Source organism: Protomyctophum parallelum (assembly GCF_964188405.1).
Source record: "Protomyctophum parallelum genome assembly, chromosome: 22".
Taxonomy (NCBI): domain Eukaryota; kingdom Metazoa; phylum Chordata; class Actinopteri; order Myctophiformes; family Myctophidae; genus Protomyctophum; species Protomyctophum parallelum.
In genome coordinates, this window is record NC_139714.1 from 11,499,469 (window position 1) to 11,571,557 (window position 72,089).

General features: G+C 43.2%; 2 protein-coding genes across 2 annotated transcripts; one reads left to right on the forward strand and one right to left on the reverse strand.

Moving 5' to 3' along the window:
* Positions 1-4,439: 4,439 nt before the first annotated feature.
* On the reverse strand, positions 4,440-25,363 carry ints13 (integrator complex subunit 13). The gene is made up of 17 exons (XM_083757722.1): positions 24,954-25,363; positions 23,595-23,863; positions 22,498-22,572; positions 21,660-21,862; positions 21,179-21,259; positions 20,708-20,798; positions 19,298-19,426; positions 15,178-15,262; positions 13,561-13,653; positions 12,741-12,830; positions 11,612-11,790; positions 7,935-8,099; positions 7,642-7,796; positions 7,264-7,497; positions 6,697-6,827; positions 6,024-6,153; positions 4,440-5,238 (listed from the first exon to the last, which is right to left on the reverse strand). The coding sequence occupies exons 2-17, from the start codon at positions 23,817-23,819 to the stop codon at positions 5,202-5,204; spliced, it is 2,103 nt and encodes a 700-aa protein (XP_083613848.1). The 5' UTR covers positions 23,820-23,863; positions 24,954-25,363; the 3' UTR covers positions 4,440-5,201.
* A 744-nt stretch (positions 25,364-26,107) lies between these two features.
* On the forward strand, positions 26,108-56,520 carry ano6 (anoctamin 6). Its single transcript, XM_083757875.1, has 20 exons — positions 26,108-26,435; positions 34,190-34,260; positions 34,955-35,083; positions 38,477-38,542; positions 40,874-41,161; positions 41,484-41,597; positions 41,936-42,051; positions 43,446-43,580; positions 44,128-44,233; positions 45,349-45,409; positions 46,554-46,699; positions 47,387-47,464; positions 47,986-48,214; positions 49,366-49,535; positions 50,445-50,542; positions 50,978-51,108; positions 51,621-51,826; positions 52,850-53,058; positions 54,018-54,123; positions 54,313-56,520. Exons 1-20 carry the CDS (start codon positions 26,342-26,344, stop codon positions 54,535-54,537), a joined length of 2,778 nt encoding a protein of 925 aa, XP_083614001.1. The 5' UTR covers positions 26,108-26,341; the 3' UTR covers positions 54,538-56,520.
* Positions 56,521-72,089: the final 15,569 nt, after the last annotated feature.

Here is a 72,089-nt window from a genome sequence, read left to right on the forward strand (position 1 = left end):
TTTCAAATCTCAGCCTCTCTGTGAAAGAACATTTGCAATATTGAATTATTAGGTTTAGCTATTTGCTACTAAAACATCACACTCGTGTGAACTGAGTGGTGCAACTGGTTAAAGTGCATATCTCCCTACAGAATAATCTTTAGACAATAGGACAGCACATTAAGAATATTAAAGAGTGCCACAATTTTTGTATTTTTGTCTATGAGGTGACAGTACTTCATTAGACACCCTGGAGTCGTTTTTATGTGCAATGGTGTATTAACTTTGTATTTAGGGTTTCTTCCTGGAGGTTGAACCCTTGACAGTCAAACGGGCCAATGAAATAAACAATAATATAGTAACATCACACTATCAGCCCCTCCCCTAACCCCTCCCCCTTTATCATACAACTACAGCTGTGGGTGCGGCTTCAGTTCAGGTGGATCACCACCCATCAGGCAAACCAAGCAAACCAAGCATACTTATCTGGTGGGCGTGTCCACATAAAAGCATGACTTTAACAAATACTGTACACTTTGGGAAAAGGTCTTCCTCCTTATATTATAATAATACCTGATGATCATGTTTTAGGGTTGAAAAAAGTCGTGGCACTCCATCTTTAAAGTGATAAACATGGCATGATAAAGTGATTAAACATCTCATAATAATCATTACAGGGCCTGCTAATCTTCCACCTAAAGTGTTGCACTCCATCCCAGCTCTGATGGCAACTGTTGGCTTCCCGTTCCACTACACCATCCCACCAGGTAGCCTAACAGTGGTAGAAAGTAATTAAGTGCATTTACTTTGAGGTATTTGTACTTTCAGGAATTCCAATTTCCAATACTTTTACTTCCACTCCACTACATCTTTGCATTTAACTCTTGGTTCCACAGCACCTCAAAGGCCCTTAAATCAAGGAATTTGTGTTTTTTCTATGCATTTGGTCATTAGGGTCGACAGAATAAGAGGACTGCTCTGCCGGAAACCATTCCGGCAGAGCATGCCTCTTATTCTGAATCCATTCCAAGCATTAGTTTTGCACGAAAAACACTCCTTGGGCTAAAAACAGCCTTAGCAGTCATCACAAATGTGATGAGGTCAGCACAAGTGGCTATGGCCGAATTTAGGCCAAGGAGTGTTTGTGTATAACTATTAACTAATGCTTGGAATGGATTCAGAATCATGAAAACCCCCTAGTTTGACATGCTACTTAAAGCATAATGACATTTGAAAAAATTTGCCTTTATAGGTTGTCTATGGTGTGGGGTACAAAAATGTCTGTAACATTTTTTCGCCATGTTTCCGGCAGAGTATATATAGGCCTCTCATTCTGTGGACCTTAATGACCAAGAGAAAACACAAATAAAAAGGCATGAAATCACAGGTTAAACTCCTTGAGCTTTTGGGCCAAGCTCACAATGCATTACGATGTGATGCATTGTGAGCTTGTACTCGCATTTACCGTGTATGTGTTCCGTAAATGAGAGTACTTTTTTCCACCACTGGCCAGGTACCTTCCTGGACCCGGAGGATGGGGAGGCCGACCTCCTCTCACTGGAAATGAGGCTCCTTGACGGGCCTCCGCTGAACGCCGGCTCCTGGATGCGGTTGGACGGCCTGGAGCTTCACGGTGTACCTCTGGAGGTGGACCTCCAGTTTGCACCGCAGCGCCTCGTCCTGGCCGCCCACGACCATCAGGTGGTACTGCAGCCATTTTCTTCTCTTTGAAAGAACTGTACACATCAATGAATCAACACAAAAAAACTTTTGAATAGATGTTTTATAGTAGCCTGAGTAGGCTAGTAACATATGAGCCCCGTTTCATCTTTGTTTTAATCCATTTAGGACTGAGGCCGATTCTAAAAACACCTAATAAATCTTGACCGAAGCTTTCTGGAAATCAAATATGTATTCACAAATTACAATTTCTTTTAACATTTGTCATTTTTTATTTTATTGATTAGCCGTTTTTAGAATCGGCCTCAGTCCTAAATGGGTTAAAACAACTCTGTTGTACATAGCACACAACTACCCCAAAAGGGGTTCCCCTCCTAAAGGGGTGTATAATTGATTCTACAAATGTCTTTTAAATCTTGTCAGTTTTCTGAAAAACGCATGTTTTATATGCCAGTCGTTCTCAAACATTTTCTTGTGAAGGACCCCCAGAATTATATGCAATTGGCCGCATACGATTTCACGATTTTTCAAAAATAGCAGACCTACAAGCTCATAGCGCGACACTAGATTCCGCGTCATGAGCTTGTAGATCTGCTATTTTTCAATAGCTAAAGTATAACATAATGCTTAAAACACCAACAGGGGTTCCCGTCCGGAATGGGCTAAATCAATTAACTGTTGCATCCCATATCGACAGGGCCTTAGTGCCTGGTTGCCCCTGACCCTCGACCTCCGCCGCAGCTCCGTGGACCCCTGCCACCTCTTCACCCTCACAGCTCATCGAAGCCTCCACTCCATCCTACGCCAGCGTCGAAGGGTGGAGCTCCTGTTGGACAAGTTATCTGGCTTCTTCAACGACTCCGGTGGCGCCCACCTCTCCGTGGTCTCCATGACACCTGGCTCCACCGTGGTGACTTGGTACAATTTCAGCTTATGCGAGAGGTAAGGCCTATCATGATTGCTACATAATAGATAGATCTTTATTGTCATTGCAACAAGTACAAAGAAATGAAATGTGCCAACCGATATATTTAAGTTATTTCTGCCCTGTGTAATCTTTTAAAAACTCTAAAAAAGGCAAAAAAAAATCTAATTTCCAATGTTCAATGCCAAACCCTCAGAGCTTTGAATTGCAATTATTTGAATGACAATTAATCATCAATAAAATGTCATAATCTTGACAGCCCTAGCGAGAGGAGTCACAGCACAGAGATGCGGTGCCAAGTGGGTCACATACAGAGGATGATGTCAGAGATGAGCACCAAGGATGGGAGGGTGAACCCCACGTTCAGCAAGGCAATGCTCCCCGAGTTCCCCATCACCAAGGTACGACCTGTGCGCTACAGACCCGACTGCTTCTCAAATTATTCCAGTCCCACGCCTGGCGTGACTGGTGGTGGCCCTACAGTCCTCACAAGAACTCCAACTCCAACTAATGTAGGTACTTTCAGTACTTCCACAAATCCCACTACAGACACCAGTGTTCCCCCAAAGTCCACTTCCAACAGCAGTGTCTCAGCATCATTGCCGAATTCTACTACCAGCTCCGTCCGACAACCAGACACCTATCAGTGGATGGTTGCCGGTGTGCTTACAGCCCTTCTGGTCGTCTGCTTCCTCATTCTGGTGGTCATCGTCGTCGTTGCAGTGCTCTATTTCTGCAAAAGGCACAGGAGGATGAGAACGGTTGCATTTTTCCCCGCGGGCAGGGTGCTCTCCTTCCACACCGCAGATAAGGGAGCCATCAGGCCCAGGCTGCCTCCGTTGTTCCAGACAGAGTTTCCTCCACCACCACCCAGACTGTGGATCAGCCTGAGGCCAGGGGATAAGGGGCTGCTTAGCTCAGGTCATGGGCAGGGTGGAGGGACCTTCAACAAGGAGGTGGTGTTTCATAGTCACAAGCAATACAGACGTTTCCCTTCACAATACTCACAGCAGGACCTGGAGGGAAGGGTCCAAGAAGACATGCAGAGATTAACTTGATCTTTAGTTGATTAAATAATTTGGAAAGCTATGGCAATGATGGGAAAAACTTTATGGAGTCGTTTTATCGTTGCTGTCGAGTAAAAAAACGTTGTTTCTTTTCAGGAAATGGATTAATGTTCCAATGGATGTAATGTAGTTATTTAGTCACTAAATAACTACATTTATTTAAACAGTAAGACGCCTTACGGGCGAGAAGCGACCGCAGGAGCGCGTGACGGAAGTGTTACATGAGGCGTGACAAGCTTGAGCTTAGTGAGAGTAGCCTCGATAGCCAGGCTTTCATTTCGTCTGCGCGAAAGATGAAAGCCTGGAAAAAGCCGTGGGCTGAACAAGTCTAAAAGTGGGAGTCAACCCTTCCGGGTGGGCGTCGCTCTAAATGATGTGACGTAGCGCTGCACTAGGGGGGAGAGGAGGGGCCGGGGGTGATGGACAGATCGATGAGATCCAATCAGGGTGCGCGCATTTCTGAGGCGCGACCCGCCCCTCTAGACGAGAAATGTCTCGCTCTGGGTCAGGCTAAGTGAGAGTAGCGCAACGGCAGTGCATTACAGGCAAGCCAAGCACTCTCTATGGTTGGCCCATTGAACGATATGCCAAGCACTAAAGGCAAAGAGAGTACAGGAAGTGTGACAGGCTTGAGCGTGACAGGCTTCCTGCACGTTTTCATAGTAGCTGAGATAATTGCGACCTGCAGTTGCAATTATTTAGTCACTAAATAACTACATCGAATCCATTGGATCACAGGTCACAAAATTGAAAAAGTATTATTTATATTTGTAGCATTATTATTATTTATTGACAGGAGCTTGAAATACTTTTTATCGTTTAAATATTCATTAAACTCAGGTCATTAAAGGTGTTACAAAACAGCGAATGTGACGCATTGTGAGCTTGTAGATTGTACTTTTTTGAACTACACTGTCACACAATGAACCACAAATGTTAATGTGATGTTTCCAGTTAAAACCAAGGAAAGTTGTGAATTGTTGAAATACTGTATTTATTGATGATCAGCCGATTCTGCACACTGCAATTACTTTTCTCAATGTCATGGGCTATAGTAAGATTAGATAACACTAAGATCTAGTATCTATTGTCGGGATTCGAGAGTTTCACATTTCCAATCTCTGTGTAAAGTTATTGCATGGTACAGTAAAACAATGTTTTTGCTTACCGGTACTTATTTTTTTTAAATTATAAATCCGGTCCCAAGTTCATACCAATGACTCATCTGGGTATAATAATATCAAAGTGGTCATATTTCATTTAAGTGATCAACTTAACTATCAGGATCACACAATGACCAGAGATTAACCTCATTTAACAACAGCTAAACTTCCCTCTCAACACAACCAACTACAAAAGCCTGGCTTTCATTTAAAAAAACGTATAAAATCCTATATTGTAATTTTGTTTAGCAATTCCATTTCCATGTACATATTTAGAGTCTGCCAAGGTCTATGTCCATGCCCTTATTTGGAAAAGAGTTGCAGAGAACAGTCTGTGGTCCCAACCGTCACGATCATTATGGGATGTCTGGACAGTGGACACCGACATCATCTGGAGCCTTTGCCGTTTTCATGAACATCCATGCTGCAAAGAATAGATACAAATAAATAAATACAAATAATTTGTTCCTCTATATCTGGGATTCTATTGTTGTGTGTGTGCAAATAATCTTAAATGTATATTCAGTGATTTCACTTAATTCAAATATCACTTATTTTTTTGTATTGTTGTGATAATCCTCCCTACTATAGAGTGTGCTGGCCATATAAGGAGTTCCTCCCTGTCCCCAGTTAACCCCTGGGGGTCAAAAAACCTTAGGTTTCGTTTTTGACTCTCTATCCTGATTGGACGAAAGGCTGGGTCCCACAGCCAAAAACGAAACCTAAGGTTTTTTGAGTGAAATCACTGAATATACCTTTAACCATGAACTGATGTGAAGTAGTGGTGAAAATAGCCGATCTACAATCTTGTAGTTCTGCTATTTTCACTAGTATGGGTCCCGGGGAGACCATAGACATACAAAGGTAGACACTTCCTTCGGCTCTGAGGCGTGTGCTTCAAGCAAAGACCGTACAGTGGACTCCATGTTGCTCCCTGGAAGCAAAGAAACATGGGCAATGGGCTATATGCAGCCAATACTTTCGCGCTTCCTTGGTCTCAACTGCGTATGTTTCTTTCCTTCCAGAGTCCACCGTACGGTCTTCGCTTCCTGTCCTCATTTAATAGTCCTTGCTACGATGGAGACACATAGCTCCAATGAACTGCAGTGGACAATGAGGCTTTTTTCTATGGGGAGACATCAAATTTGTCTTTTGGGTCACAGGCTAAACAGTTTAGAAACCACTGAGTTAGAGTAAAGTGCCACCCACCCATTCTCCTCTTTCAGATGCTGGTAGAGGTCAGCCTGGTTGTTGACAGAGTTGATTCTCCCAAAGAACTCCTTCCTGGAGTTGGCAGTTGTGATCCTATTGGTCCACAAGCTGAGCAGTGACACTGGCCCTGAAAAAAAAAAAAAAAAAACACACACACACACTAGGGCTGTAAATATCAATAATTTTCTTAGCAACTATTTGATTGAATAACTTTTTTTAAAAATACATGAATACATTCTAATCAATACAATCTTTGAACTGCTGCACCGCTACAGGTTAGCCCACCTGACCTAGCCTGGGCAACATTTCATTTAGGGTATATGATCCTGTCGGGATTTACGTCATGTTGTAGTATTGTTTTGTAGGCGACAAGCAGGAACAACAGGCGGCAACTTCCTTTTCCCTCAAACTGATTCTTCTCAATAAAAGCTACAGGCTACGAGAGCTTTTATTGAGAGGGAAAAGGAAGTTGCCGCCGCCTGTTGTTCCTGCCTGTCGACTACAAAACTATACAACAACATGACGTAACGATATCATCCGCTCCCGACAGGATCATACGGACTTTTGAAACATAGACCAGGCTTTCCTCCGAGGTGGTGGGAAGCCTGGTGAGGCGAGGTTACACCTGACCTGAACAAGAGCCAAGCAGCAGTTGAGTGAGTTCTTGTACCTTTGGCTTTCTCTGTGGGCTGGACGTCCTCCGCGATGAGACGAGGCCTCTTGATCTGTGGCTCTGGAGAGTCCGGAGAGTCCTTTATGATCACCTCTGACTCCTCCTCTTTGTCTAGCGCCCCCTTCAGCCTGGACGGGGTGAAAACAACAAGGGGTGGACGTTTTACCATGAGGGGGTCAGAACGTAGTTCAACTCGTATGGTGTGTGTAAACGGGAAGATAGCAGAAAAAGGTACACAAGGGCCAACATTTTAAATAATCTGTGTAGGGTAAATCCCGCGTTAAGAAATTACAGTTTTGCAGCCGATGAAGTGAGCACAATTCTATTTGTGTGTTATTTAATTGTGTGTAAGCTTCAAATACACAGATCACGTTTCTAGACCAGTGGTTCTGAAACATGTCAAGGACCTCCACATTGATGTACATGTATATATTTGGACCCCCATCTGAAAAGATTTTGTCCCAGGGACCTCCATAAGAGAATATTTGTGTGGGTTAAAATCGTATTACAAAGTTATCACAATTTAGCTGGGCACCCTCTGAGAATCTGGGTCTTTCTCCTGACCTGTCGGCGTCCTGCCAGCTCTTGTCGTCACCGGTGTCTTTGCTGCCGTTCTTCTCGGCTCTGTCCTCCTTGTCCTCCCTCTTCCGGCCTCTCTTCTTGCGGTCGTCCTCTTCGGGGGGTTTGCTGCGGCACGCCACGATGCACTCCAGCACCCTGTGGTGGCGCTCGCTGGCCGCAGAGTGCGTCTTTACCAGAGTCTCCAGCTCGTTCCACATGATGCGGTACTGCTCGTCTCTGTAGTCACGTAAACACGCACGTCCATGTCAACTTGCACATTTAAAATCGGCAGAAACTTCTCATCTCCATACATACATATATGTGAATATGAATATACATATATTCTTTACACACACACACACACGCAGTGTAGTAGTGTACCTCTTGGGTCCTTTTCCTCTAGAGCCCACAGTGGAGATGGGGAGAGGGTCATTCTTCCTCTCCATGTCCACCAGGTTGTAGACGGTCTTCTGGCAGGTCAGCACGTCCTCCTCCGACAGCGTCTCCTTCACTATCAGGTTGGCAAGAGGGACGACCTGGAGGGAGGACATATGGTGCAAAATGGCTAAGCATCGGGAAGTCCACATAGCAGCAGGAATAGCGTAGCACCCTCATCTCTAACATGAGGTCGGAAATAATGCGATAGACCCGAGGTGTAAAGTTTAAGTTCTCACAGCCTGCATGTTGAAGATGGTGGTCTGGGAGATGATCATGGGCCAGTAGCGCGTGTATCGCTCCAGCTGGGCCTTGGCTCTGTCCGCAGGCAGCTTCCCACTGGGATCATGGGTCAACTCTGACACCGGTGTCAGGCGGTTCTCTCTCATGAACTCCCCAAAGTCCTGAGGATGGCAACATGAACATGCATGAAGTTGATGCTCTTGAACGTAACCACATTAATAAAAAAAATTAGCAGAAATGAAGCGCCAGCATATCGATCCATTCATCACCACGGAGAGCGCCCTGGATTAGGAGATACGAGTCATTCTTTCCGCCACGCTAACATGGGAGTCAATGACAAGCTAATAGTTGCACAGAGCGTTAGCGTACGGAAAGCGAAAAGCGAAATGCCAAAAAAGAAAAAAAGGAAAAAATTCTGAATATTCTTATCTCGCCCCGTGTCACTAGGACGTCCACAGACGTCATAGGCACTAATTTTTCGGAATCCTTATGACGGCCTCATGCGTCGTATGAACTGAAACCGTTAAAGGACCACTTCACCACTTTTCAACCTATCTTCATATAATAGGTCCTCACTAATCTTGAAAAAATGGCGCAATCTTTTTCTACTCGGTCTGTGTCTCATAGGAGGGCTGTGGGCAGTTCAGAAACCGTCTTCCAGTGACATTATCGATGGGGAATACAAGCTAATAAAAACTTCAGCCTTTCTAGCCCTGAAAAGTTGCAATGCGAAAATGGAAGCCATCGTTCTCACGATAATGAAAATCTTAACATTTTTGTAAAAAGATCTTGTTTAAAAAATAATCTGCCTAATGATGATGTCACTGGAAGACGGTTTCTAAACTGCCCACAGCCCTCCTATGAGACACAGACTGAGTAGAAAAAAATTGTGCCATTTTATCATGATTATTAGTGAGGACCTATTATATGAAGATAGGTTTAAAAGTGGTGAAGTGGTCCTTTAACCCTGGTCGTCACGGTGTCTCTATTCTGGGCAAAATGTTTTAAATATTGTTTTTTGATATGTTTTTTTTATTAATGTGACAGGAAAGGGGGAGATAGACGGGGGGGGGGGGTGCGGGCCGACGGGCTCGAACCCGCAGCACACCGTCAGGCTGGATTACCGGGCTAGGTGCCTGGACCGCTCAGCCGAGGCCCAGGGCAATTGGACACAATTTAAAAAACACGACACATTGTGAGGTTGTAAATCAGTTTTTTGTACTATTCATTCACCATATGGCTTAAGTGTACAGGGCTTAACCACTTGAACCCCAGCATCTTATTACATATAGGGTTAATATATATTCTTTTTTTTTAATTATGTAAAAAAGGTGGGCAAAATAAGCTTTATGCTTCAGCCCATACCTTTCCGGCTAAAATAGTCACCATGTTGACTTAATTAATTGCTCGTAAATTGCTCAACCATTTTGTTTTGTTTTTAAATGACCGAAATATCTTTTTTACTAACTAACTAATCTACTGCATATTTTGAAGAACGTTACGGCGGGGCTCCACTGGACGTGTGTGACCCGGGTCAAAAAACGAACCGGGGCAATTTTAAAGCAGTCACCGAACGCAGCGCAACGCATCATAGGCAGTGGAGCCACCCTTCATTGATTAAAAAGGGAACATTCCCTGCAACGCTGACGCGCCCGATGGAGCCCCGGCGTTAGCTGAATATAGCCAAACCACAAGCTCTGAGCTTGTACATCAAGTCAGTGTTTACTTTTCAGTGGTTACCACTAGATGGTGCTCTTTGCCATCATATGAGTCACCATTGCAAACACTGTCACACAGGTGTGAATGTCTGAGCATAGGCATGGTAACGCCCCGCCTGCCTGTGATTGGCCTACCGACGCTGCCCGTCTTGACTGTCCTCGAGGTGGATAGCTATGCTGGATAGTCTGATGCAAGGTTACTCCGTGGTGGGAAATAATACAAGTAGTACGGTATGATACGAGAGAACTATAACTTGTAACTTTTGATTGAACATGCACTCTGTAATATGATTAGGGTGTGTTCTAAAATAAAGTGTTTGTGTTGATTACTGTGTAATTTGTTTGCATGTGTAAACTTGAAACATTATTGTACTATAAAAAGGTCTATTTACCCTTCATCTTTATCCGTTAGTGTAACTAATATTAGTTAACTATAAATAGATTAACACACAATAATCAACACTAACACTTTATTTAGTACACACCCAAATAAAATCATAGTACAATGTGAATGTACGTGTTCAATCAATTATTCAATCAAAGCAAACAGTATAAACAATATTAGTTTGCCTCTTCTACAAAAATAAAACGTACAAGTTAGTTACATGGCTGCATTCTGTCGCGCGTGCCAAGCTGTCATTCTCTTGTCGTATTATTTATTTCTCAATCTCACCACGGAGTAGCGGTGCGTCTCGGAGGACAGTCAAGACGGACAGTGTGTCGGTAGGCCAATCACAGGGCGTTACCATGCCTATGCTCGGACGCAAACGAGATTCACGCGTCACAGACACATGAGAGCACATGATCGGCCGCAAAATCTCAGTCCCCGTTTATTTCCCGTTTATTCAATTTTGAAAAAAGCTTTTATATATTAACCGTTTACCTCACAGGTCCCCAAAGTGGGGTCCGGTGACTTATCCAGGGGTCTTTGAGGGGTGTCAGGGGGGGTTGCACAGCTTGTGTGCATGTTTAAACACTTAAGACCTTTTTTTCCCCTGCTACAGTATGTCACATTATGACCTGGTTTGTTTTCAGTCGTGAGAATTTATTTGCATAAACTATGAAAAACAACTAACTGTTACGATAGTGGTCTGTCACTGCTTTGAATCGCTGTATTGTAGGTATAATAGCAGGTATAAATATAATAAGATATATAAATATTTTTCTTTGGTAAACGTGGCCTGTTAGAGCAGCAATACGTGCAGTTTTCTTTTCTAAAATGTTCACCACTATGAAGAAGACGTGCAGTAGTAGTGGGCTTTTCTTTAATGTCTGTTAATTTATTTTTTGCTGTCCAATGCTGCCCCTCAGCCCAAATGTGAAACTCTGCCTATGCCTACTCCCTGGTAGCCTGGCTCCAGCCCTGAATCGCTAGCCACGTCCATTAAGAAAATATGTTCTGGCGATTCAGGTCTGGAGTTTCCGTCTACGGCGTCGGCAGCGTTAGTGTCGTTCGAAAATCCGATCACAGCAGCTGATTGGCCATCAGCCCCGTCACTCAACAGTGTCAGACAACAAATATGGCTGCGCCCACTGCGGTGACTCACAAGCGTATCAATCTGGCTATTAAATCGGCGTATGATAAATAGTTTCTTTACAGAAACGACAGGTTTTAAACATCATCATCCGACATATTTTACCGCTTTTGTTTACATGCTAGTAGCGCTCGTTGGCTGTGGTTTGTTTGGTTAGCAAACGGGTTAGCCATAGCCACATGATTGACAACGTCATCTGCTTTCCTACTATTCTGATTGGTTGGTATGAACCAATCACCGAAGACTGCCGCTTTGACAATGCCCATCCCATAAACTGCTGCCGTGGGGAGGGCTTTAAGTCTGAATAATGAAGTGAAACGAAATGAAAATTCAGACTAACTCCCTGTCACAAAACGTTCAAACTCACAGTGATGCGGTAGTCAGTGACGCAGCCCCTGCAGATAGAGCGTTATAACTCACAGTGATGCGGTAGTCAGTGACGCGGCCCCCGCAGCCCTCGCTGATAGAGGGCGGGTCCTCCAGGGTGGAGCGGGTCATATTGAGCACGTGCAGGAAGATCTCGCCGCCGTGGCTGCTCAGCATGTGGCTGATGACCTTTGAACCCGACTTCCTGGGCTGCTCGAGGAGCACCGACCGTCCTGTCAGAATATACACATTATATTTAAAGGAAAAATATGTAGTGGATGGGAATTTCTGCTAATATCAAAAGGCACTGGAGCTAAATGAAATGATAAATACATAATGACTGTATAAGCACCAACAGCACAGTCTAATCTAATTCATGACAATGACAAACAACAAGTAGCAACAGTAGAAGAGGATAAGTCACATTTATGATAAGTTGCAGTTACTAGACTAAAGCTGCACTAAGAATGATAGAACTACATGGATAAGTATGACGATAATGATGTGAAAATACAAACTTTTGAACGATAAGGATCTGTAACATTAATCTGAGTGACGTGTTGAAACGTGGCATCCTGCAAATTGGGATTCATTTAGATTCTGAATGTGATCTCAATGATATTAGTTATCCTTGCCATTGTGGGGTGGACTCCACCATCCACCTAATGGATGTAATCATGTAAATCATACATGGGCAACTGACGGCCGGGGGGGCCACATGCGGCCCCCACCTTCACTTATTGTGGGCCTCAGGTTAATGTCAGAATACTGATATATTGGTTTCAGCTGTTACAATTCCACAACATGCAAACATGACCCACTTTAATTACTTCAGTCTAAATTAGTAGCTCCATGCTCAACACAAGTATAATTAAAGGCATTTTAAATGACATAAGAATGTACATTTTCAGGATTCCAATTAAATAAAATAGCAAAAAATGAATTCAAGATTTCAATTAGAATATAGCAAAAATAGCAGATCTACAAGCTTGTAGATCTGCTATTTTTGCTACGACAGCAATGTGGCCCCTCTGGAGCGAGTGTGGAAATATAGTGGCCCTCTCCATCGTCAAAGTTGCCCACCCCTGATGTAAATAGATTCTTATATATATCGTTGGTGGTGTCGACAGCCCTTCCATGTATTCATGAAGCGTTCCATTGTGAGACGACCGCTTGAGCTTACCGTTGAGAAGGAAGTTGGTCAAACAGGAGGACGGACGACTGTTCACATCCGTCGGTGAGATTCTATAGGCTCCGGTACAGTAATGGAGCTCTGAAGGACACACACACACACTCTCTTAGAACTCTTAACCCATTCTGACCCGAGATCAGATTCTAAAAATGTCTTCTACATCCTGACAGTTTTCTGAAAAAGAGCTGTTTCTATGTCGTTCTTCGATTTTTCAAAAATAGCAGACCAACAAGCTCGCTACTAGCTTGAAGATCTGCTATTTCTCAATAGCTAAAGCATAACATAATGCTAACACCAAAAGGGGTTCCCGCCCCAAAATTGGTTAACTAGGAATGGTATTATTTGTAATGTAGAACTGCGGATGGAAATGAGCTACTAGCTAATTCTGTTATGTTTACATGAGATTATGTTCATCTCATTGAATTCATGTTCATGTATTGATTCATTAATGTGCATTGTCCTGTCTAAATAAAATAAATTAAAAAAGGCATCCAGATGACTGAAGGTGGTCTTTGACAGAAATGTTGCTTAATAAAACTGTTCACATTGCAAGTGCAGACGGTGTGCTGGTCTTTGTGCACTTTATGTGCATTTTTTTTAAATACTTTGAGCCCTGCCTACGCACCCGTCTTTGAGCCTAACAGCTGGGCATAATACTTTGTTGCCCGTCTAAATAAACAAAGTAATGGTCATTTTACAAAAATGCCAAATGTGACCATATTTAATAATGTTAGGCTCTGACAATTAACAAAAAAGCTTTTGGTGAGAAAAGCCATCAGGTAGTTATTATTCAGTGCTACAAGTTGCCTACCTATACTGTTGGTTCTGGGAGTGCACCACTTCAGTGTAACCGTCTCCTTCAGTCCACTGTCTCTGCTGGTGCTACCTGCCATGTGCAGGTCACCTATGGCAGAGACGAAGAGGGAGAATCAATCAGTAAGACTTTAAGAATCAAAAGGTTAGAAGAAGCCAAAGATAATAAATGAAAATACGAAGTATTCAACACACTTGCATATAACATAATAAAAGTAGGTATGCAATGAGGCACAAGGCACATAAATGTGCATTAAACCATATCCATTTAGCTGCAGAAAAGCACATGTACATGTTAATAGGAGAAGAATGTATTATAAATGTATAATAAATGATAGAACATTGCCAAACTTGACTTGCACAACTGCCATTGAATATAAGGCAATACTTACTTTTTTATGTGACAATGTGTTATTTTGAACATCAAATAACATCAACATCAAATGTTATGGCCACAGTAAAAAGATTGAGAACCACCGAAATAAACCTTATACTTGACCGGGTCCCCCAGGGCTCTATATTAGGGCCCTCCTGTTTTCTATCGTCACTAAATGTCTTCGCAGAAATAGCCGATCTGCAAGCTCATAAAGAATTGTGACCCGCTGCAGGTTTTGTAGATTGGCTACTTTCGAGAATGTTAGGGTTTAAATAGTTATGTAATCTGATTACATGTGAGGCTGCGTGATACACATACTGTATATGGATTTTTTTACACAGACATTTGTGTGTGCACTCTATAATTTAACCACCAGGGTTGCATTTTAAATGTCAGCAGAGAGGTCACATCATCTCTCTGCTCAATAATGCAAGTTGAGGTGTAGTGGTGATTTTAGGATGCTCACCAATGTATATGAATAGAAATATAAAACCACAGTACAAAACCAGACATAATTCTGGTAGCGGGTGGTGATGAGAGAGAATTGGCCTGAATGAGCAGAGTCAACGTATGAGCGGTCAGTTTAAAATGACCACGGCATTGACGTCTTTGAATGCGATTGGTGAATGAGTCGACTGAGTCAATCAGCTGATTAGCATGTCTGATGTATTCAGTACTTCAGTCAGTGCACTGACCGCATGCATCGTTGTGAGTGGCGATGAACACGGTTGACATGTCTCTTCTCTCTACCCTGCGTTTCATGTCTTTCTAAATGTTGTCTAAATCAGTGATTCTTAAACAGTTACATGTCCCCCAAAATTATAGGACATGCAAAATATATTGCAGTTGCACCAGGAATTTGTCAAACTTTTTCGAACATAGCAAATCTACAAGTTCATAACACATGACGTCACATGTAGTGTTGGGTAGCCCCCTGGAACGTTGAGAGACAGTGATCTACATAAAGCTTAACCCATTTAGGCCTGACCTCAAAATAAATAAATAAATCTTCTAAATCCTCCAGTTTTCTGAAATAAATATTTTCACGATTTTTCAAAAATAGCAGACCTACAAGCTCGTAGCGGGCCACTCGGTGGCGCGCTATGAGATTGTAGATCTGCTATTTTTCAATAGCTAAATTATAACATAATGCTTAAATGCCCATAATGCCCAAAATGGGTTAAAGAAATTCAAATACAAAAGATGAATCTTCCAAATCCCGGAAGACAGTGAACACACCGCTTTTGAAGAACTCCAGGTGAGCGTCTTTGTGATGGAGGAGTTCCACGTCGTAATTGGCCGACGTGTTGGCGTGCTGTTCCTCCTGTACATCCACAAAGTAATAATACATGAATAACACACATACACACACACAGGTTAGGATGGATTCCACATGCCATACACAATGTGTACAGAAATACATGTGCTACACCATGCGCCTACAATCGATTTATGTACACACTCACACACTGCTGCTTTCATGGCCCAGAAGGGTAAAACATGGAGAACAGGATGATAGAAAAGTTTGCTGCTGAAAGTCACTGAAAGTTTCTATCTCCGCTCTCTAATGTCATTAGAAGGCTGTGTCCACCAAGATATATATTTTCCATCTGGATGGCCAGTACAGATTAAAAGGCCAAACGTGAACGTGCAGTACAGAATAGACACACTGCTTTGTTGTAGTGTGGCATTCCCATTGGAAAAACAATACAAATCATAGTAAAAGGGGGGGGGGGAAATACTTTGGTGGACACAAGCCCTTAGGCTCGTCTTAAAAGTAATGTATGTATAATCACAATTACTTTTATCGTCATAAACGTTCATACATTTTCAAACATTAAAAACAAAAGTGGAAATGGCACATCTACAAACGTATACAATTAGATAGTAAATGTGTGTGTCAATTCTTTGTATAATTACGTTCTTTGTCCCTGTGCAACTTTTGTTGCCAAATTTTATTTATATTCCTATGTTCAATGTCAAAGACACAATAAAAAAAAACAGTTAACCCATTTTGGGCGGGAACCCCTTTTGTATATAATTTAGTTATAATTTAGCTATTGAAAAATAGCAATCTCATAGCGCGCCACCAAGTGGCGCGCTACGAGCTTGTAAGTCTGCTATTTTTGAAAAATGGAAAAAATGTGGCGCAAATCTTTAAATATATATTCTTTCAATATACGTTTTTAACTCGGGTCTAAATGGGTTAATTTTTGTCAAATATTTGTATGACAATTGATCGTCAAGTAAAATGTCATGATCGTGACAGACCCATGTGTAAAGGCTCATACATAGTCTGGATTTTCGGTGGTGAGGTGCTAACCGAACTACAACATGACGTCACTGAGCCGTGGTGAAGAGCAAACCACCGCCACCGCTCCAGCCCTTCTCTCTGTTTTTACTCACCACCGCTCAACATTATTTCAGCTCCGGTGGTCAGCTCACCACCGAAGCGGTGGTCACCTCACCACCGAAGCGGTGGTCACCTCACCACAGAAAAAAACAGACTATGAATAGGCCTTCAGTCTACGGTATATTCAAACTGTGATATAGCTTATCCTGTTAACTTGGATGTTCGATTATGTCTAGCGTTTAAAAAATCTCTGAAGTGGCATCTAGGGATTTCAGCTGCAGAGAGAGAGAGAGAGTGAACCTAGGACAAATAAAGAGGATAGTGCACGGAGGCGCTGCCTAGGCTCCTGTGGGAGGTTTGCACATGCTCAGTGTTAACAGGAACTGCGATGATGGAGTGTTCCAACAGAGGTGCTAGAGGTGCATGAGAGTTGCTGACACTGAACTGAGAATAGTACAAAGTTGATTTTGTTTTTATTTTAAAAAATATATCAATTTCATAACTGTGGAAAAAATGTTGTGTATAACAGACTGAAAGATAAAGTACATTCACTAAATGTTAATGTTTTTGTATATTTTCTTTTGTGGATTTTTTCTTTAGTCAAACTTTTATTTTTGTCAAATGACAAAGGAACATGGATACTGTTCATTCAAGTGCTGTGGTCTGTGGATGATCTCAACTGTTCTGGATCTCATTATTTACATCACAAGTTATGAGCTTTCTATCTAGCACCTCTGCTGGAACACTCCATCATCGCAGTTCCTGTTTACACTGAGCATGTGCAAACCTCCCGCAGGAGCCTAGGCCGTGCACTATCCTCTTTATTTATTCTAGGAGTCAACAAGGACGCTGAAAGTGGGTGGAGGGGGTTGGGAGGGGGTCAGATTGTCAGATAGAAGACTATTCATGAAGACAGAACACAGAACACCACATCAAGAATATACAGCGGAACGGGGAGGAGGGGGGGCTGACTGGGCTACAGAGGCCAGAGAGGAAGAGTCTATCCACATCTTATGAAGACATGAGATGTCATCACGAAGCAAGGAGAGGCAACAACTGGTCCAACCAAGTTCACGTCACTGCTGCGAATGACGTGAAATTAACCCTATGGCTGTTCACTGGTATCACATGTTATCTGCATGTTGTCCGTGGCCTGCTGAATTTTATCTCACAAAGTAGTGATTTATTAATACTGAATATGACTAATGGTTGTTAAAGGACGACTTCGACTTCACCACTTTTCAACCTATCTTCAAATAATAGGTCCTCACTAATAATCATGATAAAATGGCACTATTGTTTTCTACTCAAGTCTGTGTCTCATAAGAGGGCTGTGGGCAGTTCAGAACCCCGTCCACCAGTGACATCATCGTTAGGCAGATTTCTTTTTTAAACAAATCATTTTTTTTTTTACAAAAATGTTTAGGTTTTTATTATCGTGAGAACGATGGCTTCCATTTTCACATTGCAACTTTTCAGGACTAGAAAGCCTGCAGTTTCTATTTGCTTGGATTCCCCATTGATGATGTCACTGGTGGACGGGTTTCTGAACTGCCCCACAGCCCTCCTATGACTGAGACAAAGTGAGTAGAAAGAAATTGTGCCATTTTATCATGATTATTAGTGAGGACCCATTATATGAATATAGGTTGAAAAGTGGTGAAGTGGTCCTTTAATAATCGTCAAGACAATAATATACAATAATAATACAGGATTACAGCTTAAAATGTACAGCTGTACAGATCCTATTATTTTATTGAATCAATCAGTGTACTATAATATAAAATATATAGCTTACAGACGTCAGACACTACACAAATGCCTCCTTATTCACTTTTGAATCTTATCATTTATACAATATTTATCTATTTTATCAACAATGTTGAAATTGCATTTCACTGCTTGCAATGTTGCAACAGTTGTACCGCAACCAAGATTTGACATCATTATAAATGTGACATATGCAGATTGTGCTAGGCAGGGACATGCATGCAGAGCTCAAACTAGTTTCAACTCGTTCCAGACCACAGTTGCCCATCCTGTGCCGTAACAACACCACCACGTTGCTCAAAGCCTGGCTGTCCTAATGAAAGACGGCCTGTCGTACAAAACGGCTGTGCTCCACTCACGTAGGTGTGTGTGTGAGAGAGAACTACTGACCTGGTCGCAAACATTTAATGTGGGCTAGCAAAACAGAAAATACAGCATGAAAACAGCAGCAGCAGCAGCTCCAAAGAGACGTATCAACATGCAGATGAAATCAAATAAAAAAACATAAGGTCTGAATATTATGAGACATTTGGTGAGTGGTGAACACGGTGCACATGTGGCAGGGAAGAAAGAAGAGAGCAAAGGAGGAGAAGACAAATCTAATGTAGTAAAAGGTACAGGAAGGAAGCAAAAACGAGAAGGAATAATAAAGAAAGGTCATGAGAGGAGAAAGCTGAGGTGACCAGAAGGCTTGTTTTTTTTTAATTAATAAAATCATTGTTCATGCATTAGATAATAATATCCATCTACAATAGAGCGTCGCAGTCCCGCCCCCTACCAGGGCCCAGGAAATGATTCTCCGTTCATTTTCCTCAGACTTTTCAAAATGTATTTATTTAAAGCGTCGTACAAAGCCAACTCTTGTCGTGACAAATCATGACAAAAAAACACAATTTTTGGGCCAAAAAAAGAATTAGAAAGAAAAACACCTTTTTTGTTGTTTTTCTTCTTTGTAATTATTTGTTAGGTCCAAAATATTGTGTTTATTCACTTTATTGTCATGATTTGTTACGACTCGAGTTGGCTTTGTCCGTGGCGTAACCGTCTTTAAAAAGAAATGTCTATGGGAAAAATGCATTGGGAATAATTTCCTGGGCCTGGCGTCGTCATGACAGGGGGTGGGACTGCGACGCTCTATACCGAAAGAATGTGTGCGTGTGTGTGTGTGTGTAGAGTTATAAGAAGATGATTTGCTGTGTGTTGTACTGTCATGGCTGCAGGCAGAGCCTGCCTCACCTTCATAGGGATGTTGGTGATGGTAGTAGAAGCCAGGTCAAAGTGCTGTTGGACCAGAATGTTGAGTTTTGTGGCCAGGTGCCTCCCTGCCCGCACACTGTGCACCTCGCTGGTCAGCAGCGGAGAAATCTGGCAGAGTAGGGTACAGGCTTTTGTTCCGACCGACAACCAGTGGTGGAAAGTAACTAAGTAGTTTTACTTAAGTACTGTACAATTATGAGGTACTTGTACTTTAACCCATTTTGGGCGGGAACCCCTTTTGGTGTTAGCATTATGATATGCTTTAGCTATTGAAAAATAGCAGATCTACAAGCACTGAGTGCCGTGCTACGAGCTTGTAGGTCTGCTATTTTTGAAAAATCGAATTGAGAAAACATAGCTAACAGACATTTTTAGAATCTGATCTCAGGTCAAAATGGGTTAATGAGTATTTCCAATTTCCAGTAGTTTTACTCCACTACATCTCAGAGCCAATTATTTGAAAACTTTAGTTACTAGTTCCTTTGGCGATTTTACATACATTAACCACTTCAACCCTATACATTTCGGGCCATTTGAAAATAGCCGATCTACAACCTCACAATGCGCATTGTGAGCTTGTAGATCGTCTATTTTCAATAGATTTTGTACACATTTTAAACTTGTGAAATGGGACATTCTGCAATATGAGTACTTTTAGTACTTTAAGTACATTTTGATGCCGATACTTTTGTACTTTTACTCAAGCACATTTTCAATTCCATACTTTTACTTGTAACTAACGAAGTACTTCTAAATTGCAGTATTGGTACTTTAACTTAAGTAAAACAATTTAGTCCTTTTTCCACCACTGCTGACAACCTACCTGAAACCCTAACCCTCCCTTTTTTGGACCATCCAATGAGAGTACGCTTGTGAAACATGGCTAACAGGACAACGTCTTACTTTCCATTATAACATTACTGGAACACAAATTTAACATGATGTAGACAGTTTGTCGTTTGTGTTTTGGTCAATAAAGGTATATATACAAAACACGACAACTGTCTACATCCTGATAAATGATTAATAGAGAGACAAAGTCATTAATGTGCAGAAGTTACACCACACATGGTCTACAATCTGATTGATTGAAACAGCAAGGTTGTTGTTCAGTCAGGACATGGTCACAGAGCCAAAGTGACGTCTGTGTAAACAGGCTTGTGATGGCTCCCCGTTTCTCTTCTGATCACAGAGACATTGCGGTCTCACCAATTGATTCAACATTGAGCATTAATCCACACACACACACACACACACACACACACACACACGCACACGCACGCACGCACAATGTGTGGGTTTGGGTGTATCTTTTTTCTCGACCACCAGTGTCTCAGTACATGTAACGAGGTGTTTGAACCAGTTGAGGTCGCTCTAGTCTCCTAGTACCTCTTTCTTTGGTCGGTCAGAGACCAGCGTGTCCTCTCCCTGTGGGTAGATGTGGACCAGCACCAACTCACACTGCTGCAAGGCCATCAGCCTGGAGAACACACACATACAGTCCCAAAATAAGATAAAGTATAACAAATGCTATTGTTGTATACTGTGTTTATTTAAAAAGAGAAAAAATACTTTTAAAAGCATAAGCTTTTAACTGAATTAAATGTTTGAAAACAGTGCAGGAGTTTATTTTCCAATTTATTTTTCATTTTCGAGTTCCAAAGTTTTGCCCCCTTTACTGAGAAGGCAGACTAGTGTCCACATGAGTTCTTGCACATGGGAACCATACAGTCACAATTTGTTGATGCTCAAGTCGTGTAGTTGCTCTACCAGAGCTCTGACATCTACTAACCAGTCCAGAAAACAGAGGTGAGACATGATTGACTGCGACCGTGTGTGTACCTCATATTGCACACTGACCTGTCCGATCCCGCCGCCAGTTTGTTCTGGTCTTGAATTGTTTCTTGGATGCAGTCCTCCAACATTCGCACATGGGTGTCGCTGTGCAACAGATGAACAACAAGATACTCCCGTTAATCTCCTGGCCTCATGTCACCGTGTCATTGAGCAAGACACTACTCCCCTAACTGTTCCCTAGCACCCACAGGCGGCAGCCTACTGGTCCTAAATAGGGTTAGGATGGGTGGTCAAATGCAGGGACTGTTTGATTACCAGACTGTTTGAGTGTTTCTGCACGGCAGTACTGATACTTTTTTTTTTCAGCTTGGGCAACATCACAGAATTGTAACTTCTATTTCTTACAACTGCTTTCCCCCCCCCCCCTTTTTCCACACAACCTCATAATAATAATAATAAAACAAGGAAATAAAATACAAGTAAAAAATAACAGATACTTTTACTCAAGTAAAAACATTTGACGACTTTTCCCACCACTGTTCACCTTTTAGCGTTGGTCAGGCAGATGATGCGTCCCCTGTTGGCAACCTTCTCCGCCGTGTCCATCAGCGCCGTGCGTTTCTCGTGCTGCAGCTCCGTTATCTTACACAGCTGCTCCACGGCCACCGCCAGGCCATGCAGGATGCTGCAGCACTCTGGGTCCTCGCAGGGGTTAGGTGGCCCTACGGCTGCCAGCGCCGCCATGAGCTACCATACAGGACAGGAGGAGGAATAAAAAAAATACATGGGCTAATGACGCCATAATCATAATGAGACTCTCTTTTATTAGCCTCGGAAACCCAGACGTTTTTATTTCCAGGGAGAGAAAGAAAAGGTCTGGGACCGAGTCCACTTCAATTCGGCATAGAGTAGCGCAAACGTCGATCACTCACTCTGCTGATTTCTGATCATCAGCACCTTTGTTAAAAACACGTGTACACACACACACACTCCTCTCTGTCGCTCTAATTAATTAGTCTCATGTCACGCAGCTGCGTCTAGATTCTCCCGGCGGATCCTGCCGGGAGCTGCCTATGCCATAGAAAGGTGGACAACAGGCTACTCGTTTATTAAACAATGGTAGGTGTGCCAAACGTGGGCGATGTTTAGACAATGTTTCGGAAATAATGAAAATAAATGCGTGATTAATTTGTGGTAATGTAAAATTCAAAGCCGGTTGGCAAATGATAGAACTAATGTTTAAAATGGTTCCAACAACATCATGATACGACTACAATCTTCAACCAGTGCCATTTGTTGCCATTTTTTCTTCATAAATTAGAAAATTAAACATTTTGAAGAAGTAGTCTATATGGGTTGTAAACAACAGGAAGTGTGGTTACCTCATGGGTGCTCTGGTCTTCCTGTCTCCAGCTATTCAGGATGTGGAACTCTGAGTCACTCACTATGTAATTGACCTGAAACATAAAAGATGTTCATCAGTATATACGCATTACGCAATAACAAAGGTGGCTTCATAAATTACTCGAACCGTATTGTTGTAATACTGAGGGCAAACATTCACCAAAAACTGCAGCTCAACAGAATCAATATTGTCAAAACTGCAGCTCACAACAGAATCAAACTTTATTGTCACATCACATTACAAGTAACATGGGTGAAATTCTTGTTTGTGCAGGCCCATCATTGCAGTTAAAATAAAGACATAAAGTGCATAGTACATGACTAATCTACATGGTGCAATATGTATGCATATAAAAATAAATAATAGTGATGTAGCCTATGTGTATATATAAAGTAGTCTCTACTAAAAGGAGACCAATTCAGTCACCAGTCCTAGTTCTTGTTCAGCAGTCTAATTGTTGACAAGTAGAAACTGGAACCCTAACCCTAATCCCAAGAGTCTGGAGGTGCTGCTCTTGATGCTCATGTAGCGTTTGCCCGGCCGTGGGCGCGGAAGTGGCTTGAACAGGCTGGGGTGATGGATGTCCCTGATGCTGTTTTCAGCTTTAGCCACACAACGTCTCTCGTATAGTGGGGAAAATGTGGGGAAAGCTTGCATTGCTATGTGGCCGGGAGCCCGGGATATGGGACTAGTCACTAACCATGGCAATACAAATACACGTTTTACCAAGTCCCTCTGTGTACAAAGTGTCCAAAGTGTCACCTTGTACAAACATACTTTCGTGAGACATGGCCAGCCAAAAACGTTGAGAACCCCTGTGGTAACAGACAGTCAGACATGCACAGCAGAGTAGCAGCTGATTTATTCTCCATTGTATGCCGTGTCGCGTGGCAAACATAACTAATATACAAGCTCAAAACAACGGCATCAATGACGCATTGTGGACTTTTAAATTGGCTCGCGTTTACACACGGTCGTACGATTAAGTAAAGCTTGAGATCGGTCACCAAGTCGTGGACTAGTCAGAGGCATTTATGATAGTTATTGGAACAACTCTAGTAAGGTGAGGCTAACCAGTTTGTCGGTTGGGTAGACATCGTAGAGGATTCGGCAGTATTCCATGGAGCACTCGACAGCGCAGGTCCACAGGGACTTGGACACGGGGGCCAGGGGGATGACTCCCTGACCTCGGCTCTTGGTCAACACGTCGCACTCCACCTGCTGCCGGCTGGACTCAGCCATGTAGGGACAGTGATCCACCACGAAGGCAGTCTTGTGGGCGACGGAAAACATCTTCATTTTGGAGAAGGGGGTGGTGTGTGTGTGTGCCGTTGAGGGCACAGCTGGAGAAGGAAAAAGGAATGGTTTAGTTTCTCTATGTATGTACAGGTTGTCAGTGGTTCTCAAACCTTTTCATTTCAAGGACTCCAAGTTTCATATGCCTATCATTTTCAGTATCTGCCGAATGCCGATAACAATTTTTTACCTGATCCAATTTTGTTTTAATAGAACACTTAGTACAATATCTAAAATCAGACCAAATCCTGTCTAATATCTCTGAGTAACAGAACAGTAACAGAAAAGTGTCCATTTCATTCCCAAGTCCCAGCTATCAAAATGTAGAACCCTCTCAAGGCTCACTTTGAGAACCATTCGTCAAGAGGTGCACACACATCCACAAGTCGGCAATTTTGAGTTTTGACGGGTGCTAGATCAGAATGGACAACACTATAAAGGAGAAGGCACAGCCGCACAGTATCTTAATGCTGCCAAAAATATGTATTTATTAAGCGGTAAAAAAAAACACGACGTTTCGACCTCTACGGTCTTCGTCAATCGTCACTCAAAACCACAGAGAGAAGATAGTTAGCTTTATGCCTGTACCTCACAGAAAACTCTTATTCTGTGAACTAGTTTGAGAACTGAGAAGGGTGGAACTGAGAAGGGTGGTCCAGTTAGTTTGGCGTCTGAACAGTATCTCAATATTCTATAATCCATTAACTGGATATTTGGAATACATGGTTATACATATTTGTGGAAGCTTTGACTTACACATCTATTCACAAGTTGTCTAGAATTCTGCTGAAAATATTAGTAAAAAAAATTGTATTACTAATCTTATGATGTTTTGCATATTATTGTTTGTATTTAAATGTCTCAATGAATTGAATTATAGGACCTCAATGGAAATAAGCCCTTTTTGGGGTTATCCTTTTAGCATAATCACTGTTAACATTTTTTTTGCAAAATGTTATTATTCAATCATATCAGCCATGCGTGTTCATTCATTGGCTGACTGTCTAATTGTATTTGTTAATCACAACAATGCTAAAGGTAGTTGATCAATTATAAGCATGCACGTTTGTCAGCAGTATACGTGTTGTTATCCACATGACAAATGTTAGTTATATAAATATTAATGTAAGACTTTACCTGACGAATAAATATCCAGCTTTCTCAGACGAATGGAAACCTCGGCCTGTTTAGTTTTTTTAATTATCTATGGGCTGATGGTTGAAGCTGATATATTTGGTTATATGTTGTCAGTGATACTCAGTCTGTCTGACAACATGTCAGCTAAACCAAACAACAAATAATGAGGTTTTAAGTACAAAAGACAGGAGGCATGTCATGCACTAGCCCGTTAGCTAACTACCGCTAGCACAAGCATTCCTTTCCGTTTTCGTACGCAGCTGTACAAATAAAGAAACATAATGGTTTGCATCTAGATCTATGCCAATAGACTTGTATATCACTTCCTAAATGTTTCGTAACTATCATCAACTGAAAAGAATTAGCACCGACATCAAAACAACAAAGCCGTAGCGAGCTAGTCACTTCCGGTGGATCCGTTACATTTGACAGTGCGACCCGCTCCTCGGGCTACATTCACTGGTTCCTAGCAACCAAGAACACACTTGTTGAGGCAAGGTATAATGTGCACATTCATTAACCTGCCTCAAAACTACCTTCAACATATACATTGTTCTGCTTATAACAACACATTACCTTTATCCCTTTTTGTATCCTACAGTGTGACAAACGTATCAATATTAACCGACACCGTAATTTGTGCAATTCTTTTATTTATTTATTAAATATATATTTTTAAATCATTTAAAAAGTTAAATGAAATGGTTAAGTCTGTCTGAGGCTATGTTTCAGGGCTAGTCTGAGGCCTGACTCAGAGGGTTTAATAAAAGTATTAAAAAGACATCGTGACAAAAAATAACTACCGATACCGGAATTGGATTATTCTTTTCAGTTTCCTGAAAAGTAACTGTCTGTAAATAACCTGAACTCCGTTCTGAATACCAGAATACGGCCAAAATACACACATAATAGGCTACATTACGTCATACTGTAGGTCTACTTATTGTAATGTTTGCTATAGTGTACTTTTAAAAGTATTTATTCTTGCCATTTGGCAAGAATATTTGTGTGATATGTGACTGTCTAGATTCTTGCCTGGCTGTGGGTGGGCGTAACAATCTGTCAAAAAATCTGCCTCGCCAACAACGTCTAAAATCCCTCCTCCAGTCGCTCCGACCCCACCCGTTTTCTTTTCTTTTCTTTCAAGTTACAACTTGCTCTTGGGGTTGGATCTAGCAAATAGCAATAGTTCGGCTCCCATAGAATCCCACCGGATCAGAGAGGGTTGGGAAATAAAGTTGAATATGCACAGGACGTAGCTGCTGGGGAGCCAGCATTAATGTACCTTTTTATTGTCGTGTATTTTTTTGGGGTGGGTTGTCTTCTAAATCAAATGATGTGAATTATAGACCCTCCTCGCATTATTATAATAAAGTAGCCTACAGAAGATGAGCGACAACGACATCCTAGAAATGGACGAAATGGACGAAACAGAGATGCTGGATCTGGACGGAGACACAGGGATAATACAAGAAGACCTCGGTGAGTTAAGTCTTCAAGATCTGTGCTTTGTCAGACTCATCATGTCGCAAGATACATTTCATCATGTCTGTGTGTGTGTGTGTGTGTGTGTGTGTGTGTGTGTGTGTGTGTGTGTCTGTGTGTGACAATTTAACAAGTTCTATTTACTTTTGCAACTCAACCTCTGTGTAATATATTTATGAGAGCTGACAGCTGCTCTTTTTGTGTCCAGAGTTAAAAGATCTGTAAGGGTTCATTTGGTTCCTCGATCACTATCAATCATTTTAGCTGGACACCCTGGAACCCCCATACCCTAACTCACCCCACTGTACAGTACATGTCACTGACACACCATGACACACATGATACACATCTTACGTTATTACTTACAAAACAACAATCATGTGAAAGTCTCCATCCAAAACACAATCCTATATGACGTGAAAGTCTAGCTATATTATATATAGTTCTATGGTTTGTATGATAGTTATTCCAAATAGTTCACATTCTTTAACACAGGCATGGGAAAGCAGACAGCTGTGCTTTCTGTGTAGACTGTAGACTGTTCATGGGAGTAAAGCAGGGTTAGTTTTCCATTCATTCGCTCTGGCCTACACTGGAAGTGGAAAGACATTCCGCTGTCTCTGAGTCATTGGCCATGAAGCTTTGTTCCCTGAATTCCATTTCTATCATGCAAAGTTGCAAACAATAATATCTCATGTTCAGTTGTTGGATCATGTGGTGTAAGACTTTCACAACATATGGTGGATGGATAGTGTATTTGCAAGTTATAACAAACGATGTGTGTTACCACAAACTCCTGAGCAGACGACAGAGAGTGACAACAAGACAAGACAAGACACAAATTATTGTAGGCTATACACCATGCGCCTTTATACCATGCATTACATTCCACAATGACCTCAATGGAAACAATCTCTCAAGATTATTATTTTTTTGTTTTATCCTTTTGACAGATACAAATGTTTATGCGTATGCGTTTTGTCAATAAAGATGTCAGTCAGTCAGTCAATCAATCAAAAGACACTAATTTATTACAGCAATTTTGGATATATGCTTATTTTGGTCTTATTTTGGACACAAAATATCAGATTTACCAAGCTCACAACACATTGCAACGTGACATGCTGTATGCTTGTAGATCGTCTATTTTCTGCTGTGTGATGAAACACATAGGGCTTAGGTGGTTAAGCAACGGTTGGAGAGCAGACAAACTTACTGTATTGTCTCATCTTTGAATGAAATAACACATGACATGACATGAAAATCACGTGTGTTCTAAACATGTTGTTATTGCACCTCTGCTCGGTAGCCTGACCATACTTGCCCTTCTCAAGCACTTCATCATACATGTATATCAAATTCAACTGAACTTTATCGTCACATCACATCATGGTTTGGTCACAGGTTTACAGGTGTGAAGAAGTGGGTGAAATGATTGTTCGTACAAGATCCCATCATTTGTAGTTTTCACTTTTCAGGAAAGGGAATAAGAACATGAGATAGATAGATAGGAAAACAAAACAAATACATTCAAATATTCCTGATATGAGTAGATCATTCTGTTATCTTCCAAGTGGATACAGGGTCTCTATATCTTGCTGCCTTACCCTTTATGCCTAAACCTTTTGGGCATTTGTTACTATTTTGAAAAACTAGTTCAAATGATGTGTCTTTGCACTTGTTTCCTCTGCCCTGTTTCTGCTCTATGGTGACAGTTTCCTGGTTAGTAAGCCTTGCCGAGCCATGTGGCTCATAAGGCAGCTTATGGGCTAAGTACACCCCCTGGAAATGATGCTAGTATGTCACAGGGACTTGCCCCTTGATGCTGAGAGCCACGCAGGGAGGCATTGTTTCCCATTTTTTGTAAGACACGGCCGGATCGAACCCCGACCTCTCAATTTCAGTGCGGATACTCTTAACTCTAAGTATCGTAGCATGTTGCGATGCAACACACTGAGCTTGTAGATTTGCTGCTTTGTTATCAAGATTTATTTTGGAAACATCTTTTCAGATGGGGATACATACATCATGTCCTTGACATGAAAACATTTGCGAACCATTGCACTGTTTTTAAGTTTTGAAGGTGTACAATACAATACAATTCACACACATGGGAGGTAATGTGGCCCAAAAATAACATGCTTTATGTACAATACACCTTTGTTTCGTGCCTTGAGTGATGACGCTTACTTTACTTACTTACTTACTATTCTATCCAATCATTTTGGTCTGTACTCTGGTGTAATGGACTTGATTGGTGCTTTATCGCATTGTTCATCAGAGTGGACGTCATACGGCTATGAGTTTCCTTGTACTGAATCATTTATGCTCATAAAGCCTGTGGTGGTTGCAGCTTATAGCGCTGCAGTAGCTGAAGATGTCTGAACACTTTTCGGTGTGTAACAGGTCCATTTGGTTCCATTTGTACACACTCGGTTAAATAAACACTGAGGATAAAGGCATTTTAAAATGGCCCAGATATATCTTTAAAAAAGCGCTCAGGTTGCGTGGCTCAGCCAGTTTGTGTGCATGACATGCCATCAGCATGGAATGTCATGGCATCATAAATATCTTATCACAAAGGGTGCGAGCACGACTCAAACTCGTTTCAATATTACTGAGCTTTCTTACGGGTGCAGTCTAGAACAGTTACTTTACAATAATAATGATAATGAATTCTCTATAAGAGAATTCCACCAGCACTCACGGAACTCTCCTGGCACTTTTATTTAAGTTGGCCTGGAACGCGTTGTGACCTTGTAGATCAGTTATTTTTGCTGAACGTTCACAGTATAATTTCCCCTTGATTGATTCCCACTGATACGGTACAGTGCGGATTATACTTTGTCATTATTCACCCGTTACGAATGCCATCAATGCATTGAAAGGGACAAAATCTGATTAATCAGAGCATTGAATGCTCTCAGTAGCCGCTACAGACCTACTGTATCAAGATCTCAGTAGGCTTAGCTGCAGGGTGTACTTTTGGATGAATAGTTGTTCCACAAAATATATATATGACTTGTATATGACTAAAGTGATTTATTTTAGACCACATACATTCTTTTCATAAAGGAAGCAGTGGACAGAGAAGGTTTGGTTCAGTTTGCTATGAATTCCAGAGGAAAAAAACACACACACACACACACACACACACACACACACACACACACACACACACTGGCTGCGGCACATCATTTCTTATCAGAAGCAGAGGAAGACACTTGATTTTGGCTGGCACTAAACAGGAAAGCTGTCTAAATGTAATGCCTGATTTTCAAGAATGAAGTCAAGCAACTGTGCAGTTTGCATGATGCTTCTGTATACAACAGCTATAGACTTTTGTGCAGATGTGTAATTTGCAGGTGCAGGTGTTCCAACCCTACTGATATTTTCCATGGTTATTATGCCACAGTAATATATATGGACCTGGTCTGTAATCTTGTGTCTTCTGGTGGTTTAAATTCCTATGTCACTGCATGGTTTTAAAAACAGTTCATATCAAGAGCCCCCAGGTATGCAAATGGAACCTTACAGGTCCATTTGGTTCCATTTGTACACACACTCTCTGAGTTACAGATGTGTATGTGTCTCTTTTAGTTCCTAACTATCAACAATTTAACCCTGGACCCCCTGGAACCTCCTCATGGATGTCTGGAGTGGAGTCCCCAGACCCAATTGGAGAACCACTGTGCTATGTAACGAATGCCAGTTTAGAATGTTAGATACATTGTAATGGCTATCTAGTGTCTAAATGCCAGTTTAAAACTGTAATTCATTTAAATTGAAATACCATAATTACTATACTATAAGTAGACGCGTTAAACGGAAGTTACGGAACCAAAACAACGATGGCGTGTGAATATATATATAGGTATCAATAGTGTCTGCAGTGTATGGATGAGTGGAGTGTATTGTGTGCATAAATTGTGAATAAATATAAACCCAAACTGGAACCCAAACAACACTGCTGCTCACTGGAGTAGAACTATGGCCCCAGCTGGGTGAGGCCTAGTGGCTGACCACCTGCCCGATCCTGCTTCTCTTCATTCTTCAGTAATATTCTGCTTCTGTGAACAAAACAGAAAGAGTCAAACAAAGAACTGTTGAGTGTTGAACAACTGTTCATTACCCTTTCGAAAAACCTTCAGTGGCATACTGTAGATTAGTGTCTTTGTTGTTTTCTCTGCTGAGAAGAATGATGCTGCCTTCTCTTCGGTGTGTTTTTGAACTTAATTTGTTTTCCTTACAGCTGTCTGTTGTTAAGGATATTCTAGAGGGAGGAAGTGACTGGGTGGGTGGGTACAGTGGGAAAAGAATGTACAGTACAGTGTTCCTGCAGGCTGCATACATAAGGATGTGCGAATGGATTGAAAGATTTCTCTCTCTCTCTCTCTCTCTCTCTCTCTCTCTCTCTGTATCTCTCTCTGTATCTCTCTGTATTCAATTCAATTCTCTCTCTCTCTCTCTCTCTCTCTCTCTCCGGGGAAACGCCGGGTCTCTGTAAAGTTTCCTGTTGTGATTTGGCGCTATACAATTGAAAGCTACACATAGGCTTACAGCTTGGGACAAAATGCAGTTCAGACGTATTAACTGCCTAATAGCATGGCACAAAGGAAAATGGAGGAACAATTATTCCACTCTATATTCCGTCTCTATGGGCAGTGTTTTGAAAACAACATCTGATTCCAGTTAGCTTTCCCATGATGTACTGCTTGAACGTGGAAACATGCATTGCAAACGCAGCGATGAATGATGTGTCTGCTCTTTGCTGTTTGTGTAAAGATTTGATGCAACGCTCGTAATACAATTATGTCCCAGCAACTGCACTGTTAAGACTTTACTTGGAAGTAACGTGTTAAGTATGTGGCGTTCTTAGTGAGGCAACGTGACCGCTGCAAGATTAATATGGAGCAGAATCGGCCTTAAGAGGGAGTGATACTAGTTGTTTGTTATGGCCATGCAACGAAACTGCAACAGCTGGTGAATGATTTATTGTTTCCCAAAAGAGATATGAAAAGAGGGTGGACAACTTTGTCTCTTTTGATGTTAAATTAAAGAATTCTTATAAGGGTGGTGATAGTTGGAACTTGGCTAGATGGCCTGTGCCTGGAAAATCGCCAGTTTTCATCCCCTGGTCCCAACAGGGAAAATCTTGGCAGAGAAAATGAATTAGTAACGCCCCACCAGGCCACCACCCCTCAGTAAATGCTATCGGGGTGCTTTTTAGCAAAGGCACTTAAGCCTGAGTCACTCGCAGACAGTGTAGCTGCCTGGTCACTAGAACAGTGCAGTTTTCCAGGGACTCTAGCTACTAGCTGTGAATCAGTGTAGCCTTATCTTACATGTGTTGCGTAACCTCATTAATCTGAATTAGGGTGGTGCAGAAAAGGAGCATGTGTGCTGAGCCCAGCATAACCCTGTACTGAATAAATAAAGTATACACAGAATTAATACTGCCTTCAGGGTTATGGATTAATTGTCAAGACAAATTGAAGCTGGATGTCCTTGTCTCTTTTACTATTTTTTAACAGACTCTTAACTGACCTCACACCAGAGGAAGGCATATGCACCTGCTTTTTGTAATATTTGGTTATAAGGTTTTGTTTCTTTGTGTATGTTTGTGTATTTACTGTATTATCTTTTGTACTTTCTGTCCATGTCATGTATGTAAAATCATTGCTGTAAATGTTCTTGTTTGTATACAGGGCGCCATTGAAAATGAGACCCTGATCTCAATTGGATTCCCCTGAAATAAAGGTTTCAATCAAAATAAATCTGTCAAGAGTTATGCTTGAACACAGTCACCTTTTCTTGTCTGAGCAAAAGATTATCCATGGGGTTACAGTATTCATCAGCTGAATTACAAGTTAATTGTACAAAGAATAATTTTGCAAATTATATCAAAAGGTTCAGATATCCCACTATCCAAACCAGAGCAGGTGTTAATCGTAGGTAAGACCTGAAATACCGACTGCAGTTTAAAGCTTTAATTCTGTAAAGTCCAGTAGTCAGACAGGTTCTCATAGCCAGTCTGCCGAGTAAAGATTAAAGACAAGATATTATGTTACGTTGGTCACTTAAATACATTTGGGTACACGGGGTGTTCTTATCTATAGCAAAAGGCTATAGATGCCAGGCAGGCACAGACCTTGGCAGGACATGTCAATATCATTGATGACATTTTCTGGATAGTTCTTCAGCTCTTCAGCACAGAATTAACGCTAAGTCACATCAAACTACTTGCGGAGAGGGTGATTGGCCGTCCCCTGCCCTCCCTCAAGTCCCTGCACGACTCCAGGGTGCTGAGGAGAGCAAGGAAAATTATGCCCGACCCCTCCCACCCTGCTCCCTTCCGGGAGAAGGTTGCGGCTGCCGAAGGCTACGAAAGCCCGCCACAGATAAAGCTTTTCCCCCTCAGCTGCCATATAGGCTGCTCAATGACTCTGACTTCCCTTCCACCCCTGCCCCCTAGTGACACCGGCACTTTGATGCACTATATGAACTATAACTCTGCACTTTATATTTATTTTCCCTGCATGGTGTTATCTTGTGTCTGTTGGTTTTTGTGTTTTTTGTGAAAAAAGGAATTGAACACACATCAAATTCAAACGCAAAACAAATTCCTATGTGTGTACTATATACAAATAAAAGTATCTGTCTGAATCTGAATATCTTTTTTTGTTTTTTTTTGTTCTCACTTCATCATACTTCAAGCTTAGACTATGGTAATTATTAAATTTTCCATTATGCAGGAAATTAACACCAGCCTCTAGCCAAGTGTTGCATAATTTGGATGTCCTATTCTGTTCCATTCTACCGTATGTCTATGTGATTAAGTCTTTGGTTGTGAATGGTGCATTTGTCTGCTCTGAAAGCCACTTGGCAGGTCACCAAGCATCATCTGGCAGTTTTTCAGTGGAAACAAGACTAAAGGTCCTTGTAGACTGCTGCCATTTTTCTGAAAAAACGGCAGAAAGGTGCTGAAACCCTCCCGAAGAAATGCAGCAGTCTGCAGGGATCTTCAGAGTATGAAAGCCTAGAGGCTGTGCTGCTCCCTAGTAGTACACCCACCAAAGACATTTGGTTAAAATGTGAAAAACAAACATAAAATTATACAGTAGGTGCAGAATTGATGGGCATACAGTATATTATTCACTGAACGAGGCACTACAGAAAAGGCTATGGTGACTAGGGATGTCCCAATCACGTTTTGTTTTTTATTTGATCGATCATAACACTTATTGCCATATCACAATACAATATGGTGACCACAATCAGTTAAACTCAAACTGCAATATGCCCATTATAAATTTATAATACACAGTATGGTGTGTTCAAAGTTGACATGAAGGTGGTCTAGCACAGGGGTTCTCAACGTTTTTGGCCGGGGACCCCCGGAGATGCTTTGGCAATGTCTCGGGACCCCCGCCCCCTACCGGCCCCCAATATAAATCGACTGCTACAATAACCTTAATAATAGAGACAATACACCATAAATAAATACTGAAACCAGATAATCATGGGAAGGTGTATATGTGTACTATATGTAAACTCTTAATTTCCATTTTCCAGCCATTCAGTTGCAAAAAAATATATATTTTTTGAAAATAATTTGGGTGATAATTTAGTGAAATTGAAAAAGTTCTGAATTAGGAAGGTTAATTGTCTCCAGCCCTGCCTGTAACGATGATTTCATTCTCATTCTCGTTTATGTGATGCTTTTGTTTTTTCTTCTGTTTACCTTATAGTTTACACCCAGGAGTTTTTACCAACGTATAAGTCTATAGAGGAGGGAACACCAGTAACCAAGGTTCTACAGGTGAGTCAACAGTACTGTTCATTTCATGTTTACTTATTCACATAAAGAGATGGGGAAACCCAACCCATAGTATGACTTAAAAAGGTGCACACCAACCATTTTCATGTTCAACCTTCATTGGTCCTGACTCCTGACTAATGCTCATTACGTTACTGTAAGATGGTACCATTTCTCTCTGCTCCATCTGTGTCTCAGACATGGGCTGTGGACAGTTATGAAACCTGCCTAAACATCATTAGCCTTTCTCTTTCTTGAAAGTTAACATGTTGAAATAGTAGCCATTGCATAAGAAATCCTCCATTTCACATTATTATGTAGGCAAGTATTCAGATTTTTTAAATTAACATACACACACACACACACACCCAATGTTGCAAAGAGCAACACCCACACTACATGTGTTTTGGTTTACCGTATTCCACTGTGGTCTGTATGTCAGCCAACAGTTAATATGATCCTCGGAGAGCAACAAGAAGAAGGGCGGGTGACACACAGTGTTTGTTGACCCAGCCCTTTTCTCTCTGGTGACTTCAATCACGGATGGAACACACAAGGTCGCCATATAACAAACAGCATTACACAGCACAGAGCTCTTTTCTCCGCACTCTGAGGGATGTACGACATCATGGACGAAGAGGACTACGAGTTAGAGACCATACCAGACTTACCGGACGAGCTCACTTTCTGTTCCCAGGCCGAGTACAACGACAAGCCCGACTCGCTGTTCTTCAACGACGGCGTGAGGCGGATCGACTTTGTCCTGGTCTATGAGGATGAGGACAAAAAGGACTTTGAGAAGCGACACACGTTCCAAAGGAAGAAGGTAAGAGCTTGAGGTAGCATTTGATCTGCCAATGACATTTAAACCATAAATCAACATTGTTCCAGGTGTTCTCTAGGGAGGTAGGCAAAGGCAAATACTGATTCATAAGTGTCCGGGAATCAAAGCCTCAACTTAGCAACATTTCAATATTTGTTAAGGGAAGGGAGTTCTTCTCTGCCTCTGTGTGACAGTGTCTCAGAGTTGGGAGTAAGATAGAATACTTTGAACACATACAGATTGTCAACACACTCAGTGAATAGTGAATACACACGTGTGAACTGCCAACTTGGCTACTGTCTTGTACCTTTTGCTACAAAGCAGTGCAACTGGGTGTCAAGTGTCTTGCTCAAGGGCACTTGAAGTGGATTGGAATGAGAAAGCGATATCGACATCCCCAGTGGGGATTTCCCAGCTGGTCCAGGGATTCAAACAAGATTCAAAGATAAAGATAAGAAACAAGTGAAGGGGAGAGAGAGAGAAGGGGTGAGGGAGAAGGAGAGAGAGAAAAAGAACAAAATAAAGCAATAGAGACAGAGAGATGAGAGAGGGTTACTGTACACTGAGTGAGAGACAGAAATGCTTCAAAAAGGCTTTCAGAACACTTAATGTAAACAGCTACTGCATGGAGTATGAAAGATGTGTTGTCAGAGCTCAGCAGTATTTGACTGCTTCAGTTCTCCTACTATAGTACATTACCAGTATGATATATGGTTTTTATTATATAATCGTATAACCTTGTTTTACAGTCATAGAGATACATGTACTGTATACTCCTTAAAGTGTTTTAAGGTGGATAAAATCGAGTACATGTGCAGGCTGAGATTCAGTCCTATGCTGTCTTTACAGTCTTCAACGTCGCTCATGTGCTCCTGAGCACATGAGATTAATAGAAAATGCTAGTGAAGCAAGCAAGGCTTAAAGCTACAACATTTTAACGAATCTGTACATACCGGTATAGTAAAGAATATTAACACAATAATACTAACATATCTGCAGTGGTTGGAGATGGTCTCCTACTCTTCCATTGAGACATTTATTTAAAAATTATTTGAAGCACACAGCACACCAGATTGTACATTAGACTTTATTGTAGATCTTCGGGCATCAATGCACTTGCCTGTCTGCATCAGGAGGAGTGACTTGAGATAAGTTATATATTGTTATTTTCCACTATACAAAATAATACTATTGATGTCTGGAGTTTCCAGACGTGAACTCTAGCCCTACACATACAGTACATCCAGATGTGTCAGTGTGTTGCAAACACTATGTCACAACAAACATACACAGAGAGATGTGCAAGTGCCTGCAGATTCATACAGCCAGGACACATCAATCCATCAATTTACACTAGACTCCTCCTACGTGCATTTTGTAATGTTTACTTCATGCTGTACCAAAGGCATGCAGCTAACCACCAGCTCCGGTCATGTGGCAATAAAGATCCAATCCAATCTAATGTAATGTAATCTAGTGAGTGAGGCCAAGAAGCAATGATGTGATGCAGAAGCCAGGATACAGAAAAGGAATAGAATAGTTTTAAGATAAATAATAAGATAAAATATATCTCTATAGATTAATCACATGTGTCTCTATTCTGGGCCTGTCATAGTGGGTCCTAATAATTATAATTGCGACCACAGGTCGCATTTACTATGAAAGCGTACATTTCCCGTCCGTCAGTCAGTCAGTCAGTCAGTCAGTTAGTTAGTCACCCCCAGGCAGGTCATGCCTCTTGACATCATCAAGGATGGAGATCCCTGATTTCATCAATATTAAGCCCATATGAGATCCCTGATACCATCAATATTGGCCAGCAACTCTACATCTGACCTCAAACCCTTAGATCTCCATATATGGAGCTGACATTCCATATGTTGCCTCTATATATCCTTCCCCATCCATCCTTCCTGTTCGATGTCTCCCTTTTGACTGATACCTGTCCATTTAAACTCTAGACGGGCCTGCCCTAAAGTTATTAGTACAGCCACGCCCGGCAGCCGGCGAAAACTAGAGTTCTCAATAGGCCCCAAAATGAAGGCCCGGCCCTACCTGGGCCCTCATCAAACACTGCCCCCGCTGCCACCCTTAGATCTCCATATTTGACCTGTTCTGACATTCCATAATGTTGATCTGACCTCATCAAACCTTGTACACTCAAGACACACTCCATATATGGCCAGTACAGAATTAATTCCATTATGTTGATCTGACACCCCATGCCAACGCGCCAGCGCTCGCCCAGCATTATGTTGTCACCCAGGCAGTTGCTTGGCAGTTGCGTGCCCTTATAGGGTGAGGTCGCTTCTCGCCCTCAGGCGTCTTACTGGTAATAGGCAAACATTCGACTAAAATGTACAAGCTCACAACATGCTGCGTTGTGACACTTTGTAAACTCAGGAGGGAAAAAAAGAGTGGCTCAAGTACTGACTGATCAATAAAGTATAGGTTTTAAGTGGTAAAAACAATAGCCATTAGTACCATGTTGTTTTGGAAGACCGTCACAACCTGAAGCATTATATGGGTCAAACAAACTATGTGTCTTGGCTAATTCCCAGCTTAAGAGCTGGTCTTGTGGACAAGGCTGGTTGCTAGCCTGCACGCGAGAGCAGCACTACAGCAGAACCTGTGGGAATCCTTCAATCCCACATCTTAATCCCAAGGCCTCATTTAAAACAATGTAGGTCTGCACGATGCAATACGGTCTGCCAGGACAGAGGACACTCCCTGAGTTTGTTTTCCTACACACAGACCTGGGCCAGATGTTAGCTCAGCTGCAAATGATTTGTGGTTTGTTCGAGTTGCTCAAATTACCAATTGGGCGGAGAGCATCAGACAGTTACCAAATAGATTTTCAAATACTCAAATACGCAACAAAGTCTTATGCACACCTGTATGCTCTGAGGCGGGTGCGTAGGCAGGGCTCAAGTATTCAGAAAAAATGCACATAAAGTGCACAAATACCCGCACACAGTCTGCACTGCAATATGAACTTTATTGGCAACGTTTCGGTCAAAGACCTTCTTCAGGCATCTCCTGTGATGCCTGAAGAATGTACTGTATGTATCTCACCTCAGTCGACAAAAAGCGAGAATAAGCAAACCATGAAATGTATTTGTAGACATTGTTTGGTACAGATCGATGTTCTTGCCATTTAAGTGGACTCTGTGACGTTGCCATTGTAACATACAGTGCATTTGTTAATTGGGACTGTTCCAATTGTATAGGAAACATTTTAATTATTCATAATAATTGAAATGTCTTCTTGGGTGATAATGAGTCCAACAGGTAGAACCATTATCGTAATAAACACATAGATGAATTTGGTCATAATATTCAGAGACAACGGCTCATTCAGACCACTTCCTGTGTGCTCTCTCCTCTCCCCCACAGAGACGGAGAGAATACTTTGAAGCCAGTCTGATGCAGATGGGAATGGAGCTGGAGGCCACCAGATCAGTAAGTTCAAGGCAGTCTGCACAATGTGGCAATTTTTTAAGACGGGCATGAAGATTGTCGAAAAAGGATAGCTCTCCTCAAATGTCCTCCTGTTGTTTTCTGGTATACAGTAGTCTTTTTGAGAAACACGTGAACCCTAGCCATCCCTTTTCTGGCGAACATTCTGTGACATTTTCAGAACAATGCGATGTGTGATTGTGGGATATCGGCTGTTTATGCCAAAGAGATTTAATTGGTGTAGTGTGGGGGAAAAGGAGGGGACCCAGTGTAGACCCCAGTCAACATAGGGTTTAAGTGGTTAACCCTTCAGGCATTAAGGTTTTTATGTGCTCTCAACTACCCTGTACAACTCACTATAGACAGTAGACACACTGCACATGTTATGTTGAGATCAATATAAGTGGCCTGCACTCGACACAAAATGTATTTTGGCGGTTGGAGCCAAATGAGTTGATATTGGGGAAAAAAGACTATTCTCTGTTAAAATGTAAATAAATCAACTTGATGTATGCATGAATTTCTGATTTTCAGAATAGTAATTACACCACAAATCAACATTATTTAACATTAGTCCTCGTCTTTTGGACCCTGGTTCTGTCAAGTTGGATTGATGTTTTGTTTGGCTATAAATATAACTTGAATAACATCCAAGATTCCACATGCCAATGTGGACAGGGAAGCGGGGAGTTGTTCAAAAACAGTTTTATGTGCAGCTTGCTTCCAGCCCCATCATTACACAGCCATTATGTAATAATCCGTTAAAGAATGCTGTTTAATGCACTGTGTTGGTTTCTTTACACACGGTTATGATAAATGGTAAACGGACTGCATGTGCATTTATTTTCGACCCTTCAAATCGCTTAACAGTGTTCTTCACACTACAAATACAAATGTATATACCGCTCAAATCTTCTTCTTTTTTTAAGATATTTTTTTGCGGCTTACGCCTTTATTGATTTTTTTAAGGGATAGAAAGTAGGCTGACAGGAAACGGGAGAGAGATGGGGGGATGACATGCGGTAAAGGCCGTGTCGGGTCCGGGAGTCGAACCCGCGGCACACCGCGACTGGATCACCAGTCCGGTGCCCAGACCGTTACGGCCTGGGCCATACCGCTCAAATCTAACTCCAATAATGCATTCCAGCCATTCCTTAACTGTTTACACGATGTCAAGTCTTGGATGGATGCCAACTTCCTCACTCTCAACGAAAATATAACCGAAACCATAATCTTTGACCACCATTCCACCACATCCTCTTGCACCCTACGTGCGTTAAATGCTAATATACATCCCTTTGTTAAAAACCTAATTTTTTATAAAGATTTTAAATTTAATAAACAAATAAGCTCCGTTGTGAAAACGAGTTTCTTCCAACTTAGAACTATTGCTAAGATCAAGTCGTACCTCCCCCCAAGCAGCTCGAGATGGTCATCCATGCCTTCATTTCCACACGAGTTGATTACTGCAATTCTCTGTACACTGGTATCGACCAGGCGTCACTTAGGCGCTTGCAGTTAGTGCAGAATGCAGCTGCCCGTCTTCTCACTCAAAAACGAGACCACATTACCCCAGTTCTGGCCTCTCTCCATTGGCTCCCTGTTAAGTTCAGAATAGATTTTAAGGTGCTTTTATTTGTTTTTAAATCACTTCACGGTCTCTCTCCTTCCTACCTCTCTGACCTAATTGTGCCCTACGTCCCATCTAGAGCATTAAGGTCTGCAGACAAGCTGCAGTCGAGTTCACAACTAGTAAGAGGAGCAGGGGTGATAGTGTTTTTGCTGCTGCGGGCCCCAAACTCTGGAACATGCTGCCCCTCCATATTAGATCTGCCGAGGCAATTGGGGCTTTTAAATCCCTCCTCAAAACTCAAACTGCACCTGATTTACCTGTATATTGATTTCCTGCTCTGTGCTATTGTATGCTCTGTTTTATATTTTATTGTCTCTTGTCATTGTTTTATATTGCTATGCTCTACTGTCCCCTATACTAGGGAAGATACAACTTTAGCTTGCAGTGATTGGTCAGCTTCTGTTAGCCCTTTATGTTATAACATATAGGCTGAATATGTGATAAATATACAGTATAATAATAATAATTATATTAATAATGTGTCACACATAAGTAGCAAAAAATAGCAGTTCTACAAGCTCACAGCGTGTTGCAATGTGAGACATTGTGAGCTTGTAGATCTATTTTTGCCCAGTTTTGTTTTTCCAAGTGAAAGTGGTTAAGTGTAACCGTCCACCCCACAGCGACGATATATATATATATATATATATAGTATATTAGACAACATCACTAATAATAACCATTATCATCCGGTTCTCCAGGTGACGGATGAGAAGCTGTTGTTTGTGAAGGCCCACATGCCCTGGGAGGTGCTGTGCACGTACGCCGAGGTGCTGCACATCAAGCTGCCCATCCAGCCCAACGACCTGTCCTCCCGGCCCTCCCCGTGGAACTACATCTCCTGGCTCACCAAGTACTTCTACCCCAGCGAGGACATCATCACCAAGGAGGCCGACTTCTTCACCGCTCCCTTCGAGAAGGACCGCCTGGAGCACTTCTTCGTTAAGGACCACGATGCCTTCTTCACGCCGTCTATGAGGAGCAGGATGGTGAAGTCCCGTTAACGACAGATCTTTTGTGGAAAATATCTCAGTCAGAATATGAAACATAGTATCTACATTTCCAGGGAATCTTTTCTGAAGCTGGTACTATACGTCTCGCTAACAACAGTTTGCAACATTAGAAAATGGTTCATAAACATTGCACAAGTTCAGGTTCATTGTCATATAACATGGTACATTATGTTGATCTGGGGTAGTGCAAGACTACAATACAATACAGTACAATACATGACAATGTGCAAGAAAACAGGATTTGTTAAACACTAATTTTAAACATGCTAATCTGATTTATTTCTTTAATGTATTGCAGGCTTACTACATCCTCAGCCGTGCGCCTTATGAAGTACGAGCTAACATAAAAAAGTTTGGCATCACAAAGTTACTGGATGGTGGAGTGTACAAGGCTGCCTATCCTCTTCATGATGTGAGTGAATCTGTGAAGCTTACGTTTCAGTCAGTCAGACACGCCACTTTATTGTAATTAATTACAGCAGTGCTTCTCAAAGCGGGGTCTGGGGACCCCGGGGTCCATGGAGGGTTAATATAGCATATAGCTTTAACCCTATTTGCATCAGCTTAATATTGAAAATATAATGTAAAAGCAAATAAGCAATGCCCTCCATCTGACCACTTAATCACGGCAGCCGAATGACTAGACAAAACCAATGCACTCTAGCTCATCTACATCTTTAAAAAGAAGCGTCATATAATTTCAATTTGTGTGGAATACGAATGTGTAGTGTTTGCTGTTTCCCTACTCAGTGTAGCTTCAACATCAAGTCAGAAGAAGATGGCTACCCCAATGAAAGGTTTCTACTCTACCAAGAATGGGCTCACCCCAAAAGCTTCTACAAGATGCAACCGCTAGATCTCATAAGGTAGTGGGTCTCTTTTCCCCATTCAAGTCTGCACACTGACCCCTTTTCCACCAGTTGGTTCCCAATGGGAACCAGTTCAGTTTTTAGTGAGCCAGAGCTCCGACATTGGAACGTTAATTATGAATTGAGTGGGCAAAACCATAGATTTTTATCACCATGACACTTCCCCAATTGAATCAAGACAATGATTTATTGTATTTCAAATTTTACATTTTTAAATATGCAAATAAGGCATTATGTAGAAAAATATGTAAAATAATAGAAAATCTGAAAAAGCTACTACTGTGGAAGGGTTATCATGTATTAATTTACTTGTAAATTAATACATATTACATATTAATACATATTAATTTACTTGTAAATTAATACATTAAACAATTTAATATAGGTCTAGTTTTTCCCACCAATTTTAACTAAGAACTAAAAAGAACGGTGGAACGCGGGTCACTGTGGCTTAAAGGCTCCCAGTCAAAGCTGTATTTGTTAACGTTTGGACTAAAACAGCTTTCTTCAGAATGTTCACTTTTATCCCATTCACAGAAACTCCATTCACAGTTCACAATAGACACTACCAATGGCATTATGCCAAGCTATTTAATTGGTCAAAGCTGTGGTTGCTATGGCAGCTCTTTCTTGTAGCCAGAAAGCTAGTTTGCTGCACAGACATACTATATATAAGCCTCATGAATGTGCCCTCAGTAAAGCTTTATGGTGAACCTATTTATTTAGTACACATACTGTTAACGTTGGTAACTGTTACATAAAGTCTTCACTGTTTGCACCAACAATAAACAATGTATAACGGAGGTATAACGGACTGTAATGACCGGGCAGATAGGATATACTCTGTACACACTTTAGAACTGAATAGAAATAGAATAAAACAGAACAGGGGAAAATAGAATAGAATAGAACCTAACCCTAGAAACACTAAAACAGCTTTGGATTGTTTGCCATGGCAGAATCAAAAGCAGAAAGACAGTCACAGCAGACAGCACAATACACTAAAGCTAAAGCACAAACTGATAAAGGTACAACACACAAACACAACTTGACATATAGCTTTGAGTTCATAGTTATATTATATTATATTAGTTACAGTATATTTTCACCTAAATCCATATAAGGCTGACATCTCTGTAAGAAAAATAACTGAATTACCTTCATCTTTCACCAAGTTCCTCCAGTTCCAGCTGCATTAACCCCTCAACATAATGCAGTTAATTAGCTTTTATGTGCAGGAATTGGTCCAATTTCTTATTAATGGATTTTTATTTTCAGCGTTATTACATTACATGGAGCAAGATGCCATATCCTTAAAACACGAACATTACTTGACTTCACAAAAACAGCGAAATTCTTGTTTCAACTGATTCATTTCCTGGTGTTCACAGGAAGTATTACGGGGAAAAGATTGGCATATATTTTGCCTGGTTGGGATTCTACACAGCCATGCTGGCCTTCGCTGCCATTGTGGGACTGGGCTGTTTCATTTATGGCTACAAGACCCAGGAAACAAGCACTTGGAGGTACATTATGGAATCTGTTGTTCATGTGTATATTGCAGTATCTCACATCACCCTTTCAGAATTGTTTAACTATAATCCATGACTCTAAAAGCGAGCTCCGTCCTCAGAGAGCAGGTCTTTGCCAATCTCATTGTCACGTTCGTAGCCTCGCACGGGGCAGCACACCTAAACCTAACCTTAACCCTCTCCCAACCATTAACACACCCCTCACCAACCTTAATCCGGTCGTTTTAACGCACCCTTCACCAACCTTAATCCAGTCGGACCAATGCTATGTCTAACCAATGCTACCGTATGTCTAACCAAAGTATGCCTCCCCTACTGTAAACATTGGTAGCAATGACACATGTTGCCCATATTGCATTATTTTGTGACTGTCTGTGATTGCAGTGATCGAGTAGTTTCACTTTGACAATAACTACTTCTGGTCTCACTACCACTCACTTTGCTTTAATTTTGTTAACCTCTCTCTTGTTACCGGACAGTGTGTGACCGGTCTACTCTCTTACTGGACAGTGTGTAACCGTTCTCCTCTCTTATTGGACAGTAAAGAGGTGTGTGATCCAGAGATAGGCGGGGCCATAGTGATGTGTCCACAGTGTGACAGAGAGTGTGACTACTGGAGGTTAAACAGCACGTGTGAAGCCTCTAAAGTGAGTGGAGCAGTCCTTACTACTCAATTTCTGTTTTTGAGGGGCGCAAGTCCCTTGTATACAAGATTACGTCATATGGCAGCCAAGTCTATGGGATTTGTAATGTTTGTTTAGAGCACTTATGATGTAAATCGTTTGCCAGGCAAGTCTATGGACTTTAAAGGGCCCCCTCACCCTATTTGCAACCAGATCTTATTTTAATGATGTTTGGGAGAAAATAAACACTTTCCTGTGGGGTTTTATGTGGGTAATTTGTGTTTTTAGATATTTTAGTCTTTCAAAGTGTCTGTGATGTCATGGACACTGGTCTCACTGCTGGATTACTTGCTGCACTCACCCCTACCCACCTTGTGGATACAACATGTAGTCCAGGAAGGACGTGAGACCAGTGTCCATGACATCACTGGCACTTACTTACAAATGCTAAAATCCTGAGAGGTTTTACCTCGATTAGTCGAATAATCGATCGGATGAGTCTATTCATCGGGAGAAACCAAGCAAGTTAAATCAGACATTAAGCACCCCCACAGCCCAAATGGAATGATTCTCTGTTGCAGGGTTCCCCAGTTAGTTTTCTCCAAGAGCCAAATTACAGGGTGACATGCTGAGTGCCACGAAAATGTTATTTTATTAGTTAGAATATATGTAGAAGACTTATTTGACAATTGCCTTCCTTGACACAATAACGAGCTGGACACACTCCTCTGCAGTAAAGTGGATGGAGTGTCTTTTCTCTCCAATAAAGGCCCTTGAATATGATGAAATAATATGATTACGGATCCCTGTGATTATGGTAAACTAAAATGTTGAGAACCCCTGCTTTTATGAATGGTTTCCAGTACTGTTGCTTTGAAGTCCATTGCATTTAGGGGGGTCATACCTATGTTCCCTCAGCCCTATGTTCCCTCAGCCCCGAGGTGCGCTGCGGGTCGCGGTTAGGTTTAGGTGTCTGCCCCGGGGGAGGTTAGGGTTAGGGTGAGGGAGGAGGTAGGTTGTCGTAGGCTGAGGGAACATAGAGCTGAGGGAACATAGGTACGGTCCCCATTTAGGCACAGCTGAATGCCTGAATTATAAAAAAATTGTGTGTAAATACTGTTGTTTCTTCTTTCTTCCAGAAACTTTGTATATTTGATAACTACGGGACACTGGTGTTTGCTGTTTTCATGTCAATCTGGGGTGAGACACTCAATTAACTAAACATTTCCAAGCTTTCATACTGTAATTTCAAAAGGTTTTCGTGTCTATAATACGACTATGAGAACCAACGGCGTCAACTCCGGGAGTGCTTGAGGGCTAAAGCACCCACTGACACAATAGTAAGCCAAATAGCACCCACTGACTGAAGTCTGAAGCTCCCCTCCCCCTGGTCATTTTGTCATGTAGGCACACACCTTACGGTGTTCCAGTGACCGCACGGTTCATTCACACTCCTGCAGTAACACTACACTGACACGGTCAGCAGAGAGGCTGCTGTCTGACTGTGTACCGTCGGTCCGTCTGTAAAGAGCCATGAGACGGGAGGGAGGGGAGGGGCAGCAACACCGCCGGGCAATCTCCACACTGACTTGAGACTTGACAAACAGAGCCATCTCAGCCAAAATATCCCACTCACTGCCGTTATAAGAACTTTCCGCCACTGATGAGAACCCATTGTCTTTTCCTTTGAATTCAGTCTGTCTTGAGAGACTAATAATACGATGACCTGCTGATCCAGTATAACCACTGAATCAGCAAATTTTAAAAATGAAGAAATGCTCTCAAGTCTTATGACAGCATAACAGCTATGACTCGCGGTTTTGGCAGCATGGTTAACGATTTTCCTTCCTTTTTTTATATTTTCTTTGCTGACTGTGGATACATTGTTATGGCTAATATATCTGACACAGAATTATAGACCTTCATCATATACAGTATCTGTTCAAAACATCTTTGGCCAATTGGCCTCACTAAACATGGTAACATTACAGTTCACCACTCTTGATTCAAACCCACATACCATGATACCAATAATCACAGAAGCATACAGATTTGATTCATTGCTTCCTCCCAGGTTGCTCTTCCCAAATGGATTTCTCTCACAGACCCATTTTGGGCGGGAACTCCTTTTGGTGTTGGCACTATGTTATGCTTTAGCTATTTAAAAATAGCAGAGCTAGGTGGCGCGCTACGAGCTTGTAGGTCTGCTATTTTTGAAAAATCGAAGAACGACTGACATGGAAACATAGCTTTTTGAGAAAACTGTCAGGATTTAGAAGACATTTTTAGAATCTGATCTCAGGTCAGAATGGGTTAACCTCGTCTGTCTATTTCCTTGCCACAGTGACGTTGTTCCTGGAGTTCTGGAAGCGCTACCAGGCGGAGTTAGAATACGAGTGGGACACCGTGGAGTTCCTGGCCCAGGAGGAGCAGCCTCGTCCAGAGTACGAGGCAAAGTGTCTCCATGAGAGGGTCAACCCCATCACACGGGTAGGTCACAAAATAAATAACACATGATAACAAGGTGTTCAAGGTGTTTGCCGCAGTGTGGTTGCAGCAAGGCGCACAAATACATAAAACACATAGAAAAGTTACACAGAACGAACACACTGAAATAATCAATGTCAGCTGAAAATGACCAAGGAGTGACATGGGGAGTCTGTCTATTTCTACGGTGTTAGTTTGCGGCCCATGGGAACAGTTGGGAAAATGTCTGTGTGTCAGGTTTAGCCTAATCTCTGAAGAACAGATTCAGAAGGTGGAGAAAGGTTCATGGGAATGAAAACATAGACGCCCCTATCGATGGTTCCCAGATTGTGTTTAGCCTGAGTGACCATGCAACCTGAACGGAGTGGGTTAAACTCTCCTCCCTTGCATTCTGTGATTCATTTACTTGATGTCTTGCCATTATTCTGTACCTCTGTTTGTTCCTGTTTCCTCATTGTAATTAATGGCTGCCGCTAACATCATATTACATTATGCAAAGGATGGTTAAGATTAGACTATAGAAGAAACCAGACATAATACTGTAGATTAATCTTCATGTTAAGGGTCAACTAAAGAGTTCTGCTTCTGTTGGACCCTTACACTGCCAGACTGTGTTGATACAAAAATATGAATTTAAGGCAATGTTTTCAAAGCAGAGAACTTTAATGTCATTTTATTGTGATGTTTCAGGTGAGAGAGAAAGTGCCTTATACAGCCTGTGGGAAATGCATTCGGGTTTCCTTAGGAATATCCACCGTCCTGTTCTGGGTAAGTTGCTGATATGCGACTCATATTTATTTACACCACTTATTCTCCCACTTTTTGTGTGTCTGACCAATTCTACATACATGACCTAGAGCCTCCCTTCAAACCTTTTTGCTATTGTACACTTTTTATCTGTCTGTATTGTTTAGAAAATATTGAACTAATGGAAAGTAGTACAACTGCTTTGGACAGAACCTCTTAACTCCATTGACAATATATTGACAATATATTGACAATATATAAAGTCACAACACCAACTTTGATGAGAGTCGAGACGGTATTGCTTTGTTTTCAAAATATTCATTAAGAAAACCGTATATTTTGGAGTTAGGTGGTTTCCTCCCGACAGCAGAGATATAATATATCTATAACTTTGGTCTTGAAACCCAAAGCCTAACCCCTCCCCTGTCCAAGTGAGGATGGCCTTTCTGGTTTCCCATGCGGGTAACTTGAGTTTGAGTCTGTGGTGTTACAACAGCACCACATCACTTCCTCTTCTGTCTTGCTCCTCCCCCCCCCCCCAGGTGCTGTTGATCGTGGCGTCCGTGGTGGCCATCATCGTGTACCGTCTGGCCGTGTTCTTCGCCTTCTCTGCGAGACTTAGGCGCCAGGACCTGAAGGAGTTGGAGCCACTGAAGGAATACGTGACGCCTCAGATGGCCACCTCCGTCACTGCCTCCATCATCAGCTTCGTGGTCATCATGACCCTCAACATCCTGTACGAGAAGGTGGCTATCTGGATCACTGACTTTGGTGAGGCAGCACTTTTATTAAAGATGGAGTGCCATGATTTTTTTCCATCCTAAAACATCATCATCAGGCTATATTATTATATAAGGAGGAAGAATCTTTTCAACAAAGTGTACAGTATTTGTTAAAATGTTGTTTTTTTATGTGGACACACCCACCGGTTCATTAAGTATGCCTGGTTTGCCTGATGGGTGGTGATCCACCTGAACTGAAGCCGCACCCACTGCTGTTGTTGTATGATATAGAGCGCCGCAGTCCCTCCCCCTTTCAGAAAAACGAGTGGCCCAGGAAATGAAAACCCAATGCATTCTCCCATCGGCACTTCTTATTTAATTTATTTAAAGACGGTTACGCCGCGGACAAAGCCAACTCGGATCGTAACAAATCATGACAATGAACACAATGTTTTGGGCCGATCAAATCATTAGAAAGAAGAAAAGAAACTCAGGAGACAACACTATTTGTTTTGTTTTTCGTCTTATAAATTATTTGATCGGCCCAAAACATTGTGTTCATTGTCATGATTTGTCACGATCCGAGTTGGCTTTGTCCGCGGCGTAACTGTCTTTAAATAAATTAAATAAGAAGTGCCGATGGGAGAATGCATTGGGTTTTCATTTCCTGGGCCATTCGTTTTTCATCATTGCACATAACCACGCCAAGAGGTCTAATGAAGTACTGTCACCTAATAAACACATGAAAAGCTGAAAAAAACACAAAAATCACAGCACTCCTTTAACTCTCCTCGTGAAAAATACATAAATAAGTAATAGAACTGGACCCTGATTCATTTTGCACATATCCAAGAAACTATAAGTTACTGAATCATACATCATACTATTCAACATGGAATGCAGCGAATCAGGCTAGAAACCAGGTTATGTTAATACAGCATCACAATCATTTTAACCACTTTACCCATTTATACGTGGACTATTCAAAAATAGCCCACAAGTTCAATTTGTAGAACAGCCTTTACTGCTATAAAAATAAATCAAAAGTTTTGAATATTTTTGAATTTCTTTAAACAAATCTTCTCTTCTGAAGTTCGCTGTCAGGCCTCCAGGCTTGCACAAAACCTTTTCAGATGGTGGGGTCCACAGCCAAATACATAGTCTCACACCCTATTCCACTGATCTGACCCCTGATAACAGAGCTCCCCCGGACCAAGACAGAGTACGAGAACAGTCTGACCCTGAAGATGTTCCTGTTTCAGTTTGTTAACTACTACTCCTCCTGTTTCTACATCGCCTTCTTCAAGGGAAAGGCGGTTGGCTACCCAGGAGACCCTGTTTATCTCCTGGGAAAGTACAGAAATGAGGAGGTACAGTTTTGTATTCTGTCAATGTCATAACATTCCCCCAAATCATGAGTCCTAATGTCCGGGACATTCAGCTCAGTCTTAAATCAGTCTTATGTCAGTCTTTGGCCTCTTTGGCACAGTTTAGAGTGCCGGTGTTCACACAGTGCACACATGAATATAACAGCACTAGTACAGCACTATCTCAAAATCATGTACTTGCCCCACAAGCATCCTGGATTGTAAAGTACCATGTTAGTGATTTGATCAGAACATACCTACTGCAAGAGAGGAGCTGTGTACAGTAGCATTGTGTGATCTGTCTATATATTGCGTATTTATGTGGTTGTGATCTATCAGCATCTATCTACACTGGCATTTAAAATAACAACCTTTGATTGACTGGTGATACAAGCAATCAGACTACCGGTACCTTCAATCAGTGTGTATGATAGAGAGAGGGTGGAAGGTGAAGACACTTGTCTACAGCTGAAAATCACACTACAGTTTCATATCTCTCTAGGTCATAATTACACCGCATACATCACTATTTTAATACATTATTAGTATTAGAGCATGCCTCTTATTGGAGATTCGCACTGTACCGTCTGTACTAGGCTAAGCCTGTCTATGAATTAAACCCTGTAACCTTATGGATTCACGCCTTCTGGTGGACAGACTCAGTAGTACACCCTGGGATAGAGCTTTCTTACTTTCCTTCAGGTCCTTACAATGAATTAGTTTAAACCACTGTTTGTGCCATGAGAACTTATCCCACAAACACATGCTTATTATTATTTCTAAATATAAAGGAATATCTGTGTCGTATTTATTCACCATGCTCCAGCTGTGTAAGGGCCTTAAGAAATAACGATATCTAAGCATGTAAAGTAATATTGACTGTAACGGTTGCTGTGTATCTTGCTGTTGCAGTGTGACCCTGGGGGCTGTCTGACTGAGTTGACCACCCAGCTGACCGTCATCATGGGTGGGAAGGCCATCTGGAACAACATCCAGGAGGTCCTGCTGCCGTATGTATTGTAGCTACCATCACAATCACAAGCTGCTTTTGCCAAGAAATTAATTACCGATACAGTAGCATTGTGGGGTTGGACTAATACAGTAGCATTGTGGGGTTGGATTGGGGGTAAATCCCTGCGACATACTATACATGTCCAGGGGGTGTACTTGTACATCAAGCTGCCTCACGCTACAGAAACAGGAGCTAGGTTCCTGCCCTATATGGGCCTCATGGCTCGGCAAGGCTTACTACTACTACTACAGTAGCATTGTGCTTTGTGTTAATTGTCAAGACTCATTAGCCAAACACTAGGAGGGAAACACTTCAATCAATACCTTTCCTTTACATAAATTGTTAAAGTAACTGTTGCATAGTGCCTACTATCTCTAGAACTTACATACTATTCTCTGTCCATTTTCCTTTCACCTCCTGTCACCTTCTGTAGGTGGGTGAAGAACATGATATTTAGGTATTGTACCCGTGTGGGTTCACAGAAGGTCATTCCACGCTGGGAACAAGACTACCGGCTACAACCAATGGGAAAACTGGGACTGTTCTATGAATACCTGGAGATGGGTACGGGGATGGTTGTGTGTTTGTGCGTATGCAGGTGTGAGAGTGTATGTGTGCGTGCGTGTGCATAACTGCTCGGCTCAACTCTACTCGCATTTTTGGGGCTTTCCAAAATTTCCAGTCAAAAGTAGTACCTGATACTGAGATGATACCAAACGGTGATGTGGAAACTCTGCAGACTACTGATTTGTTTCATAGAATCTTCTCTAGTGTCATTGTGTCACGACGATAGTACTGCATGGAAGCTCCCGAATATTTGTTAACAAACTTTTAAAGTAGGTGTGAAATGGAATCAATATTGAGCATGGCCTATGTCTTGCCTTTTTTTTTTACTTTATGTGAAAAGTGTTGTTTCCAGCACTCTCCTACGCAGAGGGTTGGATTATCTGCGATGGATAATGAAGTACCAAGAGCGAGTAGAGTCGTGTTGCGTTATGCTGGTACCTTGCAGGGGAAAAGTGCCATTAGATGGAGGCAGCGGACTCATCACATCATGTCTTGTCATCATCTCCTAGTGATCCAGTTTGGCTTTGTGACTCTGTTCGTGGCCTCCTTCCCCTTGGCTCCGGTCCTGGCTCTGGTCAACAACCTGTTTGAGATCCGGGTGGACGCCTGGAAGATCACCACCCAGTACCGTCGCATGGTGCCAGAGAAGGCCCAAGACATTGGAGCCTGGCAGCCCATCTTGCAGGGTGTTGCCATATTGGCTGTGGCAACAAATGTGAGTCTTGACGACACTAAGGATTCAAATTCAGATTTCAGTCTTTCCCTTTCACACTTTTAGTTCCCAAAATGTGGTTCTATTTAAAAGCTGTACTTCGTACAGTACATTTGTTGCATTTTTCATTGACCCATTTAGACCTGACATCGAAATTAAAAGAATATCTTCTAAATCATATCAGTTTTCTGAAATACCCATGTTTCTATATCAGTGGTGCTCAATATTTCATGTTAAGGACCCCAAAAATTGGCATCCGACCCCCATCTGAAAATATGTAGTTCCAGGGACCGCCCAGAAGCAAAGATTTGAGATAAAAACGTTCGTTCTGAAAAGATATATATTCAAAATTTGCGCCACATTTTCACGATTTTTCAAAAATAGCAGACCTACAAGCTGCTATGAGCTTGTAGATCTGCTATTTTTCAATAGCTAAATTATAACAATGTTTCAAACACCAAACGGGGTTCCCGCCCAAAATGTGTTACGGTCCAGTTAGTGTTTAATGAACATTTGTAACTAACACACATGGCCGTTCATTTCCTGGATAGAACTTTTTTCTAGGGAAAATCACTTCATTGTCACGGACAACAATGGAGAAACAACAGCTTATTGCAATAATCCACTAGGTTTCATCGTTATGTTTGGGTGTTGAGATGTAGATGTACGAGGAGAAGGCTATCCCTACTGGAAGCCTATGATATATTCTCTGAGCTCTTAACCCATTCTGACCGGGCACCCATTTTGGTGTCAGCATCATGTTATGCTTTAGCTATTTAAAAATAGCAGATCTACAAGCTCATATCGCGCCACCGAGTGGCGCGATACGAGCTTGTAGGTCTGCTATTTTTGAAAAATCGAAGAGCGACTGACATTTTTAGAATCTGATCTCAGGTCAGAATGGGTTCATCAGACCAGTGTGTGTCCGGCGGAAACCTCGAATGAATCTGATCTCAGGTCAGAATGGGTTAAAGTACCTTCCACATTTACAGTAGTTCTCCTGTTTTCTGTCTCCCTCTCACTCAGGCAATGATCATCGCCTTCACATCAGACATGATCCCTCGTCTGGTGTACTACTGGTCATTCTCCGTCTACCCGTACGGAGACCACAGCGAACACACCATGGCGGGATACATCAACAACACCCTGTCTGTGTTCAACATAGAAGACTTCAAAAATCGGAGCAAACCCATCAACCCATCGCCGTCCTGGTTCAACAACAGCACCACCTGCAGGTATGGGGCAGAATTCTGTCCGGTTCAAACTGTTGAGACACTATTCACACAGAGAGCGACGCAACGCCTGTGTTCTTGCTTGGATTGGCGGGGTCTCACTGTGCTTCTCAAGCAGAGAACGGTAGGTGAACCATGCGCGTCACATAGGAAAACGTTAACCACAATTCAGCTCTTGGCGCAGGCAAGCGTGTGCATGAGACGACCACAAGGCGCCGATTCTGTGGGTGCTCTCAGATCTACTGTCATTCAAATGTCTCTGTAATGTGATTGTTGAGAGAGAGAGATAATTAGTATTGCCTGTCACAAAAGGCATGCATCTTGTCTCTCAGTAAAAACTGTAGCCAACTATTAAAGGGTTAAAACTTGGTTGACGTGTTGTTTGCGAGGGATCTACCCACTGATTATAGGTCTTTGTATCATAAGAACGCATTGTGCACCGACTGGTTGGCAGTCAACTGTTTTGATCCCCCACCGGCAGAAACGTGAATCGGCGCCCATGACAAGAAAGACAATTTCATGGGGTCTCATCTCACCCACTTGTCCATATATAATAATGTTTCCCTTCCTACCTGCTCGCTCACCTCTCACTGAAAGTGAATTATTGTACTAGATGAGTCAGTCAATGACTGTGAAAAGCCCTTTTAATTCACACTTGGCCTCTTTTCCACCAAAAGAACTGCTTCCTTTCCAGATTTTTGGAACCTTGGTGCTTTCACGGAACCAAACGGCCTTTTATGGGTTCTGAACCAATTCATTTTCAGTGGAAACACTCTGAACTGGTTCAATATTAGGCAGGAAAAAATAACTGAACAGGTTCAACCCTGGTGGGAAAGGGGCTTACTGCTGTTGCTGCTATGACACCAGTATTTTGAAACATAATTATCTTATCTTTTCCTATCTCTCGAAGACACTGTTTTCTTCAGCTGGTTTTCCTCTCTCTGTTTTTTTTTCCCCGTCAGGTACCGAGATTTCCGCAATCCACCAGGACACTACAGAGAATATGAGTACAATACCTACTACTGGCATGTCGTCGCCGCCAAAATGGCTTTTATAATTGTTTTAGAGGTGAGTAGCGAACACCACTGAGGCAATGTCTCTGAGAAAAGGAAAAAAAAAGAAAATGTAGTAGGTTCATGCTGTGTTGAATTAATTAATACACAAGTCAAATGCTACAATACATTTTAAGGGAGAATTACTTTTATTGCATCTGTCTGTCTAAAAGAACTGTTTATTCCACTCTCTGTCCCTTTGCAGCACATCGTCTACCTGACAAAGTTTGTCCTGTCCTACGTGATCCCAGACGTGCCCGAGGCCGTCAAGGAGCAGATCAAACGAGAACGCTACCTGACGCAGGTCATCATCCACGAGGCCAACCTCAAGCTGGTCACCAAGCGGCTGAAACCGGACGCCGACAAGGTTCGCAGACAGGCAGAGGAAAAGCTGGAGAAGGAAGAGAACAACTTGGATCTGGACTCTTAGAGACAGAAAGAATGACAGAGATTGGGGCTGTCAGAACATCAAGGAATGGAAAACCGGATATTGTTCAGTTGACTTACAGTTACAGCAATTATTTTTTTCTTTCAGCTCTAAACCATTTTTTATGGTATAAACAGTGTTGCTCTGTCTAAAACATTGAAATACTACTACAGTAGTGTTATGGAATGTTTGTCTGGAAAAAGAGGTGAAACAATGTGCACTGTATAGACATCCTGGAGAGAGGAAGACCCAAGCACATTCAAGGATTCCTGCTGGGCTGCCAGACACAACATTGACATTACAATAGAAGGAATTCCCACAGTCTATCTGTCCGTTGCCCCTGGTTTATTCACAGAAGCAGATGCTGATCCCTCCTCCTAACTTCCTCCTAACTTCATCACAACATTGGAGCTTACATTTTTAACTAACGCTTTTGTCCACGGTGACTGACATACAGAGAGTGAGCAGGCGGGCATTGGGCATGTTGTAAGGACACACACAAATCAAACCTGTGACACTTTAGTTGCAGGCTGGTTTCTCTAGCCACTTGGCCTCTGGACAAGGATCTTTACTAGGACCTGCCTCAGTAGAACCAGGTTAGAAATGTTATAACAAGTGCCACAAAGTGAATGGTTTAGTCCTTTAGTGCTATGAAGTGAACAGTTGTCTTGTAGTAGCATAATAACTTTAGCATGTTTAACTGTGCCACGTCACCATTAACCATGGCATTACTATTGCCATTCTATATCCATTGACCGACACAGAGAATTGAACCCCTAACCCCTGATTTATACTTCACTCACAAAGCGTTGCAGTGTTGTGCGCTGCAACGCTTATTCTGTAGATCGCCTATTTTGATGTTAGACGCAATGCACAACCAAGAATAAATCAGGCCTAACCAATGGCAGTGTTGGTGAAATTCTCAACCCAAACCAAGCGAATGGAACCTTGCTTTACCCTCAAAGCCACACAGGACCAAATCTATAATGATGCACAGTAAACCAAGCTTATCACATGAGTGCCTATTTTTGTCACATCAACCCCTCAAACCAAGCTTATCAACCCCTCAAACCGCAGTATTATAGAGGATTGTTCAAGATGTGTACAGCTTCTGAAGGCAATGTGCTGTGTTTGGTACAACAACTTCATTGTGCGATCGTTACTACTACAGGTTAAGTGACTAATCTGACAATCTTACAACAGTGATTTAAACTCTACACAAGGAGCAGCTGTCACACCTGCCTAGAGCTACACTGTATAAATGTGCCTAAAACTAAACATGCTTGAGCACACAGGGATTCAGAGGATTTATCTGCGCTCAATATATATAAAAAAAAAGAAAGTGTGTTTTCACATCAAAAACGTTTTTATATTCAATGTGTTAAACTGTTGGGGATGTTTTATGTTAACTCCACTTAAAGTTTACATTTTGTATGCAAGTTGTCCATAACCCCATGAAACGCACAACAAACAAGTATGGGAAATGGGTTTTAGTTTTACCACTTAAGTTAACCACTATCCTTTAGACTAAAATAAAATTTTAAGCTAATCCTGTGTCTTTTTAAAGATTTTGAAATCAGTTTATTTTTTTTATATAAAGCACCATTTTGTAACTAAACTCATGCATGCAAGTGTGCATGCCTATATTATGTATGCATGCATACAAATTCATGCTGAAAGAAAAAAGTGAACATGCATAACAACTACCCATGCCTTGTTGATTGATCTCATGGTCAAATGGAAACATTGCACATTTTGACAGCACAGAACGACGTGTGTCAAGTATACGTCATTTACCTGTGTTCACCTAAATTATGGGAAACTGTGGTCAATGTATAGGCCTATGCTGTATGCCTCACCTTACAATTTTAATCAAAGGCGAAGGTACTTAAAGGACACAAATACATCATTTGCAGTGATATATAGCCAGTTTGTTGTCTTACAGTATGTGTTTTATACATTTGCCATTAAAACATTTTCTAAAGACATGGACTCAAGTTTATTTAGTAACCTTTTAAATTGACTTTTTAACCCTAGAACACAGCTGGGTGATTTGATGTTGCTGATGTCTGAGGGGGGGGGGGTCCTTGGGTTCCTTCAGGATACTCATTACTCATGACATCATAGATTAAGATATGTTTCCCTGCCCACATCCCTGTTTTTTCTACAGGCAGGTGTTCAAGTCAAGGACTCCAAGTACCTGGGCTCATGGGTCAACTCAACGGAACAAGATCTTAAAGTGAGGAAGGCACGACTTGCATGGAGGGCCCTGAACGGCATGGCCAGCATATGGAATTCCAACCTCCGCCGCCAAACCAAACTCTGCTTCTTCTATACAATGGTAGAGTCTCTTCTCCTATAGGGCAGTGAATGCTGGACCCTGCAGAAGTCTCTACTAGATAGGTGCGACACCTGAATGCTGTGTGCAGTACTTAACATCAGCAAGACTACACATGTTACCAACAAGAACCTGTATAATGGAATGCCAAAGGTGAGCCATAAAATAGCAGCCAGGACAATGAGACTAGCAGGACACTGCCAAAGACACCAAGACCTGCCAGCCAGCAAGCTAGTGCTGTGGGAACCAAGTCCAACACACGGGCACCGGTCACGTGGACGTCCCACATTAACATAACATGGATGTACTCAAGAAAGACGCAGGAGCACAAAACACCAACGAGCTGGCCAGATGTATGGAAAACCGGGATGACTGGATTAAGCAACGATGGAGGGCTCGTCTGAGGACGACCTACAGAGAGGTGTTTGGGTGTATTTCAGCCAGTGTTAGTAATAAAAACTCCATACTCCCACAATGGGCAGTTGATGCAACTAGACTGCCTTCACTGTACCATTCTCACATCACATGGGTGGACCAAAGGAGAAGTTCCAACTTCCAACTATTCCTGTCTGAAAACAGAGGAATACAATGCAAAAAAGAGAACACAAAATATCTGCAGAGCATCAGCATCAGTTTGGCGTGTTGTCAGTCCAGTTCAGTTTTTTGTTACAATTTACAATTTAGGAATTTAGCAGACGCTCTTAATCCAGAGCGATTTACAGTACACAAAGAACAACACGGTAATACATAAAATACATAAAACATTGTTCAGGTGGTCCCTCCCTCCCCTACACAGTAGTGTAGGGGAGTAGTACTGGTAAAATGCTGTCACACCCCATCTGAAAGGAAATTATTAATTTCCTTAATACTTATTTTGAAACCATAGACCATTCGGGTTTGTATCAACATTTGTATGGTTTTAACCGCTCCTCTATAGCCTATCAACCTTTCTTATTTATTTAGTCTGTATATTTTCAGCCATATAAATGTATATGTAGGCCGCCTGAGCCTTCTACACTCTAGTCTACACTCTAGTCTACTCTACACTATACTTTTGACCATCATAATGTGGCCACTAGATGGCAATGTTAGTCTGTACATGCTCTATAATGGTACAATTATTTTTTATTTGTGATCATGTTTATAGCCTACATGATATCGCTACCTTAGACTGTATGCATTTTTCTTTATATAGCAGAATAGTACAACAACTAATTTCAGTAACAATGGAGGAATGGAACACCTTTCCAGAATGGAATTTCCAGAACAATGGAGGGAGTGAGCCGCGGCGCTGTGACGTCATATACTCCGAAACACGCACTTCTCAGTGTCCACACCCTCAATTGGGATTCACCTATTATCCATGCATACTTTTCATTTGACCAACACCAAACAAAACTGGTTCTAAATGTTCTCCTTTGACAAACAACATTGATTCTAAATGTTCTAATATGAGAAATAAGGTGAAATAAACATGGGGCGAGATATCCGTGCTTTGGTGCGAGAAATCCACGCTGTGGGGCGATCGAGATATCCACGCTTTTCGAAAAGTGAAGCCGGCTCGCCCCAAGCCGTGGATGGGATATCCGTGGATATCGACGGCTTCCGAGATTTTTCCTGTACTTTTAAACAGAAAGAGAGAGGGGGGAGGAGGTAAAGTGTCTATAGTGTGCTCTGTACTGTACTGTGCTATTGTTATAGGTCACTGTGAACAGCTGTACTACTTAGCCCTGTACTGCCGTACTCAAACAGACATACATAGGCCTACACATACACTTCCAATTTCACTTGTTTAATCTGTCTGACTTCTCTATCCTGATTGGATCAAATTGGTTTCATTACCTGAAAATGCTTTTTCTGAGAGCTGGAGACTGAGACATGGAGACAGCTGTTACTGAACAAACACTATAGCAATGAGTACTATCAGTATATAGTACCGGTACTATATAATACTATACTTTTAAACAGAATTACTTTGCAATTACCATTAACTTTGGTTAACAATTATTTGTCATGTTTGAGTGCATTGATGCCTTAGTCGGTGATTCACCTGTTTTATGGTTGATGACCTCTTGACAATAAAAACTATGCTTTGTTGTGTTCTCGTTCGCCGGTTCTCCCTAAAAGGAAGAAGACACAGTTGAGAAAAATCAAGCGCACGCTGGACATCGATGAGCGAATGCTGTTCCATGGCACCGGCCACAGCAACATACAGGCTATATGCACGTATAACTTTGACTGGCGCCTGACAGGGAGTCACGGCGATGCGTTGATTAAGCCACCCTCGACATGTGATTCAGATTTGGGATGGATCGGACATTCCGTGCGTGAATTGTGGCGTGTTTTGTAAAATAGGCCCCTCCCACTAACTTCGGAAGACGATTACGGCCGAACGATACAGAAGATCTAAATTATGACTGTGCTGTTTTAATGGGATAGGTCCGGAGATCATGTGTACCGACTTTTGTGAGATTTGGACAAAATCTGTAGGAGGAGCAAAAAGTGTGTTTTGAACAAAATCCAAAATGGCGGGAAATCTATCTAGACGCAAATGGGCGGGGCATATATGGGGAGATGCGTCATGACCCAAGGAATCCAGGGAAAAAATATTTTTGATTTTACGACCTACGGTTCAAGAGTTATACCCCAAAAGGTAAAGTTGGCTGTTATAGCGCCACCATGAGGCAGAATGTTATACTTCTAAGGTCATTAATTTTAGTAATTATTATGAATCTCTCCTCCAAGTCTTGTAAGTATAGCCCTTACGGTCTCAGAGGAAAAAATACTTGAAAGTGAGTTTTTGCATTTTCCCATTCATGTCCATGGGGAAATTTAATGCACTAATTAATTCATATCAATTAAACTATCCAACAAATGTCTTATCCCAATACACGCACACGATTCCCGATGTAGCCCGTCGTTTTGACATATGGCTCGAGTGCATGCGACAAAAACTGTGGGAGGTATAATGCGGCAAAATAAAGTTTATCTATAATAAAAAAGGAAAATAAAAGGTCACAAAAACAATAGTATGGTTGCCTTCAGGCAACCACACTAATAATAAAGTGTTACAATTACTAGAGTCTACACTAGACACTAATAACAGCAGGAAGGCATGGGCCACAATCCACCGTCTTGGCAAAGACCACACCACCCATAATTCACAACGGTCACAGCAAACTCTATTGCATCACAACTGGTGTAGTTATTGGATGGAGCCCGCACACCACCAAAAAAAGAAAAACAACATACTATAGTATGCCCTCCGTGACCATGGACTTTAGCCTTTCGCTTTTCTGCGATTTAACCTTTTTTCAAATCCTCAACAATGATGAAGAATCGTGCACTATAGCGTGCCACTTAATGACCTTGACCAATATCAATGACCTTGAGCAGTATAAATTACTTTCAATAAGACTAGTAAATGACCTTGACCAGTATAAATGACCTTGACAAGTACAAATGACCTTGACCAGTATAAATGACCTTCACCAGTAGAAATGACCGTGACCAGTATATGACTGTGACCAGTATACATGACCTTCATGAGACTAGTAAATGACCTTGACCAGTATAAATGACCTTTATAAGACTAGTAAATGATCTTCACCAGTATAAATGACCTTGACCAGTATGCGGTCCGTGACCATGGACTATAGCCTTTTGCTTTTCCTTGATTTTCACCTTTAAAAAATCCTCAACAATGATGAAGAATCGCGCACTATAGCGCGCCGCTCAATGACCTGAGACCATGGACCAATGAATGAAATACAACACATTGAGCAGGGCACTGCAGGGAGTTGAACCCCGTTCCGGTAAACCAGAAGTCCGACACCAGTGCCTTAGTTTTTGTGTTGTTGTTCATTTAAACGTCCAGGTGTGCATACGCATGTGCGCCTGTGCGTGTGTAGGTGCATGTGTGCATGTGTGTGTGCACGCTTCAATGACCACTGTTGGACCCAATGGCGATCAAGGACCTCAGGGAGCCACCCATAATTCACAACGGTCACAGCAAACTCTGTTGCATCACAACTGGTGGCCAACAGTCGTAACCAACACCGCCGCCGACCCACAGGAGAATACCATCGCACAGTGGTATCAGACCAACCACAATCAGCCAGCCCTCAAACCAAACCATTCGACCTAGAAGAACTCGAAACCCGGAAAAGCAGCAGGGATTGATGACATACTGGCAAAAATTATACAGCACCTGGAACCTAACGCAAAGACCTGGCTCGTGGGGATGCTGAACACATGCATGGCACAGAAAACCATCCCTTCTGTCTGGAGAAAGGTCAAAGTGGTTGCAATCCCCAAACCTGGCAAAGACCCATCATCCTCAAAGAGCTACCGACCCATTTCCCTCCTCTGCATCACCTACAAGAGAGGCTGCTACTCCAACGCCTCATACCACTCATAGACACCAAGCTGACTAAAGACCAAGCTGGTTTCCGTCCCGTCCTGTGCTGGACAGAGCTCAACCTCACCCAACACATTGAGGATGGGTTTGAGGGAAAACAAATAACTGGAGCAGCAACTGGAGGGCGAAGCAAGCACGCAGGCAGCTTGTGCCTGCCTGCGTGCCTGCCTGCCTTCCTGCCTGCCTTCCTCATGTGGAAACTGCATAGTTGACTTTGTGTGTGTCTTTCTTTTTCTGTCTGTCTTTCTTAGGATGAAGATCAAGGTAGACGCCGTTGGAAGGCTCAACACAAGCCGATGCCCCTAGAGATCCATCCCAAAGCTTCCCTCAGGGAGCCCAGCAAGCCAGCTAGCCAGCAAGCCCGCCCAGTCAGCCAACGCAGCCAGCCAGCTCCGCCAGTCAGCCAGTGTAGAAAGTCAGGCTGACAAGCCAGAGCATATCAGCCCTTGCAGTCCGCCATTGCAGCCATACCAGCCTTGCTCAGTCAGCTCAGCCAGGCCTCTCTCGAGGCCTGGCTCTCTGTCTGCCTGGCCCGGTCTGCCCTGCCCTGCCTTGCAGCAACAGAACCAGCCTTGCTAGCAAGCCAGCCAGCTCAGAATACGAGCTCAGCAAGCCAACGCAGCTGGCAAGCACGCAGTTAGTCTAAACCAGTTTCAGACAGGCAGGCCAAGGCAGACAGACAGGAAGACCGAGGCGCCTAGGCAGGCAGACAGGCCAGGAAGGCAACAAAGTGCAGGCAGGGGGACTATCCGGCCTAAGGCTGCGCTGCAAGGGTTGGAGCCTGGCCAGCTCCTGCTGGTCTTGGCTGAGTGGCTGTGGCTGCACAGTAAGGCTGCGGTAACCTAGTCTGGGCTTGCTGCTGCACTGGCTTGCTCAGCTCGCATTCTGAGCTGGCTGGCTTGCCAGAAAGGCTGGTTCTGTTGCTGCAAGGCAGGGCAGGGCAGACCGGGCCAGGCAGACAGAGAGCCAGGCCTCGAGAGAGGCCTGGCTGAGCTGACTGAGCAAGGCTGGTATGGCTGCAGTGGCTGACTGCAACGGCTGATATGCTCTGGCTTGGCAGCCTGACTTTCTACACTGGCTGACTGGCGGAGCCGACTGGCTGCGTTCGCTGACTGGGCAGGGTTGCTGGCTAGCTGGCTTGCTGAACTCCCTGAGGGAAGCTTTGGGATGGATCTCTAGGGGCATCGGCTTGTGTTGAGCCTTCCAACGGCGTCTACCTTGATCTCCGTCCTAAGAAAGAAAGACAGAAAAAGAAAGACACACACAAACCCAACTATGCAGCTTGCACCTGAGGAACCGAGACGCGAAAAACCGCCACCGACCCACAGGAGAATACCATCGCACAGTGGTATCAGACCAACCTCAATCAGCCAGCCCTCAAACCAAACCCTTCGACCTAGAAGAACTCGAAACTGCAATGGGAAAGTTGAAACCCGGAAAAGCAGCAGGGATTGATGACATACTGGCAGAAATGATACAGCACCTGGGACCTAACGCAAAGACCTGGCTCGTGGGGATACTGAATAAATGCATGGCACAGAAAACCATCCCTTCTGTCTGGAGAAAGGCCAAAGTGGTTGCAATCCCCAAACCTGGCAAAGACCCATCATCCCCAAAGAGCTACCGACCCATTTCCCTCCTCTGCATCACCTACAAGAGAGGCTGCTACTCCTGTTTACATTCGAGGGTTGCCGGTCCTCTCGAACGGAACAGTTTAACGTCATGCCCAGGACGAAAAGATATAGAGAACACCAACATGACAAATAACAGCAGGAAGGCATGAGCCACAATCCACCGTCTTGGCAAAGACCACACCACCCATAATTCACAACGGTCACAGCAAACTCTGTTGCATCACAACTGGTGTAGGTATTGGATGGAGCCCGCACATCACAGGTGTAAAAAAAACGTTCTGTATTGAAATACTGACAACGTTTCGATCTATTTGATCTTCATCAGGTCATGTGTACACAAAACATACACTTTTATACTAAGGGAGTGCCCCCATCAACCAATCAAAACACCACATTTTGGTGCCCCTCCCACCACTGCAGGTGTGACACGTCAACCCTGAGTGAGTATGTGGGGACCCAGACATATTGATGTAAATATAGTCTGTTCAGAAATGTTAGTGCCTCTCATAGAGCTTGTAGGTGATGCAGAGGAAGGAAATGGGTCGGTAGCTCTTCGGGGATAATGGGTCTTTGCCAGGTTTAGGGATTGCAACCACTTTGGCCTTTCTCCAGACAGAAGGGATGGTTTTCTGTGCCATGCACGTGTTCAGCATCCCCACAAGCCAGGTCTTTGCGCTAGGTCCCAGGTGCTGTATCATTTCTTCCAGCATGTCATCAATCCCTGCTGCTTTTCCGGGTTTCAACATTCCCATTGCAGTTTCAAGTTCTTCTAGGTCGAAGGGTTTGGTTTGAGGACTGGCTGATTGTGGTTGGTCTGATACCACTGTACGATGGTATTCTATGTGGGTCGGTGGCGGTGTTGGTTACGACTGTTGGCCACCAGTTGTGACCAACACCGCCACCGACCCACAGGAGAATACCATCACACAGTGGTATCAGACCAACCTCAATCAGCCAGCCCTCAAACCAAACCCTTCGACCTAGAAGAACTCGAAACTGCAATGGGAAAGTTGAAACCCGGAAAAGCAGCAGGGATTGATGACATACTGGCAGAAATGATACAGCACCTGGGACCTAACGCAAAGACCTGGCTCGTGGGGATACTGAATAAATGCATGGCACAGAAAACCATCCCTTCTGTCTGGAGAAAGGCCAAAGTGGTTGCAATCCCCAAACCTGGCAAAGACCCATCACCCCCAAAGAGCTACCGACCCATTTCCCTCCTCTGCATCACCTACAAGAGAGGCTGCTACTCCAACGCCTCATACCACTCATAGACACCAAGCTGACTAAAGACCAAGCTGGTTTCCGTCCCGTCCTGTGCTGGACAGAGCTCAACCTCACCCAACACATTGAGGATGGGTTTGAGGGAAAACAAATAACTGGAGCAGCATTCAGAGATCTCTCTGCTGCCTACGACACTGTCCAACACCGCACAATGGTCAGGAAAAGCCTCCTCAACAACAGGCGCTTCTATGTCCAGTTAAATGACCAGAGGAGTAAATGGAAAGCCCAAAAGAACGGCCTACCACAAGGTAGCCTGCTCGCCCCCTCCTTTTCAATATCTACACAAACGTCCAGCCACTACCCAAAGTAGTAGTACTGGAATGAAATGATAGAACACCTCACACACACATAGTTTCCTTTCGTGGCTGTTTACATTCGAGGGTCGCCGGTCCTCTCGAACGGAACAGTTTAACGTCATGCCCAGGACGAAAAGATATAGAGAACACCAACATGACAAATAACAGCAGGAAGGCATGAGCCACAATCCACCGTCTTGGCAAAGACCACACCACCCATAATTCACAACGGTCACAGCAAACTCTGTTGCATCACAACTGGTGTAGGTATTGGATGGAGCCCGCACATCACAGGTGTAAAAAAAACGTTCTGTATTGAAATACTGACAACGTTTCGATCTATTTGATCTTCATCAGGTCATGTGTACACAAAACATACACTTTTATACTAAGGGAGTGCCCCCATCAACCAATCAAAACACCACATTTTGGTGCCCCTCCCACCACTGCAGGTGTGACACGTCAACCCTGAGTGAGTATGTGGGGACCCAGACATATTGATGTAAATATAGTCTGTTCAGAAATGTTAGTGCCTCTCATAGAGCTTGTAGGTGATGCAGAGGAAGGAAATGGGTCGGTAGCTCTTCGGGGATAATGGGTCTTTGCCAGGTTTAGGGATTGCAACCACTTTGGCCTTTCTCCAGACAGAAGGGATGGTTTTCTGTGCCATGCACGTGTTCAGCATCCCCACAAGCCAGGTCTTTGCGCTAGGTCCCAGGTGCTGTATCATTTCTTCCAGCATGTCATCAATCCCTGCTGCTTTTCCGGGTTTCAACTTTCCCATTGCAGTTTCAAGTTCTTCTAGGTCGAAGGGTTTGGTTTGAGGACTGGCTGATTGTGGTTGGTCTGATACCACTGTACGATGGTATTCTATGTGGGTCGGTGGCGGTGTTGGTTACGACTGTTGGCCACCAGTTGTGACCAACACCGCCACCGACCCACAGGAGAATACCATCACACAGTGGTATCAGACCAACCTCAATCAGCCAGCCCTCAAACCAAACCCTTCGACCTAGAAGAACTCGAAACTGCAATGGGAAAGTTGAAACCCGGAAAAGCAGCAGGGATTGATGACATACTGGCAGAAATGATACAGCACCTGGGACCTAACGCAAAGACCTGGCTCGTGGGGATACTGAATAAATGCATTGCACAGAAAACCATCCCTTCTGTCTGGAGAAAGGCCAAAGTGGTTGCAATCCCCAAACCTGGCAAAGACCCATCACCCCCAAAGAGCTACCGACCCATTTCCCTCCTCTGCATCACCTACAAGAGAGGCTGCTACTCCAACGCCTCATACCACTCATAGACACCAAGCTGACTAAAGACCAAGCTGGTTTCCGTCCCGTCCTGTGCTGGACAGAGCTCAACCTCACCCAACACATTGAGGATGGGTTTGAGGGAAAACAAATAACTGGAGCAGCATTCAGAGATCTCTCTGCTGCCTACGACACTGTCCAACACCGCACAATGGTCAGGAAAAGCCTCCTCAACAACAGGCGCTTCTATGTCCAGTTAAATGACCAGAGGAGTAAATGGAAAGCCCAAAAGAACGGCCTACCACAAGGTAGCCTGCTCGCCCCCTCCTTTTCAATATCTACACAAACGTCCAGCCACTACCCAAAGTAGTAGTACTGGAATGAAATGATAGAACACCTCACACACACATAGTTTCCTTTCGTGGCTGTTTACATTCGAGGGTCGCCGGTCCTCTCGAACGGAACAGTTTAACGTCATGCCCAGGACGAAAAGATATAGAGAACACCAACATGACAAATAACAGCAGGAAGGCATGAGCCACAATCCACCGTCTTGGCAAAGACCACACCACCCATAATTCACAACGGTCACAGCAAACTCTGTTGCATCACAACTGGTGTAGGTATTGGATGGAGCCCGCACATCACAGGTGTAAAAAAAACGTTCTGTATTGAAATACTGACAACGTTTCGATCTATTTGATCTTCATCAGGTCATGTGTACACAAAACATACACTTTTATACTAAGGGAGTGCCCCCATCAACCAATCAAAACACCACATTTTGGTGCCCCTCCCACCACTGCAGGTGTGACACGTCAACCCTGAGTGAGTATGTGGGGACCCAGACATATTGATGTAAATATAGTCTGTTCAGAAATGTTAGTGCCTCTCATAGAGCTTGTAGGTGATGCAGAGGAAGGAAATGGGTCGGTAGCTCTTCGGGGATAATGGGTCTTTGCCAGGTTTAGGGATTGCAACCACTTTGGCCTTTCTCCAGACAGAAGGGATGGTTTTCTGTGCCATGCACGTGTTCAGCATCCCCACAAGCCAGGTCTTTGCGCTAGGTCCCAGGTGCTGTATCATTTCTTCCAGCATGTCATCAATCCCTGCTGCTTTTCCGGGTTTCAACTTTCCCATTGCAGTTTCAAGTTCTTCTAGGTCGAAGGGTTTGGTTTGAGGACTGGCTGATTGTGGTTGGTCTGATACCACTGTACGATGGTATTCTATGTGGGTCGGTGGCGGTGTTGGTTACGACTGTTGGCCACCAGTTGTGACCAACACCGCCACCGACCCACAGGAGAATACCATCACACAGTGGTATCAGACCAACCTCAATCAGCCAGCCCTCAAACCAAACCCTTCGACCTAGAAGAACTCGAAACTGCAATGGGAAAGTTGAAACCCGGAAAAGCAGCAGGGATTGATGACATACTGGCAGAAATGATACAGCACCTGGGACCTAACGCAAAGACCTGGCTCGTGGGGATACTGAATAAATGCATGGCACAGAAAACCATCCCTTCTGTCTGGAGAAAGGCCAAAGTGGTTGCAATCCCCAAACCTGGCAAAGACCCATCACCCCCAAAGAGCTACCGACCCATTTCCCTCCTCTGCATCACCTACAAGAGAGGCTGCTACTCCAACGCCTCATACCACTCATAGACACCAAGCTGACTAAAGACCAAGCTGGTTTCCGTCCCGTCCTGTGCTGGACAGAGCTCAACCTCACCCAACACATTGAGGATGGGTTTGAGAGAAAACAAATAACTGGAGCAGCATTCAGAGATCTCTCTGCTGCCTACGACACTGTCCAACACCGCACAATGGTCAGGAAAAGCCTCCTCAACAACAGGCGCTTCTATGTCCAGTTAAATGACCAGAGGAGTAAATGGAAAGCCCAAAAGAACGGCCTACCACAAGGTAGCCTGCTCGCCCCCTCCTTTTCAATATCTACACAAACGTCCAGCCACTACCCAAAGTAGTAGTACTGGAATGAAATGATAGAACACCTCACACACACATAGTTTCCTTTCGTGGCTGTTTACATTCGAGGGTCGCCGGTCCTCTCGAACGGAACAGTTTAACGTCATGCCCAGGACGAAAAGATATAGAGAACACCAACATGACAAATAACAGCAGGAAGGCATGGGCCACAATCCACCGTCTTGGCAAAGACCACACCACCCATAATTCACAATGGTCACAGCAAACTCTAACTGGTGTAGTTATTGGATGGAGCCCGCACACCACCAAAAAAAGAAAAACAACATACTATAGTATGCCCTCCGTGACCATGGACTTTAGCCTTTCGCTTTTCTGCGATTTAACCTTTTTTCAAATCCTCAACAATGATGAAGAATCGTGCACTATAGCGTGCCACTTAATGACCTTGACCAATATCAATGACCTTGAGCAGTATAAATTACCTTCAATAAGACTAGTAAATTACCTTGACCAGTATAAATGACCTTGACAAGTACAAATGACCTTGACCAGTATAAATGACCTTCACCAGTAGAAATGACCGTGACCAGTATATGACTGTGACCAGTATACATGACCTTCATGAGACTAGTAAATGACCGTGACCAGTATAAATGACCTTTATAAGACTAGTAAATGATCTTCACCAGTATAAATGACCTTGACCAGTATGCGGTCCGTGACCATGGACTATAGCCTTTTGCTTTTCCTTGATTTTCACCTTTAAAAAATCCTCAACAATGATGAAGAATCGCGCACTATAGCACGCCGCTCAATGACCTGAGACCATGGACCAATGAATGAAATACAACACATTGAGCAGGGCACTGCAGGGAGTTGAACCCCGTTCCGGTAAACCAGAAGTCCGACACCAGTGCCTTAGTTTTTGTGTTGTTGTTAATTTAAAGGTCCAGGTGTGCATACGCATGTGCGCCTGTGCGTGTGTAGGTGCATGTGTGTGTGCACGCTTCAATGACCACTGTTGGACCCCATGGGGATCAAGGACCTCAGGGAGCCACCCATAATTCACAACGGTCACAGCGAACTCTGTTGCATCACAACTGGTGGCCAACAGTCGTAACCAACACCGCCGCCGACCCACAGGAGAATACCATCGCACAGTGGTATCAGACCAACCACAATCAGCCAGCCCTCAAACCAAACCCTTCGACCTAGAAGAACTCGAAACTGCAATGGGAAAGTTGAAACCCGGAAAAGCAGCAGGGATTGATGACATACTGGCAGAAATTATACAGCACCTGGAACCTAACGCAAAGACCTGGCTCGTGGGGATGCTGAACACATGCATGGCACAGAAAACCATCCCTTCTGTCTGGAGAAAGGCCAAAATGGTTGCAATCCCCAAACCTGGCAAAGACCCATCATCCTCAAAGAGCTACCGACCCATTTCCCTCCTCTGCATCACCTACAAGAGAGGCTGCTACTCCAACGCCTCATACCACTCATAGACACCAAGCTGACTAAAGACCAAGCTGGTTTCCGTCCCGTCCTGTGCTGGACAGAGCTCAACCTCACCCAACACATTGAGGATGGGTTTGAGGGAAAACAAATAACTGGAGCAGCAACTGGAGGGCGAAGCAAGCACGCAGGCAGCTTGTGCCTGCCTGCGTGCCTGCCTGCCTTCCTGCCTGCCTTCCTCATGTGGAAGCTGCATAGTTGACTTTGTGTGTGTCTTTCTTTTTCTGTCTGTCTTTCTTAGGATGAAGATCAAGGTAGACGCCGTTGGAAGGCTCAACACAAGCCGATGCCCCTAGAGATATATCCCAAAGCTTCCCTCAGGGAGCCCAGCAAGCCAGCTAGCCAGCAAGCCCGCCCAGTTAGCCAACACAGCCAGCAAGCTCTGCCAGTCAGCCAGTGTAGAAAGTCAGGCTGACAAGCCAGAGCATATCAGCCCTTGCAGTCCGCCATTGCAGCCATACCAGCCTTGCTCAGTCAGCTCAGCCAGGCCTCTCTCGAGGCCTGGCTCTCTGTCTGCCTGGCCCGGTCTGCCCTGCCCTGCCTTGCAGCAACAGAACCAGCCTTGCTAGCAAGCCAGCCAGCTCAGAATACGAGCTCAGCAAGCCAACGCAGCTGGCAAGCACGCAGTTAGTCTAAACCAGTTTCAGACAGGCAGGCCAAGGCAGACAGACAGGAAGACCGAGGCGCCTAGGCAGGCAGACAGGCCAGGAAGGCAACAAAGTGCAGGCAGGGGGACTATCCGGCCTAAGGCTGCGCTGCAAGGGTTGGAGCCTGGCCAGCTCCTGCTGGTCTTGGCTGAGTGGCTGTGGCTGCACAGTAAGGCTGCGGTAACCTAGTCTGGGCTTGCTGCTGCACTGGCTTGCTCAGCTCGCATTCTGAGCTGGCTGGCTTGCCAGAAAGGCTGGTTCTGTTGCTGCAAGGCAGGGCAGGGCAGACCGGGCCAGGCAGACAGAGAGCCAGGCCTCGAGAGAGGCCTGGCTGAGCTGACTGAGCAAGGCTGGTATGGCTGCAGTGGCTGACTGCAAGGGCTGATATGCTCTGGCTTGGCAGCCTGACTTTCTACACTGGCTGACTGGCGGAGCTGACTGGCTGCGTTCGCTGACTGGGCAGGCTTGTTGGCTAGCTGGCTTGCTGAACTCCCTGAGGGAAGCTTTGGGATGTATCTCTAGGGGCATCGGCTTGTGTTGAGCCTTCCAACGGCGTCTACCTTGATCTCCGTCCTAAGAAAGAAAGACAGAAAAAGAAAGACACACACAAACCCAACTATGCAGCTTGCACCTGAGGAACCGAGACGCGAAAAACCGCCACCGACCCACAGGAGAATACCATCGCACAGTGGTATCAGACCAACCTCAATCAGCCAGCCCTCAAACCAAACCCTTCGACCTAGAAGAACTCGAAACTGCAATGGGAAAGTTGAAACCCGGAAAAGCAGCAGGGATTGATGACATACTGGCAGAAATGATACAGCACCTGGGACCTAACGCAAAGACCTGGCTCGTGGGGATACTGAATACATGCATGGCACAGAAAACCATCCCTTCTGTCTGGAGAAAGGCCAAAGTGGTTGCAATCCCCAAACCTGGCAAAGACCCATCATCCCCAAAGAGCTACCGACCCATTTCCCTCCTCTGCATCACCTACAAGAGAGGCTGCTACTCCTGTTTACATTCGAGGGTTGCCGGTCCTCTCGAACGGAACAGTTTAACGTCATGCCCAGGACGAAAAGATATAGAGAACACCAACATGAAAAATAACAGCAGGAAGGCATGAGCCACAATCCACCGTCTTGGCAAAGACCACACCACCCATAATTCACAACGGTCACAGCAAACTCTGTTGCATCACAACTGGTGTAGGTATTGGATGGAGCCCGCACATCACAGGTGTAAAAGAAACGTTCTGTAGTGAAATACTGACAACGTTTCGATCATGTGTACACAAAACATACACTTTTATACTAAGGGAGTGCCCTTAGAAAGTTGAAACCCGGAAAAGCAGCAGGGATTGATGACATACTGGCAGAAATGATACAGCACCTGGGACCTAACGCAAAGACCTGGCTCGTGGGGATACTGAATAAATGCATGGCACAGAAAACCATCCCTTCTGTCTGGAGAAAGGCCAAAGTGGTTGCAATCCCCAAACCTGGCAAAGACCCATCACCCCCAAAGAGCTACCGACCCATTTCCCTCCTCTGCATCACCTACAAGAGAGGCTGCTACTCCAACGCCTCATACCACTCACAGACACCAAGCTGACTAAAGACCAAGCTGGTTTCCGTCCTGGCCGCTCCTGTGCTGGACAGAGCTCAACCTCACCCAACACATGGAGGATGGGTTTGAGGGAAAACAAATAACTGGAGCAGCATTCAGAGATCTCTCTGCTGCCTATGACACTGTCCAACACCGCACAATGGTCGGGAAAAGCCTCCTCAACAACAGGCGCTTCTATGTCCAGTTAAATGACCAGAGGAGTAAATGGAAAGCCCAAAAGAACGGCCTACCACAAGGTAGCCTGCTCGCCCCCTCCTTTTCAATATCTACACAAACGTCCAGCCACTACCCAAAGTAGTACTGGAATGAAATGATAGAACACCTCACACACACATAGTTTCCTTTCGTGGCTGTTTACATTCGAGGGTCGCCGGTCCTCTCGAACGGAACAGTTTAACGTCATGCCCAGGACGAAAAGATATAGAGAACACCAACATGACAAATAACAGCAGGAAGGCATGGGCCACAATCCACCGTCTTGGGGGGGAAAAAATTGCTGATCAATAAGCCCCAAACGCGTTGCACTGTGACCCGTTTTGAGCTTGTACATCGGCTATTTTTGCTACAACAGCAATATGCA

What these genes read in the sequence shown, in the direction of transcription:
- ano6 (XM_083757875.1), top strand. Translation starts at nt 26,342, where the DNA reads ATGAGCGACAACGACATCCTAGAAATGGACGAAATGGACGAAACAGAG. An exon ending in GAAAGTACAGAAATGAGGAG is followed by an intron (nt 49,536 to 50,444) that starts GTACAGTTTTGT and finishes TTGCTGTTGCAG; the next exon opens with TGTGACCCTGGGGGCTGTCT. An exon ending in AACAACAGCACCACCTGCAG is followed by an intron (nt 53,059 to 54,017) that starts GTATGGGGCAGA and finishes TTTCCCCGTCAG; the next exon opens with GTACCGAGATTTCCGCAATC.
- ints13 (XM_083757722.1), bottom strand. Translation starts at nt 23,819, where the DNA reads ATGAAGATGTTTTCCGTCGCCCACAAGACTGCCTTCGTGGTGGATCAC. An exon ending in TCACCAACATCCCTATGAAG is followed by an intron (nt 15,263 to 19,297) that starts GTGAGGCAGGCT and finishes GTGGATGTACAG; the next exon opens with GAGGAACAGCACGCCAACAC. An exon ending in TCACTGACTACCGCATCACT is followed by an intron (nt 8,100 to 11,611) that starts GTGAGTTATAAC and finishes TGCCATCCTCAG; the next exon opens with GACTTTGGGGAGTTCATGAG.